The sequence below is a fragment of the Lactuca serriola genome, chromosome 9 (assembly GCF_051521515.1).
Source record: "Lactuca serriola cultivar US96UC23 chromosome 9, Lser_US96UC23_V15, whole genome shotgun sequence".
Taxonomy (NCBI): Eukaryota; Viridiplantae; Streptophyta; class Magnoliopsida; order Asterales; family Asteraceae; genus Lactuca; species Lactuca serriola.
This window is the reverse complement of record NC_136416.1, coordinates 31,119,286-31,191,374: the sequence shown is the minus strand read 5'-3', so window position 1 is coordinate 31,191,374 and position 72,089 is coordinate 31,119,286. Positions and strand designations below refer to the sequence as shown.

The window sequence follows — 72,089 nt, the reverse complement described above, 5'->3', positions numbered from 1 at the left end:
TTGATTGGCCGAAACGGCGTTCGAGTTCTTGGTATTTTTGTTTACAGTGTTTAGGAGTGAAGACGATCTGGGCGGTGCTCCTCTTCCGCAACTCGGACGATATAGAATCCCAGCTGTTGGTGCCGAATCGGTTGACGGCGTAGGCTAGAAGAAGCTCCTCCCACGTCCCCCACGCCGCAGCCTCCGGCGGTGATCCTTTATTATCGTCCGGTTCTCTCTCATGGTTTGGTCTGGCCATGTAAGGGTTCTGCTTTCTACAGCCACCGGCTCGGCTTTGAATAATATGCGGACCAATCCGTCAACCTAGCAAGATCGGAATTGTTTGTTTGAAAAATGGATATTAACTTTACAAAAAATACAAAAAAATAAATAAAATAAAATAAAAATGAGTAATCTAATCGTAGTATTTTAATAAAAATAATTAATTTTTTCAAATTTAAAAATATAACAGTTTTTCAAAAAATATGGCTCGTGTTATATTTATAACGAAGTAGATAGTGATATATAATGTTTGGAATGGTTGGAGTTTTGTTTAACATATAAGGATATATTCTGGAGTGTTATATTTATAACGAAGTAGATGGTGGTGTGTAGTGTTTGGAGTTCAAAATGTTTAACATACCTTCTTGACTCATGTAAACAATTTCAAATGATCATAGTCAAAATCATATATGTTCGATTAATATTTTGAACCGTATATCCGTATTACGGACTATTATTGTACATGGCATTGTACATTCTGGACATATATTCCAGACACATGTTTCCAAAACAATATACTTTTCTCCCCTACATAACACGTGTATTCTATATCTTACAATCAAATATTCGTAATTGTGTTTTATAACCGTATTAGAAATGAGTTTCTCATATATCAAAAACGAAGAAAGTTTTGCCAACTTATTTGAATAACTTTACGAGAACAATCCTTTGTAGTTACACCAACACCAGTATATGTGTTATGGATTGTTTTGAACTTTGTCTTGTGGCTCTTTGATGTGTGGTAAGATAATTTTGCTCCAAGTTTTAATCGTTTATTTAAATTTTCTAATGTTTTTATTATTTTGCAAAAAAAAAATGTAGATTCATACATTTATAACATGCATGATACATGTCATCTTTAAGTAGTGTGCCACTAAGAAGGGATTACTGACGTACAATCTTTATAGCGGTTGTTATAAACGAAAACAACCAGACTCTCTCTACAACATTTTGTCTGGATGTGACAAATAACGTCGAATCTTGTACCTAGTTTCTGATGAAGTTGAAGATAACTCTATAAGACACTAGGGAAGTATCATTCATAATCAATAGGGATAATGTGACATTTTTTTCCCTAGGTTAGGTATTCCCTTATTAACATTATGACTATTATTGTCAGAGTATGGCAATAATGGCTAAGTGCTCAATTGTGACATCTCCAAATTTCATGGTGTAACATCCCGATGTTCAGGTACTTCTAAATTCATCCATGTACTTCTATTTCATGTCAATTGGTCAAGTGGTAGCACCCTTGGGTATAATTGAGGTTTGGACACGGCGTGTTGGAGGCACCAATACGACGTGTCTAGATATGACAAGGCGCAAGTTTCATTTGGGCAAACACGACGTATTTCCTCTTGGAACATGGCGTGTTGACGGCTGGAATGAAACACTAATCTTCCCGATTTTTCTCTCTATTTAAACAAATGTGGAGGCTAGGGTTTGTTCACCCTCAGCCCTCATCAGCCCCTCAAGCTCTGAAAGAAACCCTAATCATTTTCTCTCTAATTTGTGAAGCTAGTTTGTTGTTTTGAAGCTAAAGAAGGAACAAAATGGAAGAAGGAAGCAAAGATCCAGCAATCAAGCCTTATTCTTCAGTTTTGGCACTTTACTGGACCTTTTGTAAGTGTCCAAGACCCGATTTTTATCATTCAAAGTAGTTAGATCTTGATTTTTGTCCCTTTTTCTCCTTGTTCTTGAATTTTCAATGGTTGGATCTCATAAAGTTTGCAACTTTATGAATCTTCAGGATAAGGTGACCTAGTAGTGTCTTGGATCTGGTCTATAATCAAGTTTTGATGTCATGTATAGAGATTAGGTAATAAATCCTCATTTTGACCTAATATTGGTTCAAGAAACACATTGCACATGCATGTCTAAAAAGCACCAACCTTTGGGGTGGTTTAGGTGGTTGAACCACTTCCAGAAAGGATGGACTTCAGATCTTAAGGATTAAGGGTATTTTGGTTAAGCCTTGCATTATCAAGCTTGTGATTTGGGTTTTTGTACCTTTTTGGTAGTCCCAATGGATAAAGTTGGAAAATTTACCCTTCCTAGTCACATTTTGGTCTAGATTTGAGTTTTGGAGCTCTTGAAGTCAAAAAGGTAGTTGAATGTATTAAGATGTTGGAACTCATGCGAACAAGGCGTGTTTGCAAGTCAACACGACATGTTGGCTAAGGCTTTCCAAACTGTTTAGATGCTCATGGAACACGGTGTGGCCAAGGGGAATACCGCGTGTTGGGTCAACATGGACTGTTGACCTTGATTGTTGAATTTGACCAAGTTGGACCTTAAGGGTATTTTGGGATCTTGATGGAATTGGTCACTTGGTGGAAATAGGTATCGGTTAGAGAACTGAGATTTTGGAGTCGGACCTCATCGGTTCTATTCTGTCACACCTCTGAACCGGAACGACGTAAACGTCCAGAGGCGGATGACGTCATTGTACAATATCATAACAATTGAATAATAGAGATCAAATCATTACAACCATTGTATTGAATATTTAGTAAGTTACATTGTGCTCAAAACATTGTTTACATAACATCAAGTGCATATGACCAAAAATGAATAACGTGATGCAACAACGGTCCATCCACCAAAATCTCTTGTGGTTTCAACAGGTTTCCTGAGAATACAAGTGATTTTGAAAAGTGTCAACAATTAAGTTGGTGAGTTCATAAGCGTTTTTGTATGAGAAAGATTTGTAACTGTTTTGTGTAAAATGGTAGTGTATACTTCCAAAAAATCCGATATTTTCTTTATAAATAACCTGTAAGACTTAAATCCCAAGACTAAAAATGTATGTAATGTTGTACTGAAAATAGTGTCATGAAGTTTTATCTTTATATAAAACTACTTAAATGTATGTCAACCTGTAAATCAAATGTTTTGTCGATACCCTATGTGAGTTATTATTACCATGCTAATGCGAATAGTTGCATGAACGACATTGCTTCAGACGTTGGAACTATTACGACATTTGTCACCCCAGACCTGCCGGTCTAACTGTAGCTAACAGTTTAGGTGCGGGGTTGTCAATCCCGTATAGATTTATTCACAAGTGTCATGCTCTCCCTACAAGAGACTCTGGTTATAATGCGGGTCTTAGTATGTGTACTCTGGTGGGTACGGTGAAGCCAAATGTCATACAACCAGTATCAGTCGATTTATGTGAACTGAAAACTCCCTTTTTCTTGTAAATGGAATAATTATATTTTTAAATAATTATATGTTTCTTCTGTAATGATAGTGTAGTTTTGTGACTCCCAAACTATACCAGTTATAGTTTATCATGTTTGTTTGTCAAGAACATTTATATAATCATTTACATAGTAATCACCTTGTTTAGTTTCAAAATGTAAGATCAAACTTCATATTTTTGGGTTGTAACCTACAAGATAGTGATATAACTAGAATATACTCATTTTTTATATTTTGGTAAAAAGCTTCCAAAAACCTTACAGTTTTGCAAATCATAATTTTTTCATGATTTTTATAACATGGATCATGTTCTGTTTTTGTTAGTTTTGCATTTGAAAACTAATATATCACAAATATTTATACAAAGCTAGTAATAATCACATGTTATGCAAATAATGGCTTATACTTTAACAAATACCCAAAGCATTTAGGGTTGCATGTGCATCATAGGAGTGTTATAGTGCTCAAAACCCAACATATCCTCCTTTCCCATGCAAAATATTACCCATTAGTATCCCATGTAATATCCAACAGGTAACTAGGCAACCATCAAATCATTTGCTTCCCTTCTTAAACATGGCATAAACACCCATAAATCCCACCATGTACACTTAGGAAGTGTTAGGTTTTGAGCATTATAACACTTCCTAAGTGCACATGAAACCCTAAATGCTTTGGATATATGTTTTCTTTAATTATACATGTATTTTCATTTTCCAAAGCATTCACCCTAGCTAGCATACAATTGAAGCTATATATAATCAAAACATAGTTAGGATACATACCTATTTAGTAGGGTAGAGTTCTTGACCTTTGGAAACTTGAGCACCTCAAGTGTGATGCCTCTAATGGTTCACAGACACCTATATGCAAAGGAGGTTCTAAGAGAATAAGTTACTTGACTCTTTTGAAGGTGCAATCGATTTTGGAGCATGGAGTGGGCTATTTATAGTTGTGGCAAGTGCTCGGGTTACACTTTGTAAACCTTAATGATCCATGACTTTCCACATTCCTATGATCCATGGGTTTAACCTACATGGACTATCCATGGGTTATATTATTGGTTTAGCCCACTTGCATAATCATGGATCTCTTAGCCCATACTATAAGTATCATTGATTTGCATAATCAATCCCTCCATATTTAATTAGTCTCTTTTGACCACAAAATTAATTCCAAATTAATTCTTGGAAAATACTAATTAAATAACCATATTAATATATTATACTTATAATATATTAATAAATCGTAAATAACCTTATTCTCATAAAACCATTCTATCAAGTTGCACTGGTGAAGGCAACCCGAAAAGGACCATGCTACTATCGGGTCAAGTACATACCAGTTATAGTTATGGGCTTAGACACCAAATCCAACAGTCTCCAACTTGGATAAGTCTAATAACTATAGTTGCCTATGTGACTTCAGGATTCGACTTAGCAATCGTAAGCTTCCAAAAGCCGCTGTCAACTCTGACCCAGTCAGTGATGCATCCTTCAGATAAGGGATCATATACTCCTCTGTTCTCAGGATATCAGTTGGACAAATACATGGAACAATGTCATACTTATTGTCCAGCAGTTTGTTTCCTGATTTCCGGTTTGCCTGACATAGAACATAACTGAACACATCAATTTAGTTCTGACCGGGCCTGACACATAAGTCAAAACAGAATCATCGAGGGGCCCAAGATATTGCTTTTAATCCTCTTAGGATAAAAGGAACAGATAAACTTCGACATTATATGCATGTACTAACTACTCATTAAATCATGCACAACGACATGTTTCATAACATCAAGTTACTGATGTGTTTTCATGCCATCAATGCATGACTAAATCATAGTCAACAACTCATATATCTAGGTTTGAAGACATATATATGATATTATCGTCTCACGATCACTCGTGATAAATTCCATGAAGTGATACAAGTAAACGCGGGTTAATCCAATACTTAAATCTTATTTTGTAACATCCTGGTTCCGGGGTATATCATTTCTATAGTTATAATGAGTTTCATGGGCGACTCGACGAGTTGATGCCTCAACTCGTCGAGTAGGGTCGCGCTGGGTGTCGAGGATTAATGAGTTGGCTCGACGAGTCGGTGTTTCGACTCGCCGAGTCATCGCTGGCGAAGGAAACCCTAAACTTTCGGGCTTGTGACCTATTTAAAGGCATTTATAGCCTCATTTGCGGCTCATCTTCTGTTCAACTCTCCTGTGTGAAGCCCTAGGAGGCCATGGAAGCTAAGAGAGAGTCCTTGAGCTTGTATCAAGTGTTTTGATGGACCTTTTTGGAAGAAGAGGAGTGAATTTCAAGCAAGGAGTGGGTTGAGGCTGTGGGATCTAGCATTTCTTCTCTAAGAGCTTCTCTAGAAGGTAAAAAGCCCACACCTTTCTCATCTATTTAGTTGGATCTCATATCTATGGAGATTTAGGGCTTTTTGTCATTTTAGTTGGGTTCTTGAGTAGCATGTGCTATCAAGAAGTCTAGACCTCAGATCTGGACCTTGTGAGGTCCTTAGAGTATAGATGTCCCAGCTTTATTCATCCATAAGAGGGTTTTTGGGCTTAATCATTCATGAAAGGCATGTATTAGCATTTTGGAGCAATAACCTCATGTATGAATGTAAAGATCAAAGCTTTATGGGATTATTGGGCCATGGGATGATAGATCTAGTGTTTGGAGTGATAGATCTATTTGAGATCTATTTGGGCCATGCGGAGTTTTACAGACCGGACCAGAGGGTCCAACAATTTATGAGGCCAGCGGGTCCTCAACCAGACCGAACCGGAGGCTCCAACGAGCTAGATCAGACCAGAGGGTCCAACGAGCTATGGGACTGGAGGTTCCCGCTGAGACACATGGACCGGAGGGTCTTACAGAGTATAGCCTCGAGTGGCGAATTTGTTGTATGTGGTATTTTGGGGAACTCACTAAGCTTTGTGCTTACCGTGTTATGTGTTATGTGTTTTAGGTTTCCCAGGATTGTGGGACGGCACCCGGCTTGATTGTACACACCAGAGAAAGAGTTATGTTTTGAGGATCCTGGATCATTAATGGATTTGTGTTTGTAATTTGACTAAAAGAGATTTTTATACATTATGTTGTGAAAAGTATGCGATTTTAAAATGAAAATATTTGTTTGAAAATTTACGTTATTACATATATCAGAAGTACTCATGAATGGTGTAGCAAAACCTGTGGCAATGCCTAACTCCTAGACAATACTACAAGCCAACTCATGACAGTCTTCTTTCATACCTACTTCGAAAGTATGAACGACTGTGGATGGTTTGAATAAATCTTATTTATTCTGGAAGTCAAAACATGCAAAGTGAAACAATAGTAAATAATTGACACAAGAAAATAATTTTACTTATAAATAAAACTCCTTTTATTCATCATCAAATGTCAATTACAATTTAGCTATTACAAGTTTCGGTTTATCTAACCACTAAAACTAATATCATCCTTTAGCCCAATGCCTCTCGCATGCTGCAAGTGCTAAACCTAGTCAGTCCCTTTGTGAGGGGATCTGCTGGGTTGTCCTTTGACGATATCCTCTTTCCCACAAGGTGCCCTTCTTCTACTTGATGTCTTATGAAGTGATACTTTCTGTCGATATTTCTGGATCTTCCATGATCTCTTGGTTTCTTGGTAAAGGCAACTGCCCCTTCATTATCGCAGAAAATTTCCACAGACTCCTTTATGGATGGAATAACTCCAAGGTCTCCGATGAAGTTTTTCAACCATATCGCCTCCTTCGCTGCTTCGCTTGCTGATATGTACTTTGACTCACACGTTGAATAAGCTATAGTCTCGTGCTTGGAGCTTTTCCATGTCACTTCTCCTCCATTCAGGGTAAACACCCAGCCCGACGGAGAGCGGAAATTATCTTTGTCGGTCTGAAAGCTCGCATCGTTGTACCCTGTTACTCTTAAGTCATCACTCCTACCGAGGGTAAGGACCACTCTTAGTCCTATGCAGGTACTTAAGAATGTTCTTAACCGCAGTCCAATGAGCTTTAACAGGGTTCCCTTGATATCTGCTGACCATGCTCCAAGCAAAGGCCACATCAGGGCGAGTACAAGTCATAGCATACATGATCGAACCAATTGCGGAAGCATATGATTTATGACTCATTTCTGCAATCTCAACCTCTGTACCTAGACTCTGAGTCTTACTCCTTTTGGTATTGCCTTGGATAGGCAAGTCACCTTTCTTGGAGTTCTCCATGCTGAAACATTTCAGCACCTTGTCCAAGTAGGTACTTTGACTAAGTCCTATTAGTCGTTTACTTCTGTTTCTTAATATCCTTATCCCCGGGATATAGGCAGCTTCTCCGAGGTCCTTCATAGCGAAACACTTTCCAAGCCAGGACTTGACCTCCTGCAAGGTTGGGATGTCATTTCCTATGAGTAGTATGTCATCCACATACAACACCAGAAAGCTAACTATACTCCTGCTAGCTTTGACATATACACAAGACTCATCCTCGCTTCTCGAAAATCCGAACTCTTTGACTTTCTCATCAAAACAAAGATTCCATCTGCGAGATGCTTGTTTCAATCTATATATGGATTTCTCAAGCTTACACACTCTATTAGGGTACTTTGCATTGACAAAACCCTTTGGCTGACTAATGTAAACATCCTCAACCAACTTTCCATTAAGAAAAGTGGTTTTGACATCCATTTGCTATATTTTATAGTCATGGAATGCAGCTATGGCTAGCATAATCCTTATAGATTTAATCTTCGCTATTGGTAAGAAGGTCTCATCATAATCAACTCCCGGAGTTTGAGTAAAGCCCTTCGCAACCAGTCACGCCTTATATGTGTATACATTCCCATCCATGTCGGTCTTCTTCTTGAAGATCTATTTTCACCCGACTGTCTTACGGGCCGATACATTATTAACCAAATTCCAAACTTGATTGTCATACATGGATTGAATCTCGCTGTCCATAACCTCTTTCCATTTAGAAGACTCAGGGCCTGCCATGGCTTCCTTGTAGTTGTTAGGTTCATCCAAATTTATCAGTATGCTATCATTGATAAATGTATCACCTTCAGTTGCTATATGAAAACATATAACACGGGTGGAACACTAACTCTACTGGAACGCCTCAGAGCTATGGACTTGTCAATTGGTTCAACTGGAGTTTCCTCCTCGGGTTGAGTGCTAGTGTTTGAGGTTCCTTCATTGCTTAACTCTTAAAGCTCTTCAAGGTCAATTTTCCTCCCATTGTCCTCTTGACATATGAGTTCTCTCTCTCGAAATAATTCTCTCCTCGCAATGAAGACACCATTGTCAATCGGTCTATAGAAGAGATATCCAAAGGACTTTTGAGGGTAGCCGATGAAAATACATCGCTCACTCTGAGGTTCGAGCTTGTCATGAGTTTCTTTTCTCACAAAAGCCTCGCAACCCCAAACTTTGATGTGGTCTAATGTGGGAACCTTCCCAGTCCACATCTCGTGAGGTGTTTTGGAAATCTTTTTGGTAGGGACCAGATTAAGGATATAGGCGACATTCTATATCGCATATCCCCAGAATGAGATTGGTAACGAATCTCGACTCATCATGGAACGGACCATGTCTAGCAAGGTCCTATTGCGCCTCTCAGCCACACCATTAAGTTGTGGTCTCCTAGGCGGCATCAATTGTGAAACAATTCCACATTCCTTAAGATAATCAAGGAACTCGATACTAAGATACTCTACTCCACGATTGGATCGTAGCATCTTTATCTTCCTGCCCAATTAATTCTCCACTTCTTGTTTAAACTCTTTGAACCTTTCAAAAGTTTCTGACTTATGCTTGATTAAGTAGATATAGCCATACCTACTCTAATCATTAGTAAAAGTCACATAGAAGCGATTAGCATCCCTTGTGGCGGTTCGGAATGGTCCACACACATTGGTGTGTATGATGTCCAACAAACCTTTACCCTTTTCACAATTACTAGTGAAGGGTGACTTGGTCATCTTTCCAAGTAAACAAGATTCTCAAGTGTCATCCGACTTTAAGTCGAATGAATCCAAAACTTCTTGGGCTATGGGCTTCGTGTTGACATTTCCAAGACGACAATGCCACAAGCATGCGTTGTCCAAAGCATTGGACGAATTTATATTCAACACATTATTTGCTAAGTTATCTACAACATTCACAGTTTCATATACACCATTGCAAGGTAATGCTTCAAAATAAAATACACCATTATAATAAGCATAAATTGCACCAACTTCATTATTAAACGAGAAGGTAAAAGCTTGTTTGTACAAACTATGAAAGGAAATAATATTTCTCGCCATATCAGTCAAGTAACAACAATTATTCAAATCTAAATTTAAACTGTAACACCCAAAGTCAGGAAGGCCAAGAAAGAAAAGGAAACCCTAAGTTTAAGGGACGACTTGTCGAGTCCAAGGAGGAACTCGGCGAGTCCGAGAGGGATCGGGTCAAGGAGTAAGTGACCGACTCGGCGAGTCGGCTAAGGAGACTCGGCGAGTCTGGTCTGAACGAGGAAATCCCTAAATCTGGGACTTGGAGCCTATTTAAACGTCTCATTCTCTTCCCTAGGGTTCCTTTACTGCCTCTCTAACCCAGAACACCGAACCCTAAGCCATATTGTTGCTCATTCAAGCTTCCAAGCCATTTTTGGGTGATTAGAAGGAAGAAGGAAGAGGGAAATCATTGAAGCTTCAAGGATTGGCCTTAGATCTAGAGTGTGTGGAACCTTTCAGAGTTATTGAAGGTACTAAGTCGTTTCCTTCATTTAAATTTGTTCTAGTTATGAGTTTTGGGGCTTTTAAGCCATGTTTAGATATTCATTTGAGTTAGAAACCAGATATGAAGTTGCTACTTCGGATCTAAACACATTTTGGCCTTGTGAAGCATAAAGTAACTGCCCTTGAGTTGATTATAGAGCCTTAAACCCTATTTTATGGTGTGTTTAGCCTAGATCTCCTTCTCTACACGTAAAGTTTGCAACTTTACATGAGGAATAGGCTTGGGAAGGGTAGATCTACAGTTTGGAGTCCATGCATGACTCAAAAGTCCTCTGCATGTATGAAGATCTGAATGGACTCGGCAAGTCCTTTGAGTGGACTCAAAGAGTAGCATGAAGATTAGGAGGAACTCGACGAGTGAGATGAACAACTCGTCGAGTCGGATGAAGATTGCCTTGGACTCGGCAAGTCTGTTCTTGGGCTCGGCGAGTCAAGTCACGAAACCCCAAACCCTTCGAGTTGAGACTTGAATCAGTGAGTCAAGTGGAGACTCGGTGAGTTGGACAGGCCAGGACTCGGAAATCGGTAGACTCGGCGAGTCATGGACTGACTCGGCGAGTTGAGTCGCAAATGGAAGGACTTTGAGCATATGAACTCAGCGAGTAGGGTTGACCTGGAAGGTTGACCTTGACCAGGACTTTGACTTTGGCCAGAGTTGACTTGGTTGACTTTTGAGAAGTCAGTTAGACTAAGTGTTGCATTAATATTGGTAGCTCGGGGAGCTAGCGGAGCAGGAGTTTAGAGAGTTGCCAGGCAGCAACTAGAGGGGTTATCAGCAAGATCAGCAAGTGCAGGTGAGTTTCCCTTTGTGTGAATGGGTCTAAGGCCACAATACCGGCCCATGTAGTTATGAGTAGATGACCCGGGGGTTAGCCCTAGGCACATTATTCTAGTATGATATTCAACACGAGGTCCAATGATAACAGGCAGGTGCCCAAGGAATGGTTCATATGATAGCTTATACTTGTTGTCTGTGTGATACATGTATGTGCCTAGTAAGGAGGTGAGTGTGGGCGAGGTCCCGTACCTCACCAATAGCAGAGTGTGGAGGGTGTTCCACATCTCATTAGCATCAGAACAGGGGCGAGGCCCAAGTTAGGGAATGAGTGAGTGTGGGTTGGGCCCGTATCTCACTATCAGCAAGAGCATGGACGGGGTTCCATGACTCATCAGTGGCAGGACAAGGGCGAGGCCCAGGATAGGCGAGGCCTTAGGACATGATCCATTAGCATGTGTTTAGTTTATGAGTTGCAATATGATTATGTGCTATTATATTTTAGCGGGCAGGGCCCAGTGACAGGCGAGGCCTAAGTGAAACAGATTTGTATCCGAGCGGGGCTCGAAGCCAGGCGGGGCCTGGAGCGGCGGGGCCATTGTAGCGGGCGAGGCCCAGGATAGCGGGCGTGGCCTAGTATGTGCAGTATGTGGTTATGCATGGTATGTGGTAGGGTGGGGAACTCACTAAGCTTCATGCTTATGGTTTTCAGTTTTGGTTTCAGGTATTTCTGGTAGCGGAGGGAAGAGCTCGGGGTGATCGCATGGCACACACCATAGATTAGACAGCCTGGGAATGTTTTACTCTGATAACGAACATGTGTTTTGGAAATTAATACTCTAATTATGTTTTGGATTGATGATTTTGCTTTAAGTAATGTTTTATTAAAAGAAATTTTTAGTCTTGAATTTTGGGACGTTACATAAACCATTTCTAAGCAATAGAGAATAAACTCCAATCTTGGTTAGAAGCGACATTTTCCTATTTCCCATGATTAAGTTTATCTTCCCGTGCTCCATATCCCTACTTCTTTTTAGCCTCTACAAATCAGAACAAATGTGAAATCCACAACCTGTATCAAGGACCCAAGAATTAGCATGTTATGATTTATTAGATTGAATAGTGTAAATACCTACAAAGGAGGGTTTAATCTTCCCATCCTTTATGTCCTGCAAGTACTTGGGGCAGCTTCGTTTCCAGTGCCCTTTTTCATGACAATGGAAGCAGTCAGCATCCTTGGGATTGGAAGAGGGATTAACAGAACCAACTTTTGTCCCACTATAAGAGGATCCATCAAGTGACTTTCCCTTATGGCTCTTGGAGGGAGCCTTCCTCTTCTTTCCCTTTTCGTGTCGTATTGCCAGAAAGGGTCAGAAGTAGTAGGAGCAGATACAACCGACTTGCCTTTAAGGTTGCTTTCTGCAGTCCTTAAAAGCCCTTGAAGCTTGCTAAGAGTGACCTCCTCCTTGTTCATATGATAAGTTATACGAAACTGATCATAAAAAGAAGGTAAAGAGTGTAGAATTATATCTATGGCCAACTCTTCAGCAAAATTGACATTCAGTTTTAGCAAGCGGTCCACATATCTCTACATCTTCTGCAAGTGGGCCATGATGGGTTCACCATCCTTCATTTTGGTTGTGATCATAGAGGCAATGATCTCATACCTCTCTTATCGAGCACTTTGATGGTATCTTTCCATCAAATCATGATACATTTCATAGGGATAGTAGTCCTCATAGGACTTTTGCAGCTCAGCAGTCATGGTTGCAATCATAGGACACGACACCTTTGTCGCATCCCTCTCATGTGTAGTATGTTCAGCGATTTGTTCAGGAGTAGCAGTGGTGACATCAATCTCCTTTAGCTCTTTATCAAGGACATATTCTTTGTCCTCATAACGAATAACCATTCTGATGTTTCGAATCCAGTCATTGAAATTCGAGCCATCAAAAATGACCCTCCCACATAGGTTCATGAGGAAGAAAGAGCCTGAAGGAATTGGTGTTGAAGCATTGTTTGGGGTAGACATTTGAAAAGGAAGAAGAAAAAAGTTTAGATTAGTTGAGAATCCTTAATATTACACCCAATATGAAATATTAAGGCAAGGATCCAACACGATATTCTACAATTGCGAAGAGGGATGCCGTAATCCAATTGGAAAATATTTGAAGGTAGGTAAATGATGATTTACCAATTTCCACCATGAAAAACGAAATAGATTATTAGGTTTTAATTGGTTTGAAATTCCTAGATCTTTGAGATTCATTGAACCTTTTCAATGGCATGTTTAAATCTCGATTGTGCCCTTCAAGTTTGTGACTGGGATGCCGAGGATCACAAACAAGGTGTGAATAACCATGCAAATTAACATGGTATACCTAATGTTACAAATCACCTAATCAATGTGTCGGTTAACCACACACACTCCATTGATCTATGATTAACATCTAGCTACCCTTTGCCAGACATTTTCAATCCTAGATTAGTGTGTCGGTTAACCATACATGTTCCACTAACGACTTAACAAGGTGCAAAGTGTAATTTCATGGATTAGCACCATTTCACATTTTTCCTAAAGTAACTAAGATTGGGAATTAAATAAAAATTTAGTTACTTTATATTTTTCATTATACTTTTAATGAGGGAGAATTAGCATCCTATCCTACCCGTTCGGCTAACGACCCTCCACCAGACAAGGAAGCCGTGGGTGAGAGTGGACACCCATTAGACCACCATTTTATAGGCAGTAACCTTATAGCCCATTATAGATCGGCTTATAATATAATAAAGTATAAGGGTTGAATTTTAACTTTTAAAACTCTAGGGTTTGGAATTAAAGTTTCATTTAATGAGACTTTGCAAATTCCAAAACTTAAGGGCAAGTTTTGAAACTTGTCAAAACTCTTCACATTCATAACCTATGAGTTTAATTTGATTTTAATGATGAGACCTTTCATTTTTCATAATTTGAGGACAAGTTATGGAGATCATTAAACATCAATTACATCATATTTCTAACAACTAAATTATCATATAATGCTTGATATAACTAAACTCATATACAAGGAAATTCTATATCAACAATTTTAAAACAATTTGGTTTATCATATAAAACAACAACTATTTTATTACTTTGATAATTATCTTTCTATTGGATGAGTATGATCACTACCATATCTTAAAAAACATATTTTTATGATTCATAACAGTTTGGGGGAATGATCATATCCAATTTTGGCCAAAACACGAATTTTTGCACTCTGATCAGCCAACTCGACGAGTCCATGAACTGGACTCATCGAGTAGCTTCATTTATGCATGGACTCGTCGAGTTCCCCAGTGGACTCGGCGAGTTAATCAGTCAGAATGCAGAAAACTCGATTTTTTCAACTTTAAAAACAAGCAAGCATTAAATATAATAGAAAACAATCCTAGGCTCTGATACCACTGTTGGGTTTTGAGCACTATAACACTTCCTAAGTGCACATGCAACCCTAAATGCTTTGGATCTATGTTTTCTCTAATTATACATGCATTTTCATTTTCCAAAGCATTCACCCTAGCTAGCATACAATGAAGCTATATATAATCAAAACATAGTTAAGATACATACCTCTTGAGTAGGGTAGAGTTCTTGACCTTTGGAAACTTGAGCACCTCAAGTGTGATGCCTCTAATGGTTCACAAACACCTATATGCAAAGGAGGTTCTAAGAGAATAAGTTACTTGACTCTTTTGAAGGTGCAACCGAATTCGGAGCATGGAGGGGGCTATTTATAGTTGTGGCAAGTGCTAGGGTTACACTTTGTAAACCCTAATGATCCATGTCTTTCCACATTCCTATGATCCATGGGTTTAACCTCCATGGACTATCCATGGGTTATATTGTTGGTTTAGCCCACTTACATAATCATGGATCTCTTAGCCCATACTATAAGTATCATTGATTTACATAATCAATCCCTCCATATTTGTTAGTCTCTTTTGATCACAAAAGTAATTCCAAATTAATTCTTGGACAATACTAATTAAATAACCATATTATTATATTATACTTATAATATATTAATAAATCGTAAATAACCTAATTCTCATAAAACCATCCTATCAAATTGCACTAGTGAAGGCAACCCAAAAGGACCATGCTACTATCGGGTCAAGTACATAACAGTTATAGTTATGGGCATAGACACCAAATCCAACACTATATACTCTGATTCGCATGTTGAATCAGCTACAGTCTCCTGCTTGGAACTTTTCCATGTCACTGCTCCTCCATTCAGGGTAAATATCCAGCCCGAATGAGAGTGGAAATTGTCTCGGTCGGTTTGAAAGTTGGCATCGCTATACCCTGTCACTCTCAAGTCATCACTCCCACCAAGGGTAAGGACCCAGTCCTTAGTCATCCGCACGTACTTGAGAATTTTCTTAACTGTAGTCCAATGAGCTTTACCAGGATTCCCTTGATATTTGCTGACCATGCTCAAAGCAAAGGCCACATCAGGGTGAGTACAAGTCATAGCATACATGATCGAGCCAACTGCAGAAGCATATGGAATACGACTCATCTCTGCTATCTCAACCTCTGTACTCGGACTCTTAGCCTTACTCAGTTTGGTATTGCTTTAGTATAGGTAGGTTACCATTCTTGGAGTTCTCCATGTTGAAACGCTTCAACACCTTGTCCAACTAGGTACTTTGACTAAGTCTTATTAGCCTTTTACTTATGTCTCTCAATATCCTTATCCCTAGAATATAGATAGCTTCTCTGAGTTCCTTCATAGCGAAACACTTCCCAAGCCAGGACTTAACCTCCTGCAAGGTTGGGATGTCATTTCCTATGAGCAGTATGTCATCTACATACAATACCAGAAAGATCACTATATACTCCCACTAGTTTTGACATATACGCAAGACTCATCCTCGCTTCTCGAAAATCCAAACTCTTTGACTTTCTCATTAAAACAAAGATTCAATCTGCGAGATGCTTGTTTTAATCCATAAATGGATTTCTCAAGCTTACACACTCTATTAGGGTACTTTGCATTGACAAAACCCTCTGGCTGACTCATGTAAACATATTCAACCAACTTTCCATTAAGGAAAGTGGTTTTGACATCCATTTGCCATATTTCATAGTCATGAAATGCAACTATGACCAACATAACCTTTATAGATTTAATCTTCGCTACTGGTGAGAAGGTCTCATCATAGTTAACTCCCGGAGTTTAAGTAAAGCCCTTCACAACCAGTCGTGCCTTATATGTGTACTTTCTCATCCATGTCGGTCTTCTTCTTGAAGATTCATTAGCACCCGACTGTCTTACGACCCGCTACGTTGTCAAATAAGTTCCAAACTTGATTGTCATACTGACTTTTGATTCTTCGGGAAGACCAATCTTGCACTTCACCAAATAAACAAATTCAGTGAACGTGGTGGTTTCGTAAAATCCAACACCTAAATAAAACATTATGAGATTGTATCCCGGTGGCCAAACATATGCTAATTGGGAATAACAAACTCTCATCTTCAATTCATAATAAGCAATACAAAATACTCGTTAGAACTCATTATGTTAATTTTGAAAAAAAAAATTGAAGAAGAAAACTTCCAAAATATGAAATAATTCCAAAAATATGGAATACTTATCATATATGGTAGGTTAAAAACAATAGTCAACCCTGACAAAAAAATAGTCAAAGTAGTCAAGTTTAGCAAGAAAGTAATCAAATTTAGCAAAAAAGTAGTCAAATTTATCCAAAAAATAGTCAAATTTACCAAAAAAATAGTCAACAAATTCAAAAAAGTAATCTACATTTTACCAAAAAATAATTTTATCAAAATAATTGTTAAAAAACTATTCTATATTTTACAAAAAATATTTTTTAACAAAATAATTGTTAAAAAACTACCGTACATTTTACAAACAATATTTTTTATCAAAAAACTACTCTCCATTTATTTAAGATAAATAAATAAATAAATAATTTAAAAAACCATAGACTTTAACCCAAAACCGTAACCTACGGTTTGACAAAACGTAGTTGGCCGAGACAAAACCATAGGTTACAAAATAACCTACGGCTTTTGATGTTTAAAATGATTTTTTTTATAGTTAACCTGTAAACTATTTGACGAAACCGTAAACCACTCTGATTACCTATGGTTTTGTGGGTTATTTTTGGACAATTGCTAATTTTTGACTAAAAATGATCAAATAATTAATTAATTAGGCTAGATTAGTAATTTCTTCATATTGTATTCGACCTTTATTTGATTGTTGTCAGCTAACCGAACTATAATTTTTAAATAATAAGTATATTCTTAAGTTAAGGAGGTAGCATTGTGATATCCAAATATATAACCATTAATGATAAAATGTACATGCACTATTTGACGGAATTCTGTTCACTGTAGCTTCATCTTTGTCAAGATCAAACATTCACCGATTGATTTTGTTGTCCTTAGCTTGCAAATATAAAAATAAAATCGGCATACTTACCATTTGCGCCATTATAACTTGTTTAGCTATCATAGTTTAACAGAAAAATCATAGAGGGTCTATGCCTTCACCGCATCATGCATTCATACTCATATTCATCTTTTATAGTTGTAAAGAAAAGCATACACATTTTTTTCACCTCTATATATATTGCCTAACAAACATTTTTTTTATGGTCTTTAGATTAAGAATTTAAATCCATTTATCAAAGTTTTTTTTTTTTTTTGCCAGAAAGACCTTCGTTGCGTTCGGCAATCGGCACGATACATGTGCCTTCAACAAGGGTCTTAATAAAGTCATAATGGTATTACCTACTTTCCTGTTGGTTTTGTGGCTCACATTTTGGTCGTTGTGTAAAGCAATTATACTTGCAAACCGTTGTCCAATGACATGTTTCCAACTTGATTATACTCTCTCTCTCTCTCTCTCTCTCTATATATATATATATATATATATATATATATATATATATATATATATATATATATATATATAGACTTAGATTCAAATGTTTTCACTATCTATTGTGTGCATGTATGATTAATTCTGGACCAATCATTTTAGTTATTTTAACAAAGTAATTAATGCATATTAAATGCTGAAGATGTAATTAATATCCGTTATATCTTCAACATGTAATATGCATTAATTACTTTCTTAAAATAACTAAAATGATTGGTCCAGAATCAATCATACATACACACAATAGATAGTGAAAACAAAATAACCTAACCTTATATATATATATATATATATATATATATATATATATATATATATATATATATATATATATATGGAGAGAGAGAATTCTTAGTGGTAATCTTCAACAACTCGATTTTTTCGTATTAGTATAGAAAAAACATAATTTTTAGTTAGTGTGCACCTATAATATTTTATGTATATATATGTGTGTTTAATGGGTTATAGATAAAAGTAGAGCTGTGATCTTGTGGTCAAGGCATTAGGGTAATGAACAACAAGTTGCAAGTTCAACGCAAGCTTACATTTCGTTCATTTTATGTTATTTGGATTTTGGGATACTCTGATTACTGAAATCCACTTTTGAAACAATGATTTTGTAATCAATTATAGTTTTGGGTTGTTTTTGAAAAATTAAAATTTATTGTGATTTTTGGGATGTTACAAGTTGGTATCAGAGCATTGGTTTGAGAGAATTGGATAAACATTCATGTGAATCTGGACTCAAACTAAGGAAATACATAAGTTTTAAAAATGGTTTTCAAAAGTAACCAAGGATGCGATGTGTACGACCAAGCGGAGCAAGAAAGTATACCCCAAGTTACCCTACTGTTATTGATATGATGTTTATGATAGAACAACATGCTAGTGATAGGCTAGGAATCTTCAGGAGTTAAAATTTCCTGAAGTAGGATACCTAATAGCTTATGGTCACTTCTTGGATGAAATTAACATCATTACTGTAGTCGCTTAGTGGATGCATCATAGTTGTACATAACTAAGATTTTATAACATGAGAATGTTTGGTTTAGCCTTATTTATGTTCCTTGTTTGATTGTGGCTTAGGGTAGAATCAAGTATTCGACTGTCTATAAGATCCAATGTAATCTATGATTAGCATACATAAGTGCTGCAAGGTTGGTGGAAGTTTCATGGATGAGTATATGTGTGAGCAGTTGGCTAGATGAGGAAGGTTTAGCTACTATCGAGAGAGTGAGGATAGGATGTATGCATATCCTAGTTGTTGTATTTATGTTGGGCGGGTGTGATTATCCTCAAGATAAATACGTGTAGGTGTGGAAGGTAGTATGTACAGAAAGAACATGACCCGTACGCATAACAAGGAAGTCATAAACCCCAAAGGTTTACTCTCGTCTTGTGATCGTAGCAATGTGTATTGTGGTTTTTCTGATGTGTTTTGGTTTAATTTCAGAATGGTGGAGAAAAGAGGATTAGAATCTGGAGCGGGTGGCCAGGGTAGGCTAGAATTGACTGATGATCAAATTTGGGAGATCATCGCCACTAAGTTAGCTGCTACTGTCCGGAGGTCTATGTCGGAGATGCTTGGGTCTATCAAGATATGATTGAGCTCTTTGATGATCAATATGATACTCTTTCTGAGGTTGTTGTTGCTGTAGCCACTGTGGCGGTCTCTACGACATGGGTTCAAAGGGAAAGATCTTTCTAATATCGGGACTTCGACAATACGAAGCCCCTGAAGTTTGATGGGGTCTGGGACCCGATTGTGGTGATGAGGTGGCTGTCTAATGTGGAGGGTTATTTCTTCACATGTTCTTGCCCTGCTGACAAGAAGGCCAAGTGCGCACTGGACCTTCTCCTGTTAAATGATTGGTGGAGATTGGTGACTGGCTCTTACACTTCTGAGCAGAGAGCTATTGTTACTTGGGAGCAGTTATTGGAGATGTTTCACACGAGGTATGTTCCCTTGGTGGAGAGTGAACTATTCGCTCAGGAGTATCTGGATCCGAGACAGGGGACTGAGATGGTGACAAAGATCACCAAGATGTTTACTGAGAGAGCTCTTTTCTGCCCTGAGTTTGCTACTTCTGAGCAGGCTCAGATGACTTGATACTTAAGCATGCTCAAGACGGATATATGACAGTTTGTGTCCAACCAACGTTATGGTTCCCATGCCGAGCTTCAGGAGGCCACGAGGAGGCGGGAAATTGAGATAGAGCTCTATTCGAGGGAGTTGAGGCAGGCTCCTATTCAGTCTCAACTTGCGGTGAAGTGGTTTAAGCCCGCTGATTGGAGATCTAGGGGACAAAGGGGCCATGCTTTGTGGTAAGTGGTTTGCGAGGGTGTTTGTGGGTCTTCTTCTTCTGCATGTCGCAATTGCGGCCAAGAGGGACACTTTGCGAAGGACTATCGTCAGCAGGCTCCTCCGCTGAGCAGTAGGATCTGCTATCATTGTGAGCAGGTGGGCGATATGAAGTCCCAGAGTCCATTACTTTCCGCCATGCCTGTGCAGGTGCCAGTTACTACTACCCAAAGGATTACGGATGGACGCTAGGGTAGGGCGGAGCCGCCGAGGGCTCGAGGTCATGTATTCTAGCTTACTATAGAGGAGGCCAAGGCGGTACCGAACGTCGTTCCTGGTGTGTTTCTATTTATTATTTTGTCAGTCATTTTATGGTATTCTTATGTTTAGGATTCTGCTAGGTACCTTCTTAGTGGATTCCTTTCATGCTCTTGTGCTTTTTGACTCGGGTACGAGTCAGTCCTTTGTATCTAAGTCTTTTAGTAGGGGTTTTGATATAACTCTTGGAGAGTTGGAGTGTCCGTTGTGGGTTTCTATTGCCAACGAACATGGGGGTTTTTGCATCAAGCATTTATTAGGGTAGTGTCTTGGAGATTTTTGCGGTGCCTTATCCGATTGATCTGATTCATGTCCCTATGGGGTATGTATTCGTGATATTAGGGATGGATTGGGTGAGTAAGTTTGGGGCTATGATCGACTGTGAGGGTTAGTAGGTGGTAGTTCAAACCCCAAGTGGGGGGAGGGGGAGAGCTGGTTATTTATGGAGAGGGTACTAGGATTAGGTCAACCTTTTGTTCTATAGCTAGGGATTGACAGTACATTCAACATGGTTGTATGGATTATCTTGTGAATGTGGTTGACACTAAACCTCGAAAACAGGTTTTGGTTTCATATGTGCCTGTTGTTATAGAGTTTGCTGATATGTTCCCAGAGGAGTTACCCGGTGTGCCCCCTGAGAGGCAGGTCGAGTTTATGATTGATTTAGTCCCGGATGCGGCTCCGATTGCCAAGGTGCCGTATTGATTGGCACCACCTGAGATGCGTGAGATGTAGGGGTGAGCATTTGGACCGGCCCGGACCGGACCGGACCGGACCGACTCTTGGACCGGATCGGTTATGGAGAATTTTGTGGACCATGGACCGGACCGGATGAGTCGTGTCCGTGTCCGTGTCCGTTTCCGGGTCCAGGTCCGGGTTTTCCGGTTTTTGGACCCGTTTGGACCGGTACAACTTTAATTGCATAGAGTATAATAAGTAATCTACATTGATGTATAATATTATAACTTGCAAAATTAATATGTTTCCGTTTCATGCCTAACTAATCTACATTGATGTATAATATTATAACTTGCAATTTGGAAAAATTAACTTTCCAAATAAAAGCAACTAACATATAAATCAAGTTCACCAACAAAAGTTAAATAATTTTAAGACAAACATACAAAAGTATTATCATAACAACAAAAATCATAGTTTAAACTTTAAAATCAGTCAAACTAACAAATTTCATCAACTCATAATCTAATCTTCTATTGACCTCTTCCCCATATCATTGTCATCCATATGTAACATATTTAAAGCTTGTGCAATGTCTACATAAACACAAATGAAAATGTTGTTAGTATTTAATAAAAAGTAATAATTGTATAAAAAAAGAATAAAGATTGTAATTTTTTTACCCAAAGCTATATCATCATCGTTCAAGATGTCATCAACGTTGTCAACTATCGGCTTTGTAAACTTTATCACCCAATCTTGGGTTTATAACAAAGCTTCAACTATCAATGTCGATAAACTATTCTGATACTCACTTACAACTCTACCACATGTGCTAAACGCGGACTCGGAATTATAGTATAAAATAGTACTAAAAAGCTCAAATATTTCAGCTTTTATAGCTCTACTTTGAAAGATTATAACTCAATGAATATAATACCAAAATAAACAAAATTATAGTCTAAATTCATCTACAAACTGTAAAATAAATGTTGGAAAAAAGTGTAGGTCAATCCGACTTAAAACGAATGAGTTATGGATGTTTAAAAAACGTCACAGATTACAAAATCTTGCTGAAAAGTTGAATTTTTTTAGCTTTGATAGTTCTACTTTGAAGGATTGTAACTCATTGAATATAATACCAAAATAAACAAAATTATAGTCTAAACTCATCTACAAACTGTAAACTATTTGTTGGAAAAAAATCGAAGGTCAATCCGACTTAAAACGAATGAGTTATGGGTGTTTAAAAAACGTCACAGATTACAAAATGTTGCTGAATAGCTGAATTTTTTCAGCTTTGATAGCTCTACTTTGATGGATTGTAACACAGTGAATATAATACCAAAATAAACAAAATTATAGTCTAAATTCATCTACAAACTGTAAACTAAATGTTAGAAAAAAACCGCAGGTCAATCCGACTTAAAACGAATGAGTTATGTGAGTTTAAAAAATGTCACAAAAATCTTAATCATGTCCAACTGGTTCTAAACCCGGTAAAAACCGGACCGAACCGGGAAAAAAAACCGGACCGGACCAGAGAGAAATCTTAGAACCGAGAACCGGCTCGGGGGTCCAAAAAAACGGTCCGGTCCGGTCTAAATGCTCACCCCTAGTGAGATGTCCTATCAGCTTCAGGAGCTGTTGGGCAAACAGTTTATTAGACCAATTAATTCTCCATGGGGAGCATCGATTTCGTTCATCAAGAAGAAGGATGATTTACACTGGATGTGCATTGATTACCGGGAGTTGAACAAGTTGACGGTGAAGAACCATTATTCCCTTCTGCAGAATGGTGACCTCTTCGATTAGTTGCATGGTGCATCTTGGTTCTCCAAGATCGATATGCGGTCGTGGTATCATCAGATGGGGGGTTAGAGAGGAGTACATGGAGAAGATCACATTCCATACTTGTTATGGTCATTACGAGTTCGTGGTGATGCCATTTGGGCTCACCAATGCGTCTGCAACATTTATGGATTTGATGAATCAGGTATGTAGGCCGATGCTCGATTGATCAGTCATTGTTTTCATTGATGATATCTTAGTATATTCCAAGACCAGGGAACAGTATGAGGAGCACCTTCGAAAGCTTCTATGAGTTTTTAGGTGAGAATGGTTGTATCCAATTTTTCAAAGCATGAGTTTTGGTTATGAGAGGTCCAGTTCTTGGGGCATCTCGTTAACCAGAATGAGATTTTTGTTGACCCAGCCAAGATTGAGGTCGTGATGCAATGAGAGGTTCCTAAGTCTCCCTCGGAGACAAGGAGTTTCTTGGATTTAGTAGGGTATATATTATCAGAGATTTATTTAGTACTTCTCCAAGATTATGGTACTGTATCATCCATGCAGGATATTTATTTAGAACTTCTGACGAAGAATGGTGTGGATTTCCGTTGGGGGCCTGAGCAGTAGGCTGCGTTCGAGAAACTGAGACAGAAGTTGTGTGAGGCCCCAGTGTTGACCCTCACTGAGGGTGTTGAGGATTTTATGGTATCTTGTGATACATCCATCACCAGCTTGGGGGTGGTTCTTATGCAGCGAGGGAGGGTTATTTCTTATACTTGTTGATAGCTGAAGCCACATGCAGCTCGTTATCTAACTCATGATTTGGAGTTGGGAGCAGTGGTGTTTGTTCTCATGATTTGGCGGCATATTTGTATGAGGTCCGGTGTACTATCTACACGGATCACAAGAGTTTGAGATACCTTATGGATCAGTGAAATCTGAATATGAGACAGCATAGGTGGCTTGACATGGTTAAGGATTATGACTATGAGATTATGTATCACCCAGGGAAAGAAAATACAGTCGCTGATGCTTTGAGCCGCAAGATGGCTAGTTCTGCTATTGAGAGCCTATATATGAGGATTTCGATTGATACGCCATTATTGGATTTGATTAGGGAGGCTCAGGCTAAGGGAGTAAATAAGGAATATTGGAAACAGGAGAGAATCTGGGGTGAGATTGACAGGTTTGCTACTGACAGTCGTGGATTATTGACACGGTATGGATTGGTTTGGGTGCTAGATTTTGGTGGGATCAGGAAGACTGTGCTAGAGGAGGTGCACAAGTCCAGGTTTTCGATACACCCTGGACCCACCAAGATGTACAAGGATTTGAGACTTAGTTACTAGTGACCGTAAATGAAGAGAGAGATAGCATGGTATGTTGAGACATGCTTGACCTGTTGGATGATCTAGGCCAAGCACCAAAGGCCGCACGACAAGTTGCAATCATTGGAGATTCCCTTGTGGAAATAGGAACATATTACTATGGATTTCATCATCAAGTTACCTCAGACGACTAAGGGATTCAACGCGATATGTGTTCTCGTGGAACGTCTGACCAAGAGCGTTCACTTTCTAGCCATTCGGGAATGTGTGGTTAATGATTCAGTGGTTGTTCCTATGGATGATATTCAAGTTGATGATTTACTAAGCTATGTTGAGAGACCAGTGACGATTTTGGATCGAAAAACGAAGGCCTTGTGCAAAAAGGTGGTGTCTTTGGTCAAGGTCCAGTGGCAACATCAAAAGGGTTCCGAATGGACGTACGAACCCGAGTCAGAGATAAGAGAGCATTAACCTGATTTTTTTCACATCAACGAACTTCGAGGATGAATTCTAATTCAAGTAGGGGAGAATTGTAACATCTTGATATTAAGGTATTTCCTTTTTAAACCCTTAGTATGAAAATATGTTTCATTTTAGCCCTTATGTGTGAGAAGTGTTGCAAAATGGCCCAAAGTGGAATTTTTGAAATTTCTAGGTGGACTGTGCGTATGTGCCAAATCCTCGAACCCTAATATTTAGGGTTTAAACTCCTTATAAACATCATTAACTCCCTAAGGCTCATTCCCTCATTGGCCTCCAGCCCACTTTCATCCCAAGCAAACCCTAATCCATTTTAGAGAATTCTTGAGCATTTTATGTGTGTTTTGGTAACCTTGAAGGAGAGATGAAGAAGAGAAGATCATCTAGGAGGAGTGGGACTCTTTGTATTTAGAATAACAACATCATTTGACATCATTTAGAGGTAAAAAGCTCTAAAGATTAAGAGTTGTTTAGATCTTGTTTAGTTATGAAATTGTGTTCTTTTGGTCCCATAAGTTTGGTATTATGAGTATGGGTTACTCTAGTCCATATAATCTGTCCTTTTAGAAGTTTTGAAGCATTAGAAGCATAAAATGTAATCTTGAATATGATTATATGATGGTTGCTGATATGCGTTAGAGTGGTAGATCTATAGGACTACTGGTTGTATGATTATCTGTCTACTGAATATGTTTGTTATCTGTTATATGTCGACATGGTATGTTGTGGTTGAGACTACTGCTTTGTGTTGTGCGTCAAAAAATTAGGGAAATCCAACCGGGAGGTTGTGGGCAAGGGTAATCCACTCGGGAGGTTGTGGACCCAGTACATGATATGTAGGGAAATCCATCCGGAAGGTTGTGGGCTAGGGTAAGCCAACCGGGAGGTTATGGACCCAACATGAATGGTTGTATATGTTATGTGTTGTGTGGTGGTACTTTGGGGGACTCACTAAGCTTTGGCTTACAATTTCAATTTGTTGTTTCAGGTACTTCAGATGACCATGACAAGGCGAAGGCTTGATTATGCATATCCTTTGGTTTTATGTTATTTGGATTTTGGGATACTCTGATTACTGAAATACACTTTTGAAACAATGATTTTGTAATCAATTTGGGCTGCTTTTAAAAAAATTAAAATTTATTGTGATTTTTGGGATATTACATTATTTTCACAGTCACTTTAAAAGTTTCACACATCGCTTATTATTTAAAACTCAACCTAATCTCTTCTACTATATAAGCATCAACCATCCAAATTCTTTATTGAAGCTATAGCTTTGAGTCCCATATTGCTTGTAGGACCAAAACATGAGCCATATTCATGTTTACATAATAATATGGCTTAAGGTTGTTTAAAAAAAATAGTTTGAGGTTGTTTTCATCATAAAACTGAAACTGAACATGAAAATATGAGTGAAAAATCGATAAACCGAACCTATTGGTTTGGTTTTCGATTTCTTTGGGTTTACCTACTGCTACATATTCATGTGTCCTCCTCCTCCTCCTCTTCCTCCTATACCGTATACCATACATATATGTCAGCTTGAGGCTATACTAGGTCTGTTCACCCCTGGGTCAATTTCACCACCGAGTCTATTTCAACTCATATGTCAACCCAAGTCTGTATTGGGTCTATTTCACCCCCTGGGTCTATTTTAGCTTATTTGCCAGCACAAGGCTGTACTGGGTCTATTTATCCCCTAGGTCTATTTCACTCCACATACATATATCAAATAGACACACAAGCGTACAACACATACATCAAGAGTCACAAAGACTACAAGTACATACGATCCCTGATGTCCTACGGTATAGTGAGCAAACTCACCTTAGTCTGTTAACAATCAAATAGATGCTCGGGCCGTTGAACCGGAGAATCCCCGTACTAACCAATCTAATAAATTATTAATTAGTATTTGGATCATAAACCATAATTGGGACTTTAATCAACTAATCTTGACTCCCATGGTACAAGTCCATTTTACCCTTCCCTTAATAGGCCTAATTTTCGTGGCCCAAACTTAATGGCACAAAAAGCGCAATAATGGCCCCATTTGTAAAAGACACTTAAGGCCCAATATGGGCCTAAATCCATGAAGGCCCAAGGCATAACAGTGGCCCAATCTTAGAAAGACTTGTGGCCCAACAAGGGACTAAAACCCTAAAGTCCAAAAGTTGCCCAAAAGTCAAAAAACCATTCAGGTCGAGTACACTAAGCGTAACCCTAGTACGCCCATGTACTAGGTCGCTACACAATGTCGGGGATCTAGAAACGTATGCTTGCGTACGCTCGATGTACGCCCTCATTCAACCTTATTGTCCATTAAGTACTTAATGCTTAAGATCGACTATCCATATCTTAGATCTACACCTTGGGGAACGTATTAACTCATAAAGTCGATAAATTAATGCCTTTGCATGGCTCAAATGGACTCAAACATATATTTAGCATCCTAGTTTCACTAAATGGGCATATTTTCATGCATGGTTGATCCTCAACCATCAAGATGCTAACTTTATGAACTAGGGATCTCAGAAAAATCAAGAGGAGAAACTACTAAGTTCTACGATGGTAAATTCCCACTAGATCTCATTCATGGGACCAAAAAGTGACCAAAACTCTACTAGATCTAGATCTAAGCATAGAATGTGCAAGGTCAAAGCTTTATACCATAATGAAGCTAGAAATGATGAATGGAATCTGGATCCACAAGCTCCTCCTTGACCAATGCTCCTCAACCAAGCTTTTTCTTCTTGGAGATACACTAAACACACACAAATGTCAACTATCTCTTGAAATGGGTTAGGGTTTCGAAATGGGACTCAATAGAGGCCAAGGAGGTTGGTAAGGAGAAAACCTTTGACATAAGGTTGCTTAAATAGGGTCCAAACCCTAAAATTAGAGTTTGTCTCCTGATTACGTACGCCCAACGTACGCTCCCCCTTCCCAAAAATTACAATAATGCCCCTAGGGACCAAATTTGCAAACTAATTACACACCAAGGGTCAAAATGAAAAATACCTTGAATAGGGTGTTACGAAGTAGGTCCTAACACTTATATAACTACTCATAATATGTTTTCCTAAGGGATTAAGTTCTTAACATCCATTAAGATGAAGGATGCACTCAAAATGACATTAACCATCACTTTAAGACATAAGTCCTTAGTGACTTAACACTGGTCTATAGTTAACTTTCTTACATCAAAATGATTATTAATGATTCTTCTAAGTTGATTTAAGTACTCTATCCAATTCCAATAAAATCTCACACATGATTTCATTCATTCCCTTGTGATTCTAATCTTAATAATGGAATTGAGGGACATAGATCCTTCTATACAGTTTATAAAAAAAAATCATTGTTTAATATTTCTCAAAACTTTTAGTAACTTATAAATCCACTTCTATAGTATCATTTGATTAAATGTAAACATATTTGGTGAATTGTTATGCCACGATTTTTCAACCCAAAATTTTTCAATTTTATTTATTATAATATTCAATTACATCAGAGTATAACTTAACACGTAAAACATGATTGCGAATGTGTGTGAGTAATGTCGAACCTTGCTCTTCTCAAGAACCAATGTAGTTCTTGAAAAACATTTACAACAATTGGGTAAGAGCCAGGCTTGGTGAGTTCCCCTACTATAAAATATACCACAATACTTATACATGCATACAAATAATGGCTCCCATACTTTAATCGTTCCGCCATAAAATCTATATGGGGCTATTAGCTCACGTACTTTATTTGTTCCGCCATCAACCCTAACTACACAGACGCGGGTTTATAGGTTATCGTACTTTAATCATTCTGCCATCAACCCTCACTAACTTTTAAGCATACCAACAATTACACACACATATATATACTACACATTGACTCTACATGCACAAAGAAACTATACTATGGTCTCTACTCTACTGGCTCCTATAGCCTAACATACATCGATATATTGTAATACATAATATAATGAGATGAACTCACCTTGACAGTTTCTCAGATGGCTAACAACTAACCTAGAAATCCAATTGGCGAGTACACGCCTAACAAGTATTAACCTATAATACTATAGCTTATTAGTCCTTAGGGAATTATGGTAATATAGGCTAGATCTATTACTAATCCTAATGAACACTGGTAGTTCTATAAAATAAGGATCATCCAGACAGGACAGTTGGGAGGAAGGATCCTTTCAGCATATAACTTTTCTGAAATCCAACAACCAAACCAACGTGACCATTCTAAACACCTCTTTCGTAAGTAGATTAATCAACATTATAACTGGAATTACTGATATATATATATATATATATATATTCATAACAACAACTATGAACATAAATATAGTTACACTTAGGATGGATTAACTGTATTTTACCATATAGGGACTTTCTTGCAAAAACCAGGGACTGGTGCAGGCAAAATCTTGACTCAAGGGCTCTTACTTGATGGTTACTACTAGTTGGGTTCGTCAGGGGTCGTAGGACTTCGCCAAAGTACAAAACTCTAAGGAAAATGACTTAAAAGTAAGGAATGCTTGAGAGAAAATGTAACACCCATAAAAATCATGCCAAATTTAAAATTTTTTAAAACATTTCAAAACCATTAATCATTACAAAACTTGTTTTCAAAATAGTATAATATCATAGTATCCCAGAAACCAAAACTGAAACTGTAAGCCCAAAGCTTAGTGAGTTCCCCCAAAATACCCATACACACAACAATACTCGTATAATCACAAACAACATACTATGGGTCCAGTCAACCATCAGGTTGGAATACCCCAGGCCCTCATCCATCCGGTTAGAATGCCAACATACTATGGGTCCAATCATCCTCAGGATGGAATACCTCAGGCCCATAACCAATAGGTTGGAATGCCCACATACTATGAGTCCAATCATCCTCGGGATGGAATACTCACGACCCACAACCATCAGGTTGGAATGCCCATGTCTGTTGGCTTTAGCACAAAGCAGAGAAGCCTCAACCACTAATCAAACATGTGCACATATAACAACTAACCACATAATAGTCTATAGACCAACAAACCGATCTAAAATATCATAACCGCATATAACATCCTATTTGCTAGGATACTGATCTAACGGATCATAACAACATATACAATCCTATCTACCAGGATACTGATCTGACATATCATACAATACTCAACATATAACATACCAGGATGACAATCCAAAACGGTCGGCCTTGGTGCCTTAGACCCTTGAGTATAGTGAGGAAAACTCACCTCACAACTGTCGAACTGAAGTGATAAGCTCAAACTCTCAAATCACCGCCATGTACTCCACCGCCTATACTTACCATAGTACCATATTCACAAATTTACAATTTACCAAAATACCCAGAAGTCAACTAGTTACCCCTTGGTCAAAGTCCAAGTTAATGGTCAAGGTCAACAGTCCATGTTGACTCGACTCGTCGAGTGCAGTACACCGACTCTTTGAGTCCTTCCTCAACTCGAGAAGTTGTGAAATCCCCCATCGACTCGTCGAGTTTCCTAGCAACTCGCTGAGTTCATGCATGTACAAAAGTCGGGAAAACCCTAGCTGACTCGCCGAGTCTTCCTACTGACTCGCCGAGTCCATGCAGAAACCCTTGCATGACAATCTTCATCGGACTCACGACTTCTTTCTGCGGGATACCCTAACTAGAGCAGTGAAACCTTTAAAGCAAGAGATGCGGGCAAGTCAGTCGCTAGAACTCCCAAATGCTAATAACTCGGTAGAAGGGGTAGAAAGCTCGTTCTTTTGGTACAGAGTTGACCATGCAACTCGTCGAGTCCCTTCAGTCTTTTCACATCCCCATTTTCACGGCCAAAAAAGACCGATTTTTGTTTATGCTTTATAAAAATCAGAGTATCTCTTTTAAGAAAAACTTTGCGTAATTTGTTCCCAGAAAAACATGATAGTTACATTATCAAAGCATTTTCAAAGAAATGTACTTTTATTCATTTTAAAACATTTGGGATGTTATCCTCAATACAGAAACATAAGCATAAACAGAACTTACATTCATTATCACAAGTGATTTATATCTCCTTAATCCCGTAGTGTAATGTAACTTCATATAGACACCTATGATACAAATAAGCTAGAGTGGGTCAGGTTGGGAAACCTTGTAAGTACATAGGGATTTCAATCCCACAATGTTATATCATATATATAATTTTGAGCTCACAAAATATACAATTTCACCATATATATATATATATATATATATATATATATATATATATATATATAAGCAACTCTTACCCCACCCCGTTAATCCTTACAACGAGACTATCCATACTCTCGGACCTTAAATTTTACCTCTTACTTAACCTGTACTCTTGGGTCTAATTCATGCTCTCAGATTAATAATTTTTCCCATTCCATACTCTCGGATTAGGGACGAGTGTCTTTGTGTAAATCCATACTCTCGAATTAACGACAAATAACTATGTCCTATCCATACTCCCGAAATGAGGACGACTGACTATGTCTTAATCCATACTCTCAGACTAAGGACAACTGACTATGTCTTAATCCATACTCTCGAATTAATGACAGTTGACTATGTCTAATCCATACTCTCGGACTAGGGACAATGACTGTGTCTAATCCATGCTCCCGGATCAATGACATATACTAAAGTTCTATTCTCTGAGTATAACTCACTTGTACTTGTAAGAAAATACTACCCAATATTCCTCATAATTAATTTAGGTTTACTCTTTATCCTAAATCATCATATATATAATCAGGTATGTTCTTTAACACGTATTTCAGGCAACATCAATTAACTCGCACATAAACATATAATTAATACTTGTATTAAAATCATGTTCATGAACGGGACTATGCACTCACCTGATAAGGTGGTGACTCTGTACTTGAACAACGCTTCGTTATCTCAAAATAATTTTCCCTCAACCAAACCTAGTATTAATACTACTAGGGTTTAGTCTAAAGTTAACCGTGACTAATTAATAGTATAGCTATTATTATTATGATATAAGTGTTAAACAACACTCTATATAACTCATAATAATAGTCCAATTAATTATTTTAAGGTCCTAAAAATGTTACTATAACTAATTAGAAGCTATATTAAAAATTGCGTAGGCGTAGCTCACTTAGAGCGGGTTTTAAAGAAAACTGGGCTTTGCTCGGAGCAACGTTTCCGAACCAAAAGACCCTTTTTCTCGGGACTCCGGAAGTCTTGGGGCTTCCTTCGGGTGCTAGGGAGGTTCCCTAGGGTTTAGGGAGGGTTAAAACCCTTAGAGAGAGAAAGTAGTGAAGGAAAGATGAGAGAAAGGTGTGAGATTTTGTGACATCCCCATTTTCACGGCCAGAAAAGACCGATTTTTGTTTATGCTTTATAAAAATCAGAGTACTTATTTTCATAAAAATGTTGCGGAATTTGTTCCCAGAAAAAGACGATAAATACGTTATCAAAACATTTTTGAAGAAACGCATTTTATTCATTTTAAAACGTTTGGGATGTCATTGTCAATATAGGAACATAAGCATAAACGGAACTTACATTTATTCACACTAGTGATCTACATCTCTTTAATCTCTCAGTGTAATGTCACTTCATATCGACATCTGTGATATAAGTAAACTGAGTGGGTCAGGTTGGGAAACCTGGTGAGTACATAGGAATATGCCTTAGACTCAGGTCTCTCAGAGTCAAATTCCGGAATGGAATATGCCTTCCTTCGTGGTCTAATGTGATATAATCACATTTTAACATGTAGCATTTCTAGCTACCAACTTCTTTAACAACGAGCGCGATACTTCTATTGATCACTTTGATTTCAATCGTTTGGTTTAAGTCGGACGCTACATCAAACTTGGTTCTCTGAACCACGTAACCTACTCATCGTAGTTGGACTCAATGTGTTATGACCACTAGGGTCGGGATAACAACAATCTTCTTAGTCATTACCGAAACAATGGTAATGACATACTTGAATAAAACGAAATTAATTACTAGCTTCTTGGTAACCTTGTGACTTTCCCTGATCCAAGTGTGAGTCTTGTGCTTCCGGTAGTATAGGCCTCTACTACCATTCACACCTACTCATACTCGTCCCAAGTATCGTCTTGCAGTTTTCCAAGTCACCATACAAGAAAATCACATAACAATTTAACACACCAGATAACAAAACAAAGATTTTATTATTTCTTGAAACTATTACATAGGTGTTCAAGTTCACCCTGGACTATGCCTCTAATGGGCTACATCATACGATACTATGGCTACCGCATATCTTGATCTTAAGGTATAAAGTCCTCATCCTTGATTCCTCGCATGGTTTTCTGCTTCGTCGAGGATCATGTGAAATGCCCTTGGCCTTGGTTGCATTTCTGGTCTTGCTGCTTTATTTTTCCTTGGGCAGTCTCTAGACATGTGCCCCTTGCCTCCACATCCGTAGCATACTTTATCATTATGTGTGCAGTCCTTGGAATAGTGACCAGTTCTTCCACACTTGTAACAAGTCACTTCTTCGTTGCACTTCCCACAATGCTTCTTCTTGCATTTATCACACCATCTCGCTTCACCTCCATCTCCTCCTCCAAGCTTTGAGAATTTGCTTTCCTTGTTGGACCCTGAAGATCCTTCAAACTTCCGCTTCTCTCCTGCCTTATCTTTTTCTAGACCCTTTTCTCTTATCTGGGCCTCTACGTTCTTAGCTCCCCTAACAGCTGTTTTCAAGGTAGTTGCCATTTTGACCATTGGGCCAAAGTCAGTGGGCAGTCCGTTAGCAAACCTATCAATCTTGGAGAGTGCAGTAGGCACCAAGTAGGGGAATAGCTTCATCCTCTCGGTGAATGCAGTGGCATACTCATCAACATTCATCATCCCTTTCTTCAGGTTCTAAAACTCGTTGTTTAGGTCTATCAGATCTATCTCCAAGCAGTACTGCATTTTCAATTGTTCCAAGAACTCTTCCCATGACATCCTTAAGGCTTCTCCTCGTGGCATCGCATCTGCCAATAACTTCCACCAGCTCAAGACTCCAGTTTTCAGTTGTCTTACAGCGAAGACGGTCTTCTGTTTCTCGCTACAGCCGTAGCTCTCAAACACCATTTCCATCTCGGAGATCCAATCCATAATCTCAACAGGCTTTGGGCTTCCTGAGAGACTTGGTGGTTTTGCACCCAATAAATTCTTGTACATTCACCCATCCTTGTCGTTTCTCCTCTTCGGGCCATCCCTTTGTTCACCATGAGTCCCCACTTGACTCACTTGGCGGCTGTAGTTCCCTTCCTCTGACTGCTCGGGAATCAGCTCGGGTTGCTCAGTGGGCATAGTAGGTTCGTCCCTATTCGACATCCGCCTCATTTCTTCCCTTTGTTCCGCTAGCATAGCCCGAATCATGGCATGAACTCCAGCCATGGTGACTGGCTCAGGTGCAACTTCTTCTACAACAGGTATTTGCTGAACCACTGGGGGTTGGTTCCTATTCTCATTTGCATCCACGTTTCCGCTAGGGGCCCTTTCCATCTTGATCTATACACCGAATAAGGTGAATCTAGACCTTTACTTAGGATTGACGTTTAAATCATCCTTATCACTCCGAAACATTTACATGCTAGTTCTAATATCGTATTCGTACGTTTAGAATCCTAAACACATAAGGTTTCCAGATCCGGTCGGCAACAGACCATAGATCCGAATAAATAACAGCATATAAGGCATAAAGCATTTAGCACATAAAAGCATTTTAGGCATAATTCCTAAAATAAGCTAGTGCTCACACCTCACAATCATCGCTTAGCTTTCTAAGCTAAAGTCTAGAAATAAATCCATATTCCTAGTTTGCTTAAACTAATGCTCTGATACCAACTGTGACATCTCCATTTTCATGGCCAGAAAAGACTGATTTTTGTTTATGCTTTATAAAAATCAGAGTACTTCTTTTCATAAAAATGTTGCGGAATTTGTTCCCAGAAAAATACGATAAATACGTTGTCAAAACATTTTTGAAAAACGTATTTTATTCATTGTAAAACGTTTGTGATGTCCTTGTCAATACAGGAACATAAGCGTAAATGGAACTTACATTTATTTACACTAGTGATCTACATCTCTTTAATCTCTCAGTGTAATGTCACTTCATATCGACACTTGTGATATAAATAAACTGAGTGGGTCAGGTTGGGAAATCTGGTGAGTACATAGGGTTTTCAACCCACAATAATATAATTATTATGTTTAAACAATCAAACAATCAACCCAATTACCCATCCCCATTATCTTCTTTACTCTTAAGTATTTATCCTAAGAGTCATCTATCCTACATTCGTTTATTCCGAAGTCCCTTACTTCCAGGGTTATAGGACTGACACTAAATCCATAGCTGCCAATGCTCGTTCGTAAGCACTAATTCCATAGCTGCTATAGTTTATTCATCGGGTACTAAATCCATAGCTACCAATGTTTATCTAATAGGTATTAAGTCCATAGCTACCAATTCCTAACAGGTACTAAGTCCATAGCTACCAGTGTTTAACTAATAGGTACTAAGTCCATAGCTACTAGTTCCTAACAGGTACTAAATCTATAGCTACCAATGTTTGTCCAATAGGCACTAAGTCCATAGCTGCCGAGGTTATTTATTAGGCACCAAGTCTGTAGCTGCCTATGTTTACTCACATCATCTTTTATCTCTCATCATTCATCTACCCATGTCATACCCAACATATTCGTATATATAAAATATGTATACAGTTTAAATCATTTAAAACATGTATAAAACGTTCATCTAGCATAGACAACAAGTATTCAGATAATATGCACACATAGCACGTAGTTTATATAAAATACTTCATATCTATGTGTAAGATGAAAGTAACTATGCACTCACTTGAAAGGTGGTGACTCAGCACTCGGACATTGCTTCGATACTCGTGAAACAATTTTCCTTGGATAAAACCTAATACCAATACCACTAGGGTTTAGTCTAACGATAACCGCGACAAATTAATAGTCTAACTATTATTATTATTATATAAGCGTTAAATAACACTCAATATAACTCATAATAATAGCCCAAATACTTATTATAAGTTCCTAATAACGTTACTATATTAAAACATAAGCTATACTAAAGATAGGGTAGACATAGATCACATACAGCGGGTTTTCTCGAAAACCGGGCTTCGCTGGAGCAGCGTTTCTGAGCCGGAGGCTCTTCTCGTTGGAGCCGTCAGGCGCTCCGGGAGCCTCGGGGCTTCCTTCGGGTGCTAGGGGGTTTACCCTAGACTTTAGGGGCTTAAGGGGGGGCTAGAGAGAGAGAGTATAGAGAGAGAAAGAATGTTGGAGAGGTGTGAAGAGAAGTGAATGCTCGACACCTCTATTAAGGTGGTGCCACGTGTCCAATGCTGGTGGTGCCTTGTCACCACCTATCGCGTATCAGCCTTCAAACTTAGAAAAATCATAACTCTCGCATACGTTCTCCGTTTTCGACGTTATTTTTTTCAACACATAGGTAAAATCAAGATCTACAACTTTCATTTAGACTCCGTCGGCTAATTCTCGACCGATCTCAAATTTAACAGTAGGAGGCGTTTAGACTGTTAATTGACCACGAAGAATTCGTAACTCCTTCATACGGACTCCGTTTTCGTCTATATTTTTACCGTTGAGTTCCTATTAATGAGATCTACAACTCTCATTTAGGTCGCGTAAGCCAAAAACCGCTCGAACTAAAATTCGAGTTTCGGGCCATGCACTGCTAAGCCGAATCTTAGAAAAATCATAACTTCCTCATACGAAGTCAGATTTGGGCGTTCTTTTTTTGTATGTCCTCGGTATAACATATAATACAACTTTCGTTTAGATTGCTAAGGCTAAAAGTTGCTCCATCATAAATTTTCTATTTACGCTTCCCGGTGTCGTGCCGGTTTTGCCGTAAAACTTCGACGGACCATAACTTCTTCGTTATAACTCGGATTTCGGCGTTCTTTATATGTACGGAAACCTTGTGACATATTCTACAACTTGGTTAAGATTATTTATTCTAAATAATCTTTTGTCGAAAAGTCATTTTCGGCCCTTATTGCCTCTAAATTGAAATCCGGGTGTTACAGATTTTCGGAACAATTCGCATGTTATTTATAGGGGCGAAGCTTCGGTGGTACGCGGCGCGTTCGGAGGAGCTACGCTGGGCGTAGCTTCGGATGAGGCTGCCAGCTGCGTCCAGTTGTCTTGCACTTCGGACCGGATAAGAACCGAGGGAATGCGGGGAGTTCCGGATCTTGTACGCAGGGCGTACTTCGAGGGTGACGTGTCGTTCATCGGATGCGAGACCGTGGGGAGCAAGGGAAGGCTTGGATCATGCCACGTCATCATCAGCTTCACAAATTGCACTCTTAACTTCTAAAAATCATAACTTTCACATACGAACTCTGTTTTTGACGTTCTTTATATCTACGCGTAGGCGGGAAAGTACTCTACAACTTTCGTTCAGACTCCGTTGGCTAATTTTGACTTTATTTCAAATTTTATATTTTTAACAGGCCGGGACTGGATTGGTCTGTTAAAAATCCATAACTCCTTCATCCGACGTCCGTTTTCGTCCATCTTTTTATCGTTACGCTAACTTTAACGAGATATTTGATTCTCGTTTAGGTTGTGTCGGCTAAAAACCACTCGATCTAATATTCGGATTTCAGGTTGTACATTGCTAAGCTGAAACTTCGAAAAATCATAACTTCCTCATACGAAGTCAAATTTAGGCGTTCTTTTTATGGACGCTCTCGGTTTAACGAATTCTATGACTTTCGTTTAGATCGCAAAGGCTAAATATTGCTCCATCGTAAATTCACTATCTACGCTTACCGGTGCCGTGCCGGTTCCGTCACGAAAATTCAAGGGGTCATAACTTCTTCGTTATAACTCGGATTTCGGTGTTCTTTATATGTATGGAACCCTTGTAACATGTACTAAAACTTGGTTAAGATTATTTACTCTGAATAATCTTTTGTCAAAAAGTCATTTTTGACCCCTATTATCTCTTAATTGACTAGCCTGGATCTACGGGCGTTACAATTATCCCCCCCCTTAGGATGATTACATCCCGAAATCATCAAAGAAACAGGGCTCACATGATGACTCCATACGCTATCCCTTCATCCTAAGTAATAACCGTAAGTTTCATGTTTCTTTAAATGAGTATCTAACTTTAAGACTTCTTGACTGCAGGCGGTGCTCGATCTTGCACTTGCTCCCAATCTCACGTTAGACTTCAAATTATGACCTTCAAGTCACAATCTCAATCCTCACTGGATACGAACTTAAGATAAGTTCTTTTATTACTACAATGGAACGATGTGTCATATTCTAATGACCTATCATCGTATGTTGCAACGCTTAGACTCATGTCTCTTAGAGTCTTCTAGAACAGACTATACTTTCGTTCATGTTCTAATTTCATCTTAAAAGGTAGCCTTTCTAGCTACAAGCAATTATTGCGATACCTCTACTGATTGCTTTAATTGTCTTTCACTTCAAGCTTTTAGCTTAAGTAGGATGCTACATCGGACTTGGTTCTCTGAATTATTTAACATACTTATCGTAGTCGGACTCAATTTGATATGAGCGCTAGGGTCGGAATAACAATCATCTACAAAGTCATTACCGACACGAAGGTAACGACATACTTGAAAAAAATGGTATTAATTACTAGCTTCTTGGTAACCTTGTACCTTTCCCTGATCCAAGCGTGAGTCTTGTGCTTCCGGTAGTATAAGCCTCTACTACCATTCACACCTACTCATACTTGTCCCAATTATTGTCTCGTAGTTTTCCAATTCACCATACAAGAAAATCACATAAGAACTTAACACACCAGATAACAAAATGAAAGTTTTATATTATTCCTTGAAACGATTACATAGGTGTTCAGGTTCAACCTATACTATGCCTCTAATAGGCTTCACCACGTGGTACTATCTACACGACTACTTCATAACTCGATCTTTGGATGTAAAGCCTTCACTCCTGAATCCTTGCATTGTCATCTGCTTCATCAAGGATCATTTGAAACGCTCTCGCCTTTGGTTTTGGTGGCATATTCGACTTTGTAGCTTCTTCTTTCCTTGGGCAGTCTTGCTTGAAGTGTCCCTCTTCACCACACTTAAAGCAGACTTCTCTCTTGGTTGTGCATTCGTTGGCGTAATGACCAGTCTTCCCGCATTTAAAGTAGGTCATCTCTTTAGAGCATCTCCCAATGTGCTTCTTTCTACACTTGTCACACCATTGTGTTCCTTCTTCGAACTTCTTTGAACCAGATTTCAAGAATTTTCTCTTCTCGTCGGACCTTGAGGATCCTTCAAACTTTCTCTTCTCGCCAACCTCCATCTTGCTGGTGGCTCTTCCCTTGATCATATCTTCAACAGACTTGGCAGCCCAGATAGCTGCCTTCAGAGTAGGTGCCTGACGTACTGGCACCGCATACTCCCATGGGAGTCCCTTCGCGTACTTCTCGATTTTTGTTAGCTCATCTGGGACAAGACGCAAGGCAAACTCCATCTTCTCTGTGAAGCTGTTGGTGTATTCATCAATCGACATGCTTCCTTTCTTCAAGGTTAGGAATTGATTCTCCAGCTCGAGCAGGTTTTGGGTTGAACAGTACTTGCATTTGAATTGCACCAAAAACTCTGCCCACGCCAGTTGCAGGGGCTCATTGGGGCTTAGAGTCTTCCCCAGAGTGTTCCACCAATGAAGCGCGCCTCCTCTGAACTGGCACACTGCAAATGTGCTTTGTAGTTTACCTCTGCAACCACACGTTATGAAAGCTAACTCCATCTTCGAGATCCAATCCATGACCCCAATCGGATCTTCCTTTCCAGTGAAAGTCGATGGCTTGCAAGTCAGAAAATCCTTGTACTTGCATCCATTCCTCTCGACTCCATCATCCATTCCTGGTTGTTTTGTCGAACTATTGGTGGGTTGGCTTGACCAACGGTCCCACTGTAGTTCCCTCCTTCTGACTGCCCATCGTTCAATTCAGGCTGTTCAACTGGCATCGTAAATTCCTCTCGATTTTGTTGAAGCAAACGTCTGGTTTCCTCCATTTGACGATCCAACATCGTCTAAATCATCGCTTGCACTCCGGCCATGGTGATTGGCTCTGGAGTGGCTACCATAACGGGTATTTGCTAAATCATTGGAGGTTGGTTCCTGTTCCCATTTGCATTTCCGACTCCACTACGGGTTCTTGCCATTTTGATCTTTACACCGAATAGGGTGGATTTAGATCTTTACTTAGGATAGACGTTTAAATCATCCTTATCCCTTCGAAACGTTTACATGTTAGTTCTAATATCGTAGTCGTACGTTTAGAATCCTAAACACATAAGGTTTCCAGATCCGGTCGGCAATAAACCTTAGATCCGAACAAATATCAACATATCAGGCACAAAGCATTTAGCACATAAAAGCATTTTAGGGACAATTCCTAAAAGAAGCTAGTGCTCACACCTCACAATCATCGCTTAGCATTCTAAGTTTAAGTCTAGATATCCTACAAATTCCTAATTCACTTAAACTAATGCTCTGATAACAACTATGACATCCCCATTTTCACAGCCAGAAAAGACCGATTTTTGTTTATGCTTTATAAAAATCGGAGTATCTCTTTTAAGAAAAACGTTGCAGAATTTGTTCCTAGAAAAACATGATAATTACATTATCAAAGCATTTCCAAAGAAATGTATTTTTATTCATTTAAAAACATTTGGGATGTCATCGTCAATATAGAAACATAAGCATAAATAGAACTTACATTCATTATCACTAGTGATTTATATCTCCTTAATCCCTCAGTGTAATGTAACTTCATATATACACCTGTGATACAAATAAGCTGGAGTGGGTCAGGTTGGGAAACCTGGTGAGTACATAGGGATTTCAATCCCACAATGTTATATCATATATATAATTTTGAACTCACAAAATATACAATTTCTATATATATATATATATATAAGCAACTCATACCCCACCTCGTTAATCCTTACAATGAGACTATCCATACTCTCGGACCTTAAATTTTACCTCTTACTTAACCCATACTCTTGGGTCTAATTCATGCTCTCGGATTAATAATTGCGCCCATTCCATACTCTCAGATTAGGGACAAGTGTCTATGTGTAAATCCATACTCTCGGATTAACGACGAATAACTATGTCCTATCCATACTCTCGGACTGAGGACGACTGACTATGTCTTAATCCATACTCTCGGACTAAAGACAACTGAATATGTCTTAGTCCATACTCCCGGATTAGTGACAGTTAACTATGTCTAATCCATACTCTCGGACTAGGGACAATGACTGTGTCTAATCCATGCTCCCAGATCAATGGCATATACTAAAGTTCTATTATCTGAGTATAACTCACTTGTACTCATAAGAAAATACTACCCAATATTCCTCATAATTAATTTATGTTTACTCTTTATCCTAAATCATCGTATATAATCAGGTATGTTCTTTAACACGTATTTCAGGCAACATCAATTAACTCGCACATAAACACATAATTAATACTTCAATCAATACTTGTATTAAAATCAATTTGATAAAAGGGACTATGCACTCACCTGATAAGGTGATGACTCTGTACTTGAACAACGCTTCGTTATCTCAAAATAATTTTCCCTCGACCAAACCTAGTATCAATACTACTAGGGTTTAGTCTAACGTTAACCGTGACTAATTAATAGTATAGCTATTATTATTATATATAAACATTAAAAACACTCTATATAATTCCTAATAATAATAGCCTAATTAATTATTTTAAGGTCCTAATAATGTTACTATAATTAATTAGAAGCTATATTAAAAATTGCGTAGGCGTAGCTCACTTACAGAGGGTTTTAAAGAAAACAGGGCTTTGCTCGGAGTAGCGTTTCCGAACCGAAAGACCTTTTTTCTCGGGACTCTGGGAGTCTCGGGGCTTCTTTCGGGTGCTAGGGAGGTTCCTTAGGGTTTAGGGAGGGTTAAAACCCTTAGAGAGAGAAAGTAGTGAAGTAAAGATGAGAGAAAGGTGTGAGATTTTCGGAACAATTCAAATGTTATTTATAGGGGTGAAGCTTCGGTGGTACGCAGCGTGTTCGGAGGAGCTACGCTGGGCGTAGCTTCGGATGAGGTTGCCAGCTGCGTCCAGCTGTCTTACACTTCGGATCGGATAAGAACCGAGGGAATGCAGGGCGTATTGCGAGGGTGACGCGTCGTTCATCGTATGCGAGACCGTGGGGAGCAAGGGAAGGCTAGGATCATGTCACGTCATCATTAGCTTCGCAAATTGCACTCTTAAATTCTAAAAGTCATAAGTTTTGCATACGAACTCCCTTTTCGACGTTCTTTATATCCACGCATAGGAGGGAATGTACTCTACAACTTTCGTTTAGACTCCGTCGGCTAATTTTGACTTTATTTCAAATTTTATATTTTTAACAGGCTGGGACAAGATTGGTCCGTTAAAAATCCATAACTCCTTCATCCAACGTCTGTTTTCATCCATCTGTTTATCTTTATGCCACTTTTAACGAGATCTTCGATTCTCGTTTAGGTTGTGTCGGCTAAAAACCACTTGTTCTAATATTCGGATCTCGGGCTGTACATTGCTAAGCTGAAACTTCGAAAAATCATAACTTCCTCAGACGGAGTTAGATTTGGGCATTCTTTTTATGGACACTCTTGGTTTAACGAATGCTACGACTTTCGTTTAGATCTCTAAGGCTGAATATCGCTCCATCGTAAATTCACTATCTACGCTTCCCGGTTCCGTCGCGAAACTTCGACGGGTCATAACTTCTTCGTTATAACTCGGATTTCGACGTTCTTTATATGTAACGGAACCCTTGTAACATGTACTACAACTTGGTTAAGATTATTTACTCTAAATAATATTTTGTCGAAAAGTTGTTTTCGACCCCTATTATCTCTAAATTGACTAGCCCGGATCTACGGGGGTTACAAGTCTTTTCTCCATTCAGATGCTTTTTAAGCCATTCCAAAGCTCCATAACGTAGATCTAATCTCCTAAGGCATACTTATTACGTAAAGTTGCAAAATTTACGTACATGCAAGGTGCTAATGACTTAAATCAAGCTAAAGAAGAGATTCTAGGCAAGGGAATTACACTAGCATGCTAAAGACCGAGACTTTATGATTGTAAGGGCCAAGATGAGCCTAGATCTAAAGTTGCTACTTCAGATCTTGGTTCATCACTCGAAATGAAGCACCAATATGCCAAAATGGCCCCCAAAACTCAAATATAGAAGGATCTAGCTAGAAGAAGATCAAGGTAACGACTGGATACCTTCAAATGATGCTAAACTGGAGTAGACTTCAGATCCACACACATTCCTAGCCTCAAATTTCTTGATCTTCAAGTTACTCTCACTAAGATCCACCTTCCAATTCTTAAAACACACAAGTATAGAGAGAAAACGGCGATTTAGGGTTTCTTGACTCACAAGGGTCTATATGGGAGGCTAATGACCCTTTAAATAGGGTGCAAAACCCCATAAATTAGGGTTTTATCCTCCAGCTCCAACTCGTCGAGTCGTGTCCTCCAACTCGGCGAGTTGGTCACTTAAGTTTGCGGTCCAAATGGGTTCCTACTCGACGAGTCAGGGCCTCCAACTCGTCGAGTATACTTTCAATATGAAAGAGTAAAGCTGAAAATTAATACCTGAGAGTTGGGGCATTACAAAAAAGATACGTAAGGGTGTGGGGAATGGTGCATATACGAAGAACTCTATTTATAGCCAAGAAAAGTGAAGTGTGCCACACACTATATGGGTGTTGGCACCATACTTCTTCTGCCACGTGTCACTTTTGGTTTCGTCTACATCGGCGCTTCTAGAAGCTTGCCAAATGTCACATGCCAATGGTGCCACGTGTCAAAATCTCATGGAGGAAATGGGCTTCCCTACATGGCCACGTGGCGCTCTCTCGTGGTGCCACGTCATCACACATACAATTTTGTAGATTTTCAAAACGCGTAACTTCTTTATACGGGCTCCGTTTTCAACATTTTTTTTATATTTCCAGAAAGTGCTCAACGAGATCTACAAATTTACTTCAGATCCCAATAGCTAATTCTTAATCTATCACAAATTTATATTTTTGATAGACTTAGATTATTAGAGATCGTTGCAGAAAGCATAACTCCTACATACAGACTCCGTTCTTGATTTTCTTTATATCGATGAACTCTGATTGACAAGTTCTTCAACTCGCATTTAGATTATTTCTCCTCACAATTTGTTGTTCTAAAATTCGATTTCTGTGCGCACATTGTTGCGCTGAATCTTAGAAAAATTATAACTTCTTCCAACGAAATCAAATTTGGATGTTCTTTATATATACGAATTTGCTTTTCGATTACTACTGTAACGGACCAATTTTCACGTCCAAAAATTTCGTTATAAAAAATTGTTTGATTAAACCATTTCACATCGAAAACCAAATTGAAAACCACAACATTCGATCAATCAAATATCAGAGTATCAATCCCAGAATAAACTCGTAACTGCGGAAACAAGAGTGTGTGTGTGTGACATGCTGCTACCGCGCCAGCTCCTTTCCCCTAGCTGAGGAGGTACCTGAAACCAAAACTGAATACCGTAAGCGCGAAGCTTAGTGAGTTCCCCCACTGTACCACATACCATATAATCACATAACATACACATATTGTCAGGCATATCTGGGTGCCCGACCTACCCCTTCGGCCCTCTCGACCGGACATTGCCTAGCATATGTGGGTGTTGGCCTCCCCTTTGGTCCTCTCGACCGGATACTGCCTAGCATATCTGGGTGCTGGCCTCCCCTTCGGTCCTCTCGACCGGATACTGCCTAGCATATCTGGGTGCTGGCCTCCCCTTCGGTCCTCTCGACCGGATACTGCCTAGCATATTTGGGTGCTGGCCTCCCCTTCGGTCCTCTCGACCGGATACTGGGGAACTATTTCTCCCCTCTACTACTACTACTACATAACATGTATCGCAATATCAGTATCTATCTAACATGGCTGGGTATGACTACCCCTTCGGCCCTACCGACCGGATATCTCGGGGACTATCTCCCCCTACTGTCACTAGCACATAGTGTCATATCATACTAGCACATAAACACAACACAGGTAGTAGTAATCCCTAGATGAATATCACAGAGACAATCATCTACATACAACTCCTATTGGTGGGCCAACATTGTGGCCGTAGACCTACCGCTACTGGAAGGTAACTCACCTCAAAGTAGCTGCTGATCTGATCGGGAACTGACTGTCTACTGCTGCTACTGCTGCTCCGGAAATCCTCCGGCTGAAATTCCCACAACATACTTAATCAAACACTGCTAACTGCCCTTTGGGTAAAATGACCATTTTACCCCTGATCATGCCCTAAGTCAAAGTCAGAGTCAACTTTCAGTTGACCCGACTCGCCGAGTTGGCTCTCCAACTCGCCGAGTCCCTACTCAAACGATTGTCCTGAATCCCGTTTCTACTCGTCGAGTTAGGCGATGACTCGACGAGTTCTCCTTCTAAACTGATATTCAAGTCCTTCATCCTGCTCACCGAGTTGTATGAACAACTCGTCGAGTTCATCTTCATCTGATGAACACTTATGCTGCGACTCGCCGAGTTGTATGAACAGCTCGCCGAGTCCGTTCTTGATCTAAGGAGATTGCCTTGAACTCGCCGAGTCAGAGCATTGACTCGCCAAGTTCCTCCATAGATGAGTTCAGCTTCCGACTCACTGAGTCACACCCCGTGGCTCACTGCTCACTCGACACTACAAAAAGGGGACAAACTCGGAGACTTACGAACCGACTCGCCGAGTCAGATGAACGACTCGCCGAGTCGTTACCATGCAATTACTATATGGCCGATTCTGCTTGAATCCAGCTCATGCCATACATAGATCTGGGCTCCTAGGGCCTGGTTATCACGTAAAGTTTCCAACTTTAAGTGTAAATAGACGACCATGAGGGTTTTAAGGTCCAAAATGCACCAAAAGGGGTAGATCTAGGGCTTTCATGCAATATGGTTCCAAAAAGACTGTAGATCTGAGCTCCTGGAGCTCAACCATGCCTAGATCTAAAGGTCAATCAGCTTATTACAAACCCTCAAACATACACAATCTTGGAAATGGATCAAAGAGGACTTTAATGGAGCTATAAGGGACAATAAGCTTAAAAACAGAGGGGAAATGAGCTATACCTCAGGGGAAACGTTGGAATGACACAGAGATGCTGGCCTCCTTCTCCTCTTCTTGATTCACTCTTCTTTCTCCTCAAAAACTTCAAGAAAACCACAAAAACACTTCAAACTCACAAGGAAACAAGGCTAGAGAGAGATATAGGGCTCTGAGGGTAAATGGGGGCGAGATTGGGGCGGAAAGAGAGTTTAAATAGGGTGCAAACCCCTGAAACTTAGGGTTTCATCCAACAACGGTGACTCGTCGAGTCCGGAATATGGACTCACCGAGTCACCAACTTAAACGTGTCCCGAGTCCCGTATCTACTCGGCGAGTCGGACCTATGACTCGCCGAGTCCAAGGCTAAAAGAAGAGAAATACTCAAATAAGATTTACGTACTAGGAACCAAGTGCTACAAATCTCCCCCACTTATTTTAGACTTCGTCCTCGAAGTCTGCTGCTCGATCCTGAAACAGCTCGGGGTAATGCTCCATCATCTCATCAACCGGCTCCCAAGTCCATTCCGAACCCTTGCGGTGCTGCCATTGCACCTCCACTAGCTCCACCCTCTTGTTCCTTAAATCCTTCGACTTCCTGTCGAGGATTGCGACTGGGCGCTCAATGTAATTCAGGCTGTCATCAACCTGAATATCCTCTAACGGCACTACTGCTGAGTTGTCCACTAGGCACTTCCACAGCTGAGAAACATGGAAAGTGCTGTGGATTTGGGTGAGCTCGACTGGCAGATCCAGCCTATACGCCACCTTGCCCACCCGGGCTACAACCCTGAACGGCGCAATAAACCTCGGGCCCAACTTGCCCCACTTCCTGAATCGAATGACGCCCTTCCAAGGCGACACCTTCAGGAGAACCATATCCCCAACTTGGAACTCCAGGTCGGATCGACGCTTGTCGGCGTAACTTTTCTGCCGACTCTGAGCAGTCTGAAGCCTGCTCCGAACCTGCTGGATCCTCTCGGTCGTCTTGAGCACCACTTCAGTGCTCCCCAGGACTCTCTGGCCTACTTCACCCCAGCATATCGGGGTCCTGTACCTCCGACCGTACAACATCTCAAATGAGGGACGGTCAATACTCGCGTAGTAGCCGTTGTTGTATGAGAACTCGGCCAAAGGAAGATAGGTATCCCAGCTACCACCGAAATCCAACACGCATGCCCGCAACATATCTTCCAAAGTCTGGATAGTCCGCTCGCTCTGACCATCCGTCTGCGGGTGAAAAGCGGTGCTAAAATGCAACGAGTACCTAACTCGTCATGAAATCTCTTCCAAAACCTGGAAGTAAAACACACATCCCTGTCTGAGATAACCGATACTGGTACCCCGTGCCACGCCACAATCTCCCTGATATAGATGTCAACCAATTTCTCGGCCGATATTCTCTCCTGAATCGGGATGAAGTGAGCGCTCTTGGTCAATCGGTCCACGATGACCCAAATCGAATCCACTCCACGCTCGGTCCTGGGAAGCTTCGTGATAAAATCCATCGTGATATCTTCCCATTTCCACAGTGGAATGTCCAACGGCTGCATCTTGCCATGTGGTCTCTGATGTTCGGCCTTGTCCTTCCTGCAGGTCAAGCAGCGCTCAACGTACCATGCCACATCCCGCTTCATGCAGGGCCACCAATAATCTAGACGAAGATCCCTATACATCTTCGTCGCCCCGGGATGAATAGAGAATCGGGACTTGTGCGCCTCCTCCATCAAAATCTGGCACACGCCTCCATGATACGGCACCCACACCCTACGGTGTAGTATCAATAGTCCTCGGCTATCATAATTAAAGGAGGAAACCTGACCCACCACACGCTCACTCTTCCGATGTTCCTCCTTGATAGCCTCCTGTTGGGCCTCCCGAATCTGCTCCAACAAGGGAGTCACTACGGTCATCCTCATGCACATATCCCTGATTGGCGCCGCCTTGCGGCTAAGCACATCGGCCACCACGTTGGCCTTCCCCGGGTGGTAAAGGATCTCACAATCATAATCCTTCACCACGTCCAACCACCGATGCTGCCTCATGTTCAGATTCGGCTGATCCATGAGGTACCTCAAACTCTTGTGGTCCGTGTAGATGGTACATCGAACCCCGTAGAGGTAATGCCGCCAAATCTTGAGGGCAAAAACCACCGCCCCCAACTCCAAATCATGCGTCAGGTAGTTTGCCTCGTGAGGCTTGAGCTGCCTCAAAGCGTAGGCAATGACATGCCCCCTCTGCATCAGTACCGCGCCCTCCCCAGAAATGGACGCGTTGCAGTATACCACAAAATCCTCTACGCCCTCTGGCAGGGCTAAGATCGGCGCCTCGCACAGTCTCTGTCTCAGTGTCTCAAATGCAGCCTGCTGCTCGGGTCCCCATCGAAAGGCCACGACTTTCTTCGTCAGCCGCGTTAGGGGTACGACTATCTTGGAGAAATCCTGAACAAATCTCCGATAGTAGCCTGCTAGTCCCAGGAAACTCCGAATCTCAGATGGAGACTTCGGAACCTCCCATCTCATCACGGCCTCGACCTTGGCCGGATCGACCAGAATCCCGTTCTGGTTAACGAGGTGTCCGAGAAATTGCACCTCGCGCAACCAAAACTCACACTTGGAGAACTTGGCATACAAGCTCTCCTTCCTAAGGGTCTCCAACACCTCTCTCAGATGCTCCTCATGCTCCTCCTGAGTCTTGGAATAAACCAAGATGTCATCGATAAAGACTATCACAGACCGATCCAACATCGGTCTGTATACGCGGTTTATGAGGTCCATGAACGCGGCAGGAGCATTGGTGAGCCCAAACGGCATCACCACAAACTCATAGTGGCCATAGCGCGTCCGAAACGCGGTCTTCTGCGTATCTTCCTCCCTGACCCTCATCTGATGATAACCCGAACGCAAATCAATCTTGGAGAACCAAGATGCTCCCTGAAGCTGGTCAAAGAGGTCATCAATCCTCGGGAGTGGGTAACGGTTCTTCACCGTTACCTTGTTCAGCTCCCGGTAATCTATACACATCCGATGCGACCCGTCCTTCTTCTTCACGAACAAAATCAGGGCTCCCCAGGGTGAACTACTCGGTCGAATGAATCCCTTGTCTAACAGCTCATGCAGCTGTGTAGACAACTCCTGCATCTCAGGAGGAGCCAACCGATACGGTGCCTTGGCTATCGGAGCCGCACCAGGAACGAGGTCAATCCTAAACTCCACCTGTCGCTCCGGAGGTATCCCAGGAAGCTCTGGGAAAACATCTGCGAAATCTCGCACCACCGGAACCTCGCTCACTGTCGCCTTACCCGCCTCCCGGGTATCCATCACGTACGTGACATATCCTGCGCATCCCTGCTGAAGGTAGCGTCTCGCCCTTGCTGTTGAACATACTGCGGGTCCACACTTCTTAACAAACCATGATATTAGAGATTTGCATGGAGTTTGAGAGTTGGAAGCCAGACATTACATTAGAAACCTTATTAGATCATTCTGCTTACAAGAAACTTTAGATTTGGATATAATATCTAAACCCTCGATCTTCAAGCTTAGAAATGGGATTATACCTAAATTGTTTCTAAGTGATGATCCAAGCTTTTACCTTCAATAATCCTCGAATTCATACCTCAAATGCACCTTCTATGCTTCTAATCACCATGAGAGCATCTCAGTCTCTTCTAAACCTCATTTTCTCTCGGGAGAGAAATGAGGGTGTTATTTCAAAAGTTTCCTCTATTTGGCAATTTTACTCCATCTCCTCACTTATTCTTTCATTTAAGGCACTACTTGTCCTAGTTACTTTATGAGCATTGTAAAATTTCAACCAAATCCAATAGTACAAAAAGCATTTAATGGTGCGATTAAATTGATTTTTATTGCGAGTATTGAACCGAACCAACAAATATCACATCAAAAAACAACTATATTTAATGGTCTGATTTCAAAACTGCTTCAAAAGATAGCCAAAACCGCACCATTAAGTAAGAACCGTACCATTAAACGTCATCATCTTTTCAAAACTATGGATCAAAAAACCATGTCTCATAAACTACCATTTTAGGAGGTTTAGGTCTTGCTTTAAAAGCAACTGCAACTAAGGAGGAAGTAACAACCACCATTTTAACTGATGAAGTTTTTGAACATGGACCAAGAACATTAAGTGTTCCCTTCAATGCAAGTTCGACTAATTCTTTCAGCAAAAAGAGTGAAGTATTTGGGTATCAGCTAAAGCTTTAAAAGTGACATTTAGGCTAAGCTCATGTAACCAAACAAAACCTGCGTAGCTACTACTAAAGTGAAAAAGATGAGAAGTTGTATGGAAGACTCCATCAAAACAATTAATGGCAACATCAAAGGAACCCTCTTAAAGTAGGTCCACTTTGAACAAGTGAAGTCTTTCCTTAGCACCACCGAGACCCTCTAGATCTCTACCTTATCGAATACCCACCTGCCACCTAAACAACCACCAACCACCATCTTCACCACCTGTTGGAAAACTGCCTAGTCACACCACCCTTTTCAGCCACCTACACCACCAGGACATCCACCTGTTACAACCACAAAAAGCCATTACAACCTTTGTTAACTATCAAAAACCATCGACATATTTACTTGAAAACCATCACCACCACTTTGAATAAAAAAAATGAAGAATAAAAGAAGTGGTCACATAATGGAAATGACTATACTAAAGGAGTAAAATATTAACATTTGGCGGGTAAGTTTTAAAACAAGAGGGAATGATGAGAGAATCACAAAGACAGAAGTACACCATCGGACAAACAAACAACAATGCTTCCTTTCACAACATATATGATTTGCAAGTGTTGGAATGAAGAAGGAAGATTTGGAAGGGAAATGAAAAACTAGAACAAAATTTTTAGGGGGAAATGAAAAATTAAATAGTTCAGTTCCTTGTTTAATGGTGTTTAATAGTGCAGTTTTGAACTAATGCACCAATAAATGCGTTTTTAATGTCTTTAATTGCGGCACAGCCCCCCCCCCCCCCCCCCCCCCCCTGATTTTTTTGGCATAAATAGGCCCTATGCTTTAACTTTTTACATATTTAGCCCAAAAATATAAAATTTTGACTTTGCCCTCCTGTTCACCAATGTTTATACAAATATATTTTCAGCCCGCAAATGAAATATTGAAGCTCCGCCATTGGTAGTTTGATGCAAAAATAATTTTTGGGTGTTTTTATAATGTGTTTTTGGACCACCACTGCTCAAAAAAAAAAAAAAAACTCATCACACCATTAAATGTTTTTTCTACTAGCGATCCCATCCTTATAATACTTTTTTTTTAACTACAGATCCATTGATCAAGTCATAATTAATCACGCTTTAGTCTTTAATTCCATATAAAGTCTAAATACCTTTTTGTAATCCTTAATTCTAATTAGTTGTTATTATAAGTTAGTTTGTTTTATTATTTTTATTTATTTATTTATAACTAAATTATCAAACTTTTACCAAAAAAAAGGGGCAAAAATTCTAGACTGAGATGAGGATCTTACAAGAATATAATCCTTGTTTCCAGGATTTTTCACAAATACTCAAATATATCCCTTGTTTCCGTCATTTCTTTGATTACAACCAGGAATTCGTAATATTCTATTAATCTGAAAATGAGTTCATCAAATTAAGGTAATGTTCCAAATAAAGTTTACCGTGTTACGTAAGGTAGTTTACATTATGCACATGTTGCCATGAGGCCTACTGAAGATTTTAACAACGAAAATCTGAAAAAAAAAGCATATCCTAACCTTCTAATAGAAAACGTTCCACAGTTGTTATAAAAATTAATTCCAGACCAAAAGTATAGTAATTCCTTCTCAAAATTGTAATAAGAAATCATACACTAACCTAGTATGTCGAATGCATATACGAAGTCTGAAAATATTTTAGAAGTTTCCAGAACGACGTACCGGTAAGAGATGGGTCCCATATACATAGGAGGAGACCAGACAAGTGAATTTTGACTCGGTTTATTTAGGTAACCTCACCGGAATTGGATCCGTATACCTTTAATTGTTGTATTTCATAACAAACTACAAAATTCTTTGGTAAAATCAGTCGGTAATGACTTTATGTTGGTAAAAATGAATGAAAAGTTGATCCCAATATAAATGAAAATTCAATTTTAATTTTAGTTTATATAATGCTAAATTACATAAACAAAAATTGATTTAAAATAAATTTTTTTACAATGCACCGTCTACTTGAAAGTGGGAAAGAAAAATATTATCTTGTGTCGTTGGTTGTGAGTGATCCTCGATCTTTCTGATAATTTTCTAACATATCAAATTTTGAATAACGACAAGATCGTATAAATCTCAAACGTAAATCGTTCAAATTGTATTCGGAAAAGTATATATATATATCTATCTGTTAGTCATGTTGTGTTAGTTATTTTCTTAAAGGATCTAATATTTATATCTAAGCAGATGATTTTTTTTTTCTGTTTATTTATCAACATATGTATTATAATTTATTAATTAATATATAGAGATATGATAAGTTGAAACCCGATTAGTCATGTCTAATCGTTAGACTCCGGTTATGTCCAATGACATGGGCACATGGCTTTACATGTGACAAGGAATTGAAGTTATTGAGTTGTGCAATAGTTGCTCACTTGCTTGTCAGATTATTTGATGAAGGCGCATTAAATAGACAATAGAGAGAACAATGTACTTCTATTTTTCAGTCTAGAATTATCAATATGAAATTAACTTTTTTGGAATATTGTACCGAGCATATGGTTTAATGTAAGGTTATCAATATCATGAAATCAAGATTTTAACAAAGACTATTTTACATTTTGTAAGATGGTGATTGTAAGATTAGATCAAGAATAGAAAATCCTAATCAAAATGACATCGTATTCAAGTTTGTTCGTAAGCTTTTTGATGTGTAGTATACATTATAACTTTATGTTGATTAATACATCGATAGTGAAATCAACTTTAACTTCTTAAGTATGAATTATAATTTTTATTGTTGCAAATCATAAAAATTAGGAATAATTAACTAGAAAAAAAACAAGAATATTATGATTATGTACAAGTTAGACATAATATATATATATATATATATATATATATATATATATATATATATATATATATATATATATATATGGTAGGTTCATGTGAGACGACTTAATTTTGTGAGACCATGAGACACATTTTTTTATTTTATTTATTTTATTTATTTGTTTTTCTAATTTTTTTTAGTTAATTCATGTTCCGAAAATAATATTAAATTTTTTTTTTGATTTTTCCATTTATTTTGCATTTTAAAATTATTTTTAGAATATGTACAGTGTAATATTCTATTTAGAATATTTCACGTATTTTAAAAAAAAAATAGAATTTTTATTTTTATTTTTTTTAGTTAATTCATGTTCCGAAAATAATATTTAAAAAAAGAATTTTTAGATTTTTCCATTTATTTTGCATTTTAAAATTATTTTTTAGAATGTCAGTGTAATATTCTATTTAGAATATTTCACGTATTTTTCAAAAAAAAAAAAAAACGAAATTTTTATTTATTTATTTTAGTTAATTCAAGTTCCGAAAATAATATTTAAATTTTTTTTTTTGATTTTTCTATTTATTTTGTATTTAAAATTATTTTTAGATTTGGTTTCACAGTCTCACAAAATTAGAATGGTCTCAAATGAACCTGAAAATATATATATATATATATATATATATATATATATATATATATATATATATATATATATATATATATATATATATATATATATATATATATATATATATATATATATGAGTATGTATCTACGTGAGAAAGCGAGAATATTTAAAAAAAAGTTTGACATAATGGGATTCACAAATGAAATTCCACTATTGATGGCCACATATTGGTGTAGAGCGTTGCACCAAAAACAAGTTGCTTTTTCTAAACGAGTTGACATAAAAGCTATATGCCTTTTGGATACTTTCAACCGTTTACTTGGTCTCGAAAAAAATCACCGACTTTTGCAATGGCCTATTATCCGATGCCTATGGGACCAGATATAATGTGTAATGCATACGAATATTGAACATAAGATTACATACGGATTGATATTTTATTCGTGATTCTTTATAAAACCGAATAATTTAGTGTTGATTCCAACATTGTAATGGTTAAATAGTATGTAGTAGGGTTTCTTAAGAGCTCTAATGTTTTGTTTTTTATTTTATTATTTTTGTTTAGAGGTCAAAACATTTTTTATTCTTTCAGAGGTCGTTCAGAAACTGTATCAAATGCTTTGAATACAAATTAAACCGATCCAAAGTGACCATTGACTATAAGTTTCATTCATAGAGTTTATCAAACAGCCATTTATCTTTGTTAAAAATATCGAAATAGAAAATGCAAGCTTTTTTGAAGCTGACAACTGCCTAATAAAGGTTGAAGTCTACTATGATAAATGTTTTTGAAAATAAAAACCAAAAAAAGAAGCATAGGTAGGTTGGAGATGAAAGTGGAATTTAATATGGACAGGCTGAAATTAGGCCATATCTATCCACCTTTCTCACTCAATGCTATCTAACTACCATCACCACTCTATATACATCAACACTTCAATACCATTTCTTTACTCTTTCACACATTAACTTCTCATCCACCATCACCACCACCCTTATCTCCAATCTTACTTCCACGACACTACCACCACCGTTTTCCGGCCATGGTGATCAAATCAAACACCATCATTATGGCCGTTGCCATGTTGGTGGGACTGATTTTCGCCGGGCTTCCATGTTTCAAAGCACAGTCACCAGCCGGAGCTCCGATGATGTTGCCCGGTGCACCAATGGCGATGGCACCAGGACCTGATTGCATGACAGCATTGTTTAACGTTTCAGATTGTTTGAGTTTTGTTCAAATTGGAAGTAATCTGACTACTCCCGACAAAGCATGTTGTCCGGAGGTTGCAGGGTTGCTAGAAAGCAACCCTATATGCTTGTGTCAACTGGTCGGTGGAAGTACTGCTAAAGATTATGGAATAGATATCAATCGGGCTCTCATGCTTCCTGATGCTTGTAAATTAGATGTTCCTTCGATTAACGCATGTCCTTCAGGTTATAAATATTATCTCTCTACCATTAATTTGTTTGCTTCTTTTTATTTAAAAAAAGTCAATACGCTACTAATTAATTAGTTTATCAGTTTCGAAATCAATGTTGAAAACGTAATTAAGTACTCTATTTTAGCAAACTAGAGTTGACAACTGGAATGTTAGTCTTTCGTCTTTCCATACTCGAGTTGACTAATCTTATATCTAATTGGTCATATCACAAGATTTAGAAAAAATGTGCTGAAGCTTTTGATGATCTTCTAAATCGCTTTCTTCTTTAAAAATATTTGATTGCTACATTTAAGGTGTGTTTGGATTAGATTTTTAGCTTATTGTTTATAGCTTATTTGTGGTGGGAATAAGCAATAAGCAATAAGCATGAGAAGGAATGCTTATTAAAATTAGCTTATTTAGCCTAATAAGTTTGATTTAATCCAAACACTCAAATTAACTTATTGTGGGAATAAGCAATAAGCATCTCTTTTTTTTACTATCCAAACACCCCCTTAGTCATAGTTAAGCATAGTTATTACATTAATTATGTATAACATGTATAAAAAGGACAAAAATTAAGGAGATAGGCCAAACTACATATATCATTCATTATTTAATTCATATCACTTTTGAATTCACAATACCATTAACTTTCTTTCTCTTTCACATTAACTGATTCACCGAAATACATTAAAGTTGCTGATTTATCTTGTCTAGCATTTACGGATACACTGAATAACTCCAAACTTCATAAATCATTTATTCATATCCTTTAAGAATTCAAATAATAGGGTCTTATATATGGTTTTTTTGTCACACTCATAAATCATGGGTTCAAATCTCTTAATGTACGTACGTTTTCTCTTTTTCTTTGATATTTCACAGCTTCTCCAGTATCAGCTCCCACACCTAGCTCAGCAAGTGAAGCACCTGGATCAACAGCAGGTAACTGGTTTCAAGAATATTTACATCTAAATTCAGATAACACCATCATTATGAATTTATGATTTAGTTTTATAAACAACATTATGTTTCCTTTTATAATACCATAAACCACATGAAAGCATATTAACCCTCGTTTGCATTGGGCCGGGTTTTCAATTACTGATCATCACATGAAAACAAAAAAAGTTGATATGTGTCACTATATATAGACAATTATAATATACATAAACGCTGGCTAATTTATTTTTATGTGCATGGGGTTAATGATTATGAATTAAACAGGTGGTCCAGGGCCAGCTGGAGAAGAAGGGTTGAGCCCAACTGCATCTGGAAACGGTGGCAGCAATGGAGCTTCAAGCTCTGCAATTCACGATCTTTCGACACTAATTTGTTTAGCGGCTGCTATCTTCATAGCATACTACTTTTAATTTAATTCTTTTACTTTACGATATGCAACTCATTGTCCACATTTTTCCTATTCTATTATATCGTATATGTATGTAACATTAATTCACACATTTCGTGCTCGAATTTACTTAATAATATGTAATGAGTTTTATATATTTTATTTGTAGCCTGTAGCTAGGGATTATTATGTCAGGCCAACTTCAACCGCTACATCAAAAGAATAAAGAATAAAAAATAATACCACCAAAATGCAATTCTTATCCCAACTACATACCAAAAATCATATTTTTGTCAATGATATTAACAAAAATGACCACTTGTTAATCGAGAAGTAAAAAAAAAAGATAAACAAACAAACAAAATAACAGGTATTTTGGCAAAAATAATAAGCAATGCCCCATGATCCATGTGGTATCCGTATGTGTAGGTGGTTGCTTATTTAAAGGAAATCCGAATTATGATTACCCACATTTCAAATAAAATGATATTTATTGGCAAATAGTTTTATTAACATATTTTTTTTTTTCCTAACACTGCATTATGTTTTATTATGTTTTAATGACATATTTATATGCTATTATATAAATTAATAGATTTAGTGGCGGTTCATATTTATTCAAATATCATTAAAAATTATAGATTCTATGTTATACAAATGTTAAAATGCATTTATATTACATATTTACCTTATTTGACCTAATTCAAGACCACTGTGTCACAAACAAGGTTTCCAGAACTATTGAGAGCCCTCTAGAGAATGTTGGAGTGATTAAGAATACATGGAAAACTGTTGAGAAATTAAGAAGTAAGAACACAGTACAACTCCTTGGAAGATGCTAGAGTGTGATAGAAGCCCTTGGACCAAGATGAAGTGGCCTAGAACAATCTAGAGGACGATAGAGGAGTAAGAGGTCGTTTGATAGTTGCTGATTGGGTTAGAGCTGACTGAGTTAGAATCTGACTGGGTTAGAAATGCTGACTAAGTCCATATCTGATTGAATTTATGCTGTTTGATTATTTATCTGACTGATTGTGCTGAATGATAAAAATGACCATATTATCCTTATGTTGTCCTTTTGTGACGGATAAAATAATTATAAAAATAAAAATTATCACATAAAATCCAAAATAAAGATACATAATTTAAAATCCAAATACAAAGTGTAGTACAAAACACAAATACACACTGTCATACATAATAAAAAAGTATATCATTTAACGTGAATCATTTGAAAGTGTTTGACTAGCAATCTGGTCACGCAAAGTAGTCATTTACTTAACGGCTTCTGAACCCCAATCTATGCCTTGTATGTTTTGGCCCTCACTTCCTCCACCTCACACATTAGGAGTAACCATAGTGTTTTGTTCAAAGTTCGTAAATAGTTCATCTTGAATATCATATTTCTTCATAAAATTATGGACCGCAACACATACAATAACTATGTCTCTTTGCACTGGAAAAGGATAAGGAGCCATACGTTTTAAAATTGGAAATCTCATCTTCAATACACCATAAGCACGTTCAATGATATTTCTAAGTTGTGCATGAGCATGATTGAACCTTTCTTCCTTTGTTAAAGCTCTGTTTCTTCGAAAATCGGCTAACCAATACCTAGTATTGCGGTAAGGAGCCATAAATCCACGGGTATTGGTGTATGCGGCATCACAAAGGTAATATTTATCTGTACATGGGTGACAAATTAATCATATAAATAATATAGATAATAAAATTTATAGAAAAATGACAAACCTGGTGGAGGGAATGGAAATCCAAAAGTCGGATTAAATGCTACTTCTTTCAAAACTTTAGAATCGTGTGCTACACCCTCCCATCCAGCCCATAAAAAGGTGAATACCATATCAAAATCACAAATTCCTATTACATTTTGATAACATTCACCTTTTCCTCTTCCCCTATAGCGAGTTTGTTCATCAACGGGCACAACTACGTTTACAAGTGTTCCATCTAGTGCACCTAATGCTCTAGGAAATATGTTTTTTTAGCTGTCTATGTCGTTCCGAGGGATTTCTTGGTGTATTAGAAGATGTTGGTACAATAATTTCTCTTGTAAAACACATCATTACTTTTAGCACTTCATGAAAACATTGATGAATCGTTTGTATGGAGTGGTGAAACCTTTCTTTAACAGCTCGAAAACGTTCATTATGTCCTATAACATGTAAAAATATAGCCATCTTCTCTTCAACGCTTATTGTCCTACTACATTGCAACCAATTTCTTTGAGTAAAATGGTTGCATAATAATACAAATGCATCTTGTGAAAGACGCATCATATCAAAACATTGTATAAGACATCCGTATATCAAATCTTGTGTATATGCATGGCCGGTTTCTTCTGATTCGTTAGCTTTTATCCTCCCAATTATATTTTTTCTTTTTCGAACCAACATCAACTAATAGCATGAGAGTATAAGGAAACCTAAAAACTCACATTCCTTATCCATAAGTAACCTGTTACATGTTAAATACAAAGCACATAAATTTTATAGCAAAAACCATAAAATTAATCAGTAACATTAAAATAGATGACATATAACTCTATATCATAAAAATCCATCACTTAAAAATTCCATAACATAAATGTAAATACCAAATAACAATCCTAAACATAACACATAAACAACCTAAACTTAAAAATCCTAAACATAAAACATAACAACCCTACATATAAAAATCCATAACATGTACCATAGTATAAATCCGTAAAGCATAAAGACAAAAACATCCTAAAGTCATACTAAAGTCAACCAAGTAATCCAAAATTCTTTCCTGCACTTTTCACCCACAACTCACAAGTCGAAGAGTCGAGGCGTAACCAGATTTTCCTGTTACCAGCATTTTCAGTGAACAACATGAGAGCAGTGATGTATTTCGGATCAGAATTTCCCCACTCCAAGCCTCTCAATTTTTCAATACACTCATCCATCTCCTTGTCAAGATTATTAGTTTGCGCGAACGCTAGAGCCCCCTTCATAACTTCCTTGCCAACCTCTCTTATGTCATCATCAAGTGAGTCCGTGGGTGCATTTCATTTTCCTCTTTTGTTTTTGGACCGACCAGACGAATCTCCACTTGCATGTGATGCACTTGTAGGTGGGGGTACTGTTGAAGCTGAGGCTGAGATATCCATTTGAGGTGGTGTATCTACCATCTCGATATCTTCATAATCTTGTGTAGTAAAGCCTTCTGCAGGGTGAGGGAATGTTGAAGATGGTCCCCAACTAGCAGCACCAGTCGAGGTCGCACCCTCAAACAAATGGATGCATAGATCAGGGTAAAGGAGGGGTGCATTTCTTAATTTCTCAACCATCTTGTTCAACTGTTTGAAAATTTTATTTTATTATTAAACTTAAAAAAAAACAATGTTTTTTAAATTAAAAGATTACCTTCGCCTCTGCTTTCCACTCTTCATTCGTTGTTTGAAACGTGTTTGTGATAGGACTATAGAGATTCCCAGTTTTGTTTTTTAATTTCAACCAAACTGAATACTTGCTTTTCAAGTAGTCATAACGATATTTCATTTGTTTTTTTGTCAACAACAAACTCGTGTTCTTTTTTTAGTTTTTCAGCTATTGTATTCCATGAGGTACCTTTGAGACCACTACCCACCCGACCGTTACTTGTCAGCTCCTGGATACATGCACCAAGGAAAGTTTTGTTCACAAAATCCGAAGACCAACTAGCTCTACTTCTCTTTTCCGTCATGTCTAAGGAATAAATAAATGTTTAACATGTTATGCAAATATATACACATATTTCCACATATAAACACAAATATATATACATATACAAAAAGACGTAACACAAATGTAACACACATGTTATGCAAATATATACACATTCACCAATTTTGTTTTTGGAAGATGTATAGTAATTAATAAATAAAAAGAAAAGGTTCTATACACATATTCACCAATTTTGTTTTATTTCTTTGTTTGTGTTTTCATACTCCATGAGTATTGTCAAATAATGAATTGAATATTATAAACTGGATCATCAAATTGTTGGTTAACTAATGCCGTGTGGTAGTATATATATATATATATATATATATATATATATATATATTTTCATGTTCAATTTTCTACATTATAAGATTTTCACTTCTTGTTTTCAAGAATCAACAAATAAGATGCATGCTCACATGAGAATGCTAATAATCACGAACATGAAAAACAATGAGAAACAATAAATCATGGAGGTGAAAAATCAAGAACATGAAAATATGGAAATTTTAAGAATTGATAACAGAAAAACGTGCCAATTGGTTGATGTTGATGCTGTTGATCATGCAGAAAAAATAAGGACAAACAGAAAAACAAACCTATTGATTGATGCTGTTGCTGTTGATCGTTGCTATTGCTGTTTGTTGTTGTTAACTGATGCTGCTGCACGACAGATTTGGATTGCTATTGGCACTTCTTGCTTCGTCGCTGGGAGGTTAACAGGGGAGTGATGTAGGGCATCGACGAGTTTTTTTTTTATTTGTCTCGGTCCATCAAGTTGAAAGCAAGGACCGAGTATTTTTATTGCACCGAGTCCTAATATTGGACCGAGTCCCCTCCATCTATAATCAATATCAAACGTGTCAATTGGTATTTTATGGACCCAGTTAGATACCATATCAAACGAGCCTTAAGAGTACTCCGAGAGACCTTGGAATGCCATAGAATTCTCAAGAACATTATAGAGTATCAAGGAGCATTATGGAAGCCTTGTATATAACTTATCTTAGTAGACAAATATAGAATAGTTGAGATACTATGGGATCTAGAATCTTCCAATGAAAAAGAGAAAGGACCATATAAATTGGTATTAGGTCTCATTTGTCTAATCGATTGAGAATTTTCCTTGTAAAGCTATCAAGATCTTATAATACAAATAGTACTTTTTACATTGTATCCGGTGTAGTTGTGCGTTTTTGTGGGGTCGTAGAAGTATGGACTAGCAGGTGGGTTGTCGCGAAGTAAAGAGTGACCTACCGATGATGCTCCACCTCCTTGGAAAGGTTAGGGGTGGTCACATACCTAGGATTCCGACTTCGAAGTATAAGGATTGTAATCCGGTATTACAGTGGGCAATTGCACTCAGTATAAAAAGATACGCAATTTCGAAGGGACAAAAGTTCTCCTTCTACAACATGAGGATATACAACAATTTAGCGGTGGGAGAGTGTCATGGACCAATTATCCCGTAACCATATTAACCGAGAAGACAAAGATCATGCCACTTGATTATCTTATGATTGGGTTAAAAAGGGGGGCTCATAGACGAAAGGCGATATTAGTCTTATAGAAGTCTGTAGACAAAGATGACACGACCTAGAACAACCAGGAGGAGGATAGAGGGTGCAAGAATAATATGGAAGCCCTTAAAATATCCAAGAATTCTCTAGGACATTTTAGAGTAGTAAGGAGCATTATTGGAACATTGTATATCAGTTTAGATATGAGTAAATAGATCTAGAATAGTCATGAGACTATGGGATCTAGAAACTGATGGGTTTTAAGTCTATTAAAGATCAACCATTGGGCAGTGGACGTAACAAACAATTTTGATCTAAGACTCAAAACACAAGATCTAACTCAACTATCCATGCAACTTATAAAACACAATATAATAGAATGATACATTTGATTTCTTCATATGTTTCTTCTTTTGATGAGCCAGTTGAATGGACTATAGAACCCAACGTAGAGTTCCTTTTCTAAAATCACACCCATGAAACAAGACACAAGAAAGTCTAAGAAATCCTGGAACTACATGAGACATCCCAAAATACGACCCAAAAAATTTTGTTTTAATATTACTAAAAATCACATCATCAAATGTCATATATACTAAGAACCGTAGAATGAGTAACTCAAAAGTCAAAGTAACTGTGTCAAAACAAAAACTGTATCAATCATATCAAAATATATGGATAAGACCCCCAGGATAAGACTGAAGCTGAAGTGTGTGCGATGCCATCATCCCGAGCTCTTCCCCTTACTAGCGGAAAGTACCTGAAAACAAAGCTGAAACTGTAATCACGAAGCTTAGTGAGCTCCCCCAAACTACCACATACCATACAATAACATATAAACAACTATTGGGCCTTGTCCATTGAATCGGACCGAAGTCCAGAAACTGCATCGGACCGAAGTCCGGAACTAACCAGGGCCTTGCCCTCTGCATCAGACCGAAGTCCGGAAACTGCATCGGACCGAAGTCCGGAACTGACTGGGACCTTGTCCCCTGCATCAGACCGAAATCTAGAAACTGCCTGAACATAGCATAACATAGACATATCAACTAGCATGAACACACATACTGCATACTGCATCGGACCAGAGTCCGGAATACATAACACAAAACATGCTTGAATCACAAAGACATCAAGCATTCTAACTACTGCATCGGACCGAGGTCCGGAACTACTACTAACTAAACGGGCCGACATTGTGGCCGAAGACCTGTTCCTACTGGAAGGAAACTCACCTCGTAAGCTGGTTGCAGAAATGCTACTCAGAAACTGACTGCTGCTGCTGCTTCTCCGTAGCTTCCTGGCTCAAAGGGGACTAAAATACAACCATAAATCCGGATGTACTTGCTCCCCTTGAATACTTCTCTTCTCTCTTCTTCCTCAAATCCCCAAGATGCACTAAAACCTCCACAAGTGAGAAAATGCTCCAAAAATGCTTAAGAACGTCTAGGGTTTCGTAAGGGACTCTTTATGGGCGAGGGAGGCTGGTCTTGGGGCACATAAGATGTTTAAATAAGGTGCAAACCCTTGAAATTAGGGTTTCATCCAGACTGGCAGACTCGCCGAGTCCGGGAATATTGACTCGTCGAGTTGCCAACTTAAACCGCGTGCAACTCCCGACTCTACTCGACGAGTCGGGCTACTGACTCGTCGTGTACCTCTTAAGAAATAAAAATATTACTTTATTTAAATCACACACCAGAAATGGGGCGTTACAACTCTCCCCCACTTATCTTAGACTTCGTCCTCGAAGTCTGTTGCTGCTGAATCTATAAATATCTCTGGATAATGCTCCCTCATTTCCTCCTCGGCCTCCCACGTCCATTCTGAACCCTTCCGGTGCTGCCACTGCACCTTCACTAGCTGGACTACCTTGTTCCTCAAGGTCTTCGTTTTCCGATCCAAGATCGCAATGGGCCTCTCAATATAATTCAGGCTGTTATCAACCTGAATATCCTCCAAGGGTACAACTGCTGACTGGTCCACCAAACACTTCCTCAACTGAGAAACACGGAAGGTGTTGTGGATCTGGCTAAGCTCTGCTGGAGGATCCAACCGATAAGCAATCTGATCCACCCGGGCCAAAACCCTAAAAGGGCCAATGAACCTAGGGCCCAGCTTGCCCCTCTTTCGGAACCTGATAACACCCTTCCAGGGTGATACCTTCAAGAGGACCATATCGCCCACCTGAAACTCCAAGTTTGAACACCTCTTGGCCGCGTAACTCTTCTGCCGACTCTGCGCAGTCTGCAGTCTGCTACGGACCTGCTGGATCAACTTTGTGATCTTGAGCACCATCTCGTTACTCCCGATGACTCGCTGACCGACCTCGCCCCAATAAATGGGGGTCCTACACTTTCTCCCATAAAGCATCTCGAAAGGAGGGCTGTCAATGCTAGCATGTTAACTATTGTTACACGAAAATTCCGCTAAAGGAAGATACGTATCCCAACTACCACCGAAATATAGGACACATTCCCGAAGCATGTCCTCGAGAGTCTAAATAGTCCTCTCGCTCTGCCCGTCCGTCTGGGGGTGGAAAGTAATGCTGAAATGGAGACGAGTACCCATCTCGTCATGAAACCGCTTCCAAAACCTGGAAGTGAAACGGACGTCTCGGTCTGATACTACTGATACAGGCACCCCATGTCGTGCCAATACCTCGCGCACATAGATATCGGCTAGCTTCTCGGCCGATATTCTCTTCTGAATCGGTATGAAATGCGCGCTCTTGGTCAGTCGATCCACTATGACCCAAATTGAGTCAACTCCACGTGCGGTCCTGGGAAGCTTAGTGATGAAATCCATAGTGTTATCCTCCCATTTCCACACAGGAATGTCTAACGGTTGCATCTCGTCGTGGGGTCTCTGGTGTTTTGCCTTGACCTTCCTGCAGGTCAGGCACCTCTTTACATACCAGGCTACGTCCCACTTCATGCAGGGCCATCAATAATCAGGTTGAAGATCTCTATACATCTTCGTCGCCCCTGGATGGATGGAGAACCAAGACTTGTGGGCCTCATTCATCAACACCTGCCGTACTCCTCCCCAATATGGCACCCAGACTATCCCATGAAGGGTTAACAATCCTCGACTGTCATAATCGAAAGAAGCTACTCGGCCCACAATCCTCTCGCACTTCTGCCTCTCCTCCTTCAGGCCCTCGACCTGTGCCTCTCTAATATGCTCCAACAATGGAGTAATCACCATCATCCTCAGACATATATCTCTGATCGGAGCCGCCATCGCCTTGCGACTTAGGGCGTCAGCCACAACGTTGGCCTTGCCCGAATGATAAAGGATCTCACAATCGTAATCCTTTACCACGTCCAACCACCAGCGCTACCTCATGTTCAGATTCGGCTGGTCCATGAGGTACCTCAAACTCTTGTGATCCATGTAAATGGTACAACGGACCCACAGGGTTAATACCTCCAAATCTTGAGGGAGAACACCACTGCCCCCAGCTCTAAATCGTGTGTCGGATAGTTAGCCTCGTGAGGCTTCAACTGTCTAGAGGCATAAGCTATCACATGCCCTCTTTGCATCAACACTGCTCCCATACCGATGATCGAGGCATCACATTAGACTACAAAGTCATCCACTCCCTCTGGCAGGGTAAGAATCGGTGTCTCGCATAATCGCCGTTTGAAGGTCTCAAATGTTGCCTGCTGCTCAGGCCCCCAGCAAAACACTACCGACTTCCTAGTCAGTTGGGTGAGTGGAACTGCTATCTTGGAGAAGTCCTGGATGAATCTCCTGTAGTACCCTGCCAAACCTAGGAAGCTCCGAATCTCAGATGGAGACCTCGGGACCTCCCACTGCATCACGGCTTCAATCTTGGCCAGATCCACTATTATACCCTTCTGGTTGACGAGGTGTCTAAGGAACTGCAACTCGTGCAACTAGAACTCGCACTTGGAGAACTTTGTGAAAATTCTCTCCCTCCTCAAAGTCTCTAGCACCTCCCTTAGGTGCCCCTCATGCTGCTCCTGAGTCTTGGAACAAACCAAGATATCGTCTATGAACACTATCACATACCGATCCAGCATCAGCCGACATACACGGTTCATGAGATCCATGAACACGGCTGGAGCATTGGTGAGCCCATACGGCATCACCACAAACACATAATGACCATAGCGGGTCCTAAAAGCAGTCTTCTGAACATCCTCACCTCTGACCCGCATCTGATGATAACTGAAGCGCAGATCAATCTTGGAAAACCAAGATGCTCCCTGAAGCTGATGAAACAAGTCATCTATCCTCAAGAGTGGGTGATGGTTCTTCACCATTACCTTGTTCAACTCCCGGTGATCTATACACATATGGTGCGACCCATCCTTCTTCTTCACAAAAAGGATCGGGGCTCCCCATGGTGAACTGCTTGGTCTGATAAAACCCTTGTCTAACAGCTCCTGCAGCTGCGTAGACAACTCAAGCATCTCTTGAGGAGCCAATCGATATGGTGCCTTGGCTATCGGCGCAACACTAGGGACCAGGTCAATCCTGAACTCGACCTGTCTCTTAGGAGGTATTCCAGGAAAATCCTCTGGAAATACATCTGGGTACTCACGTACCACCGGTACATCGTCAACAGTCGCCTTGCCCTTCTCCCAGGCATCTAAAACATAAGCGACGTACCCCGCGCAACCCTGCTGGAAGTAGCGCCATGCTCTCGCTGCTGAACAAAGAATTGGTCTGCGTTGTGGCCTCTCGCCCTGAATCACTAACTCTCCCCCACCAGGGGTGCAGACCCTCACTAACTGTAGCTCACAATCAATCACTGCCCCATTGGGGCTCAGTTAATCCATACCCACTCTAACCTTATTCCCTCACAGGGGAATGGGAACCAAGTCCACTGAAAACTGCTCATCAAATAACTGCAACAAACACGTCCTATGTACTCTCGCGACCCTGACGGTCTTGTCATCAGTTATCTCAACCTCAAGTGGGCAACTCAGCTCCCCTAGAGCTTTGCTAAACCTCTTGCTAAGCGCAAGCGAAACAAATGATCATGTAGCCTCCGAATCAAACAATACTATAGCTGAAATGTCGTTCACTAAGAACGAACCTACATACCCGTCACCACATCAGGAGTCGTTCACACCTCCTCTACTGTCATCTGAAAAGCTCTACTCTTCGCCACTGGCGCCTCACTTTGGCCCTGACGGCCGTCTGTAATCCTCAAAGTTGCAGGGGCAGGTGCCGCCACCTTCCTTGCTGCTGCCAAACTCGGACAATGAAACTTTTTATGTCCCCTCTGATTGCAATGGAAGCAAATTAGATCAGATGATGAGGTAATGGTGGGAGTAGTTGTACAATCTCTGCTCACATGCCCGGTCTGGCCGCACTTGTAGCAACCGAGACTCCCTGCCTTGCACACCTCATCGTGCAATCTCCCACACTTGCCACACCAACTGCGGCTTTGCTGTCCTCTAGATCTATGATCCGATATCTTGGGAATTTTGCCCGAACTCCCTGTGCCAGATGCCGCCTCTGGCTTCCTCCTCTTCTCCATCTCCAAATCTCTCTCTCTCTCTCTCACGAGCCTTCACAATCATATCATCCAACATTTTACAGCTGGACCGGCTCACAAATTGGCGGATATCACTCCACAACATCTCATGATAACGAGCCTTCTTCATTTCCTCATCAGTTACATACTGAGGAATGAGAAGAGTCCTCTCCCTGAACTTGGTGGTAATCTTCACCACGGTCTCTATAGTCTGGGTGAGATCCTGAAACTCCTTGGCTAACTGCTGCACCTCAATAACCAGTGCAAACTCGACTCTGAACCTAGTAGTAAAATCAGCCCAAGACATCGCATCAAGTGTTGCGTCATCCCCGTTGACATGCCCGATCTCCTCTCGCCAGTCTCGTGCCCTGTCTTTCAGAAGACAGGATGCTAGCCTGACCTTTCCCTCCTCGGGACATCTGCTGGTGCGGAAAGCATTGGCGACATCCGCAAACCACCTGGTACTCGCTATGGGATCCCACACCCTATGGTAGTCTGGAGCTCCACAAGCCCGGAACTCCCTGAAGGTGAGTATGTGCGACCCCATCATGGTCATCACCTCGGCACGGAAGGTGCTCAACCTCTCATCCATCAGCTCCAAAATACCCTCCTTGATCGAATCAAAGATCACATGGGTCTGCTCAAGTATGATGCGAGTAATCTATGAAGAGAGAAACTCCCTAGTCTGCTCATCCAAATGCTCGGCCCCCGAGCCTGATCCTGATCCCTCCCCGACACCAGAACTGCCGACTGCTGGTCTAGGGCGTAAAACCACCATTCTGAAAACACATCATAATAAACGTCAGGAACACTTATATATCTCGAGGGATCACTACTACTACAAGTTTCCTGGTCTCATCTCAGCTTTCCTTGATTCAAGTACGGATCCTCTGCTTCCAGTAGTACAGGCCCATACTACCTTCCACATCTATCCGTACTTTCCTCAAGAACTGCCTCGACTCCACCAAGTCACTTATACTGCTACTGATCTTTGCCACTCTCATCCTAGGCTTGCCCTAGGGAAATCTATGACTCCACCCAAACCAGTCCCCAACTGCTGAAGGCCACCTTGTAATGCCAATTAGCCATCACCTGAATACCATCACATGTGACGAGGCTCAGATAATCCTTCGAGTAAAAGACTCATACCTACAACGGTTAGACTCAGACAAAAGTTGCGCAATACGGCCAAATCTAGCACTCTGAGATTATTTAACCCTGATCACATGTAACGTGACACATTCACCTAATGGCTAACTCCCATTACTCAGAGTCCCACAAAGCAAAAAGCAAGCAGCATTCAGACACAGGAAACTACTCAAGCATATCTATCCTCATAACGAGAAACTATACTAGCATGCAATGCTAAGCTCATTCTATCAGGCATAACCTTAACATGCTATCCTACTACTGTCTACTCAATACTAGCATGCAATTCTCATGAAGCTGAAGCACATAAAGCAGGAACATAAGGCATCCTCCTAGATCCTTAGTCCTATTCTAGCATGCTGTTCTACTGAAACTGAAACAGATAACCATAATATAAGGCATCCTCCTAGATCCTTAGTCATATTCTAGCAAGCACCACACCATTTTCCCTTTCTCAAAACTCTTTTCTTTTTAAGTTTCTTTTTCAAAAATTCTTTCGAAAACATTTTTCGTATAAAATCTTTTATCATTTCCTTAGTTTGAGTCCAGTCATACTCGAAAGTGTGCCTGAATCCCTCAAACCAAGGCTCTGATACCAACTTGAAACATCCCAAAATACGACCCAAAATTTTTTGTTTTAATATTACTAAAAATCACATCATCGAATGTCATATATACTAAGAACCATAGAATGAGTAACTCAAAAGTCAAAGTAACTGTGTAAAAAAAATTGTATCAATCATATCAAAATATCTGGATAAGACCCCTAGGATAAGACTGAAGCCGTGGTGTGTGCGATGCCATCATCCCGAGCTCTTCCCCTTGCTAGCGGAAGTACCTGAAAACAAAACTGAAATTGTAAGCATGAAGCTTAGTGAGCTCCCCCAAACTACCACATACCATACAATAACATATAAACAACTATTGGGCCTTGCCCGCTGGATTGGACTGAAGTCTGGAAACTACATCGGACCGAAGTCCGGAACTAACCAGGGCCTGGCCCTCTACATCGGACCGAAGTCTGGAAACTACATCGGACCGAAGTCCGGAACTGACTGGGACCTTGTCCCCTGCATTGGACCAAAGTTCGGAACTAACTGCATCGGACTGAAGTCCAGAACTGGATGGGACCTTGTCCCATGCATCGGACCGAAATCCGGAAACTGCCTGAACATAGCATAGCATAGACATATCATCTAGCACGAACACATATACTACATACTGCATCAGACCAGAGTCCAGAACACATAACACAAAACATGCTTGAATCACAAAGAGATCAAGCATTCTAACTACTACATCGGACCGAGGTCCGAAACTACTGCTAACTAAACAGGTCGGCATTGTGGCCAAAGACCCGTTCCTACTGGAAAGAAACTCACCTCGTAAACTGGCTGAAGAAATGCTACTCAGAAACTGACTGCTGCTACTGCTCTGTAGCTTCCCGACTCAAAGGGGACTGAAATGCAACCAGAAATCCGGATCTACTTGCTCCCCTTGAATACTTCTCTTCTCTCTTCTTCCTCAAATCCCCAAGATGCACTTAAACCTTCACAAGTGAGAAAATGCTCCAAAAATGCTTAAGAACGGCTAGGGTTTCGTATGGGACTCTTTGTGGGTGAGGGAGGCTGGTCTTGGGGCACATAATATGTTTAAATAGGGTGCAAACCCTTGAAATCAGGGTTTCATCCAGACTAGCAGACTCGCCGAGTCCAGGAATATGGACTCGATGAGTCGCCAACTTAAACCGCGTGCAACTCCCGACTCTACTCGACGAGTCGGGCTACTGACTCGTCGAGTCTTAGGAAATAAATTTTTTTTTATTTAAATCACACACCAGAAATGGGGCGTTACACTACAAGCTTCAAACAAAACCGAAATCTCGATTTTGTGGTCGACCACGCCGTGGTAAACAACCTGCCAGGACGTGGGAACTACACTTTGGGATTTCTTAGGGTTTTTGAGGATTCCAAACTTTTTAGACTAAGAGGTATTTCTCTTATACATTAGAAACGAATTTGGATCCCTCTATTTATAGGGAGGTGATTTGAAATCCAAGAGATAATTACCAAACATAATTATAATTATCTATGGAATTCAAATCATTGTGGAATATTCCACATTCCTTATATTACCATTAATTAATTAAACAAATAATTAATTAACAAAATAAGTTCCTCAAATAAACATATTTATAGATCTGCTTTATTTTATTATTGTGTATAACCCAAAATGACATTGCTATTTATAGTAAAATTATCGGGATTGTTATGACTAAGTTGTAACATCCCAAATACAGATAAATTTTTTGTTTTTATACCATCAAATTCATACATCATTTGTTTCAAAACCAAACATAATAAAAGTGCATCTCAAATATCAGAGTATAAAAAAAGTCAACAATGCGAAAAGACATAGGGGAAACGATGTGCAATCAAGTTGGACCATTCCCTTTCAAAATGGAAGTACCTTAAAATGAACCACAAAACTATAAGCACAAAGCTTAGTGATTTCTCTAAAATACCACTTACCATACATAACATCGGGCCCCACTCATCGTAACGGGCTTGACCTATATACCTGCTCGCGCCCATCATACATACAGGCTCTGCTCAACATACAAATGGGCCCAAACCAAATTGAATTTGTCTTTTAGTATAAAGGATATTTTGTATGTGTTTGTCACACCCCAAACCTCGGATGGCGGAAACGTATGGGGGTGGAGGACTTAATGTGTAGTATCATGACATATGAGTGTAATAGTGATCATTTTACATACAACCAATCATAAATATAATCGAAAAAGTTACATAGTTTTCCACTGTGTGACATCCCCAATTTCTCGGCCAGAAAAGACAGATTTGTTTATGCTTGGTTTTTAAAATCAGAGTAATCTTTTAAAGAAAACAGTTGCGGAATTTGTTACCAAAATATGATAAAGATTTATCAAAGCATTTCTGTAAAGAAATGTATTTTTATTATATAACAAAATATCGGGATGTCATGTTCCGATACAGACACATAAGCATAAACAGAACTTACATTATTTACACTAAAGATTTTACATCTCCTTTAATCTCTCCGTGAAATATATCTTCGTATCAATACCTGTGATACAAAGAAAACTGAGTGGGTCAGGCTTGGGAGCCTGGTGAGCATATAGGGTTTTCAACCCACAATAATATAGTTATTATATTCAACCATCAAACAATCAACTCAATTACCCATCCCTATTATCTTTCTTAGGATTTTACCCTAGGAATTCAACTACCCGTCATTCATTCATTCCTGAGGATTGACCTAAGGAATTAGCACAAAATCTATTGCTACATAAGGCGCATCTACCAACATCATCCTTTAAGCGCCTCTGTCAGGATTACGTCATACACTATGAGGCGCGACTGCCAGGTTTATGACATTATCTTTTAGGCGCATCTACCGACATTATCTTATAAGCGCATCTGCCAAGATTATCCTATAAGTGCATCTGCCAAGATTATCATATAAGCGCATCTGCTATTGTTATGACAATCTCTATTTGGCGCATCTGCCA

At 39.3% G+C, this 72,089-nt stretch overlaps 3 protein-coding genes across 3 annotated transcripts in view; 1 reads left to right on the top strand and 2 right to left on the bottom strand.

The window, feature by feature from the left end:
- Positions 1-314, bottom strand: part of LOC145073731 (uncharacterized) — a 2,152-nt gene extending 1,838 nt beyond the window's left edge. Inside the window, exon 1 of the mRNA XM_079020238.1 lies at positions 1-314. This exon is cut by the window's left edge and continues 133 nt beyond it. Within this exon, the coding sequence (XP_078876364.1) occupies positions 1-238 (238 nt within the window). The 5' untranslated portion in view covers positions 239-314.
- A 54,316-nt stretch (positions 315-54,630) lies between these two features.
- Positions 54,631-56,757, top strand: LOC145073664 (non-specific lipid transfer protein GPI-anchored 2-like). Its single transcript, XM_079020184.1, has 3 exons — positions 54,631-55,259; positions 56,135-56,194; positions 56,477-56,757. The coding sequence occupies exons 1-3, from the start codon at positions 54,866-54,868 to the stop codon at positions 56,620-56,622; spliced, it is 600 nt and encodes a 199-aa protein (XP_078876310.1). The 5' UTR covers positions 54,631-54,865; the 3' UTR covers positions 56,623-56,757.
- Positions 56,758-57,937: 1,180 nt separating this feature from the next.
- LOC145075502 (uncharacterized) lies at positions 57,938-59,598 on the bottom strand. Its single transcript, XM_079021729.1, has 3 exons — positions 59,457-59,598; positions 58,353-58,478; positions 57,938-58,284 (listed from the first exon to the last, which is right to left on the bottom strand). Exons 1-3 carry the CDS (start codon positions 59,596-59,598, stop codon positions 57,938-57,940), a joined length of 615 nt encoding a protein of 204 aa, XP_078877855.1.
- Positions 59,599-72,089: the final 12,491 nt, after the last annotated feature.

Bases quoted from the DNA above. Each gene is read 5' to 3' on its own strand.
- LOC145075502 (XM_079021729.1), bottom strand. From the start codon at position 59,598: ATGAAGGGGGCTCTAGCGTTCGCGCAAACTAATAATCTTGACAAGGAG. The intron at 58,479-59,456 runs GTAACAGGAAAA...AAAATGTAATAG, and splicing joins GTTGTTCACTGAAAATGCTG to GAATTTGTGATTTTGATATG. The intron at 58,285-58,352 runs GTTTGTCATTTT...ACCCATGTACAG, and splicing joins ATTTCCATTCCCTCCACCAG to ATAAATATTACCTTTGTGAT.
- LOC145073664 (XM_079020184.1), top strand. From the start codon at position 54,866: ATGGTGATCAAATCAAACACCATCATTATGGCCGTTGCCATGTTGGTG. The intron at 55,260-56,134 runs GTTATAAATATT...GATATTTCACAG, and splicing joins GATTAACGCATGTCCTTCAG to CTTCTCCAGTATCAGCTCCC. The intron at 56,195-56,476 runs GTAACTGGTTTC...TGAATTAAACAG, and splicing joins AGCACCTGGATCAACAGCAG to GTGGTCCAGGGCCAGCTGGA.